The 72,089-nt window shown below is 45.2% G+C and overlaps 1 long non-coding RNA gene across 1 annotated transcript; it reads left to right on the top strand.

Annotated features, from left to right (window-relative positions):
• Window positions 1-32,789: 32,789 nt before the first annotated feature.
• On the top strand, window positions 32,790-46,923 carry LOC133363251 (uncharacterized). Its single transcript, XR_009757637.1, has 3 exons — window positions 32,790-32,900; window positions 34,316-34,480; window positions 45,962-46,923. It is a non-coding gene; the product is annotated as an uncharacterized LOC133363251 (long non-coding RNA).
• Window positions 46,924-72,089: the final 25,166 nt, after the last annotated feature.

Below are 72,089 nucleotides of genomic sequence, written 5' to 3'. Positions count from 1 at the left end.
GTGGGAGCCACGGGTGGGAGTATGACAGGTGGTGCCAGTGGGAGGAACATTACAGACAGCAGTTTCATGTAGATGTTGAACAGCATGGGGGACAGAACTGACCCCTGCGGAACCCCATACTGGAGAGTCCAGGGTGCCGAGTAATGTTCCCCAAGCACCGCCTTCTGGAGGCGACCTGCCAAGTAGGAGTGGAACCACCGCAATGCAGTACCTCCCACTCCCAACTCAGCTAGTCTTCCCAGAAGGATACCATGGTCGATGGTATCGAAAGCTGCTGAGAGATCAAGGAGAATCAACAGAGTCACACTCCCCCTGTCTCTCTCCCGACAAAGGTCATCATACAGGGCGACCAAGGCTGTTTCCATACCAAAACCAGGCCTGAAACCCGACTGCATGGATCCAGATAATCGGTCTCATCCAAGAGTGTCTGGAGCTGGCCTGCAACCACTCGTTCCTATATCCCGCCCTTCGTCCCAGCAGGAGCCCAGGGCGGCAAGTAAACAGGACAAATCTGTCCTTGAGAGAACCTCTCTCTCTCTCTCTCTCTCTCCACACACCCCTCCCAATATCCCTAGGTGTCCATCTCTTGAAGTTTGCAAAGAATTTACTGGGTTCTTGCACAGAAGTCTAGAGAAGGTGTTTTGGACAGGAAAGGCATTTTTTTTAATGGTATGCTCCAAACAACTGTGGTTGATACTTAATGTATCATGCTTTATGATGTCACTACGGTCCACCCCATGATGTCACTAGGGCCCGCCCCATGACATCACTAGGGTCCGCCCCATGACATCTCAGGATTTGAGATGCTTCCGCCCTGGCAACCCTAGAGGAGAAGGACAGGTTTGATCATTTGCATGTTTATTGAATTCAGTGCGATTTACTCCCATGCAATCATGCTTACGATAGGTAAAACTGACCGGGTAGAGGGAGGGAGGGCTGGAGTGGGCAGGGGAGGAGGAAGGGAGAGGAGAGGAGAGGGAAAAAGCAGGTCTGATCATTTGCATGCTTATTTTCAATGGGATTTACTCCTATGCAATCTTGGTTAGGATAGGAAAAACTGACCATGGGGGAGGAGGAGGGATGGGTGGGAAGGAGCGTATTGGAGGGGGGCAAAGGAAGGGGGAAGGGAGGGCAGGTTTGAACATTTGCATGCTTATAGAGTTCAATGGTATTTACTTCCGTGCAATCATGTTTAAGATAGGTAAAACTGACAACTGAGGAAGAGGAGGGGGAGGGGAGGAGGGGGAAGGGGAAGGGGAAAGAGGGGAATGGAAGGGGAGGGGAAGGGAGGGCAAAGGAAGGGGGAGGGAAGGGGCAAGAGGAGGGGATAGGAGGGAGGAGGAAATGCTTGGAAGTTGTTTAAAAACACTATATTAGAAGCTCAACTGGAGTGCATACCGCAGATCAGAAAAGGTACCGCCAGGGCCAAGAAGATGCCAGCATGGTTAACGAGCAAAGTCAAGGAAGCACTCAGAGGCAAAAAGTCTTCCTTCAAAAAATGGAAGTCTTGTCCAAATGAAGAAAATAAAAAAGAACACAAACTCTGGCAAAAGAAATGCAAGAAGACAATAAGGGATGCTAAAAAAGAATTTGAGGAGCACATTGCTAAGAACATAAAAACCAACAACAAAAAATTCTATAAATACATTCAAAGCAGGAGACCATCTAGGGAGACGATTGGACCCTTGGATGATAAGGGAGTCAAAGGTGTACTAAAGAACGATAAGGAGATTGCAGAGAAGCTAAATGAATTCTTTGCATCTGTCTTCACAGTGGAAGATATAGGGCAGATCCCTGAACCTGAACTAACATTTGCAGGAAGGGATTCTGAGGAACTGAGACAAATAGTGGTAACGAGAGAGGAAGTTCTAAGCTTAATGGACAATATAAAAACTGACAAATCACCGGGCCCGGATGGCATCCACCCGAGAGTTCTCAAAGAGCTCAAATGTGAAATTGCTGATCTGCTAACTAAAATATGTAACTTGTCCCTCGGGTCCTCCTCCGTGCCTGAGGACTGGAAAGTGGCAAATGTAACGCCAATCTTCAAAAAGGGATCCAGAGGGGATCCCGGAAATTACAGGCCAGTTAGCTTAACTTCTGTCCCTGGAAAACTGGTAGAAAGTATGATTAAAGCTAGATTAACTAAGCACATAGAAGAACAAGCCTTGCTGAAACAGAGCCAGCATGGCTTCTGCAAAGGAAAGTCCTGTCTCAGTAACCTATTAGAATTCTTTGAGAGTGTCAACAAGCATTTAGATAGAGGTGATCCAGTGGACATAGTGTACTTAGACTTTCAAAAAGCGTTTGACAAGGTACCTCACCAAAGGCTTCTGAGGAAGCTTAGCAGTCATGGAATAAGAGGAGAGGTCCTCTTGTGGATAAGAAATTGGTTAAGAAGCAGAAAGCAGAGAGTAGGAATAAACAGACAGTTCTCCCAATGGAGGGCTGTAGAAAGTGGAGTCCCTCAAGGATGGGTATTGGGACCTGTACTTTTCAACTTGTTCATTAATGACCTAGAATTAGGAGTGAGCAGTGAAGTGGCCAAGTTTGCTGACGACACTAAATTGTTCAGGGTTGTTAAAACAAAAAGGGATTGCGAAGAGCTCCAAAAAGACCTCTCCAAACTGAGTGAATGGGCAGAAAAATGGCAAATGCAATTCAATATAAACAAGTGTAAAATTATGCATATTGGAGCAAAAAATCTTAATTTCACATATACGCTCATGGGGTTTGAACTGGCGGTGACCGACCAGGAGAGAGACCTCGGGGTTGTAGTGGACAGCACGATGAAAATGTCGACCCAGTGTGCGGCAGCTGTGAAAAAGGCAAATTCCATGCTAGCGATAATTAGGAAAGGTATTGAAAATAAAACAGGCGATATCATAATGCCGTTGTATAAATCTATGGTGCGGCCGCATTTGGAATACTGTGTACAGTTCTGGTCACCTCATCTCAAAAAGGATATTATAGAGTTGGAAAAGGTTCAGAAGAGGGCAACCAGAATGATCAAGGGGATGGAGCGACTCCCTTACGAGGAAAGGTTGCAGCATTTGGGCCTTTTTAGTTTAGAGAAAAGGCCGGTCAGAGGAGACATGATAGAAGTGTATAAAATTATGCATGGCATTGAGAAAGTGGATAGAGAAAAGTTCTTCTCCCTCTCTCATAATACTAGAACTCGTGGACATTCAAAGAAGCTGAATGTTGGAAGATTCAGGACAGACAAAAGGAAGTACTTCTTTACTCAGTGCATAGTTAAACTATGGAATTTGCTCCCACAAGATGCAGTAATGGCCACCAGCTTGGACGGCTTTAAAAGAAGATTAGACAAATTCATGGAGGACAGGGCTATCAATGGCTACTAGCCAGGATGGCTGTGCTGTGCCACCCTAGTCAGAGGCAGCATGCTTCTGAAAACCAGTTGCCGGAAGCCTCAGGAGGGGAGAGTGTTCTTGCACTCGGGTCCTGCTTGCGGGCTTCCCCCAGGCACCTGGTTGGCCACTGTGAGAACAGGATGCTGGACTAGATGGGCCACTGGCCTGATCCAGCAGGCTCTTCTTATGTTTTTATGTTCTTATGTTTAGGAGGGAGGGTGGGTTTGATCATTTGCATACCTTTTGAGTTCAATGGGATTTATTTCTATGCAATCATGTTTGAAAATGGAAATGGACTGCCTTCAAGTCAATCCCCACCTATGGCGACCCTTTGAATAGGGTTTTCATGGTAATCGGTGTTCAGAGGTGGTTTACCATTGCCTCCCTCTGAGGCTGAGAGGCATTGACTGGCCCAAGGTCACCCAGTCAGCTTCATGGCTGTGTGGGGATTCGAACCCTTGTCTCCCAGGTTGTAGTCCAACACTGACCCAGGGAAGGGGCAGGGAGTGGGAGGGGAGGAGATTGGGTGGGTTGGCACTGGGCAGAAGGGAAGCCCCTTTCCTTTCCAAAAGGAAAACATTGTAAACAGAAACATTCTTTTTCAGGCTTTCCCCCACCTTTTTATTCTACAGAAGGCACATGTAGCCTCCTACCAAATTTAAACCAAAGCTTTCCCTGGCCACATCCACACCAGGCCTTTATTTCACTTTGGACAGTCATGGCTTCTCTCAAAGAATCCTGGGAAGTGTAGTTAGTGAAGGGTGCTGAGAGTTGCTAGGAGACGCCCTGTTCCCCTCACAGACCTTCAATCAGAGTGGTTGAATGTTAAACCATTCTCTCAGGGGAATAAGAGTCTCTTAGCACCCTTCACAAACTACACTTCCCAGGATTCTCTAAGGGAAGCCATGACTGTCTCACATGCAATCAAAGTCTGGTGTGGGTGTGGCCCCCTCATTAGCCAAGTGAAGCAGCTGTGAGTCTGGCTTTTAGAACTCTGACAGTTGGTTCTTACTGAGCATGCTCCGCGTTATCATTGGGTTCCAGCCAAAATTTATTAATTAAAAACCAGCCAGGCATTTTTTTAACTTTTAAACTGCAGAAGATGAAGGTCAGAGTATGGGGCAACGTCTGTATTAGGATTACAGGTACTCTGTGAATATGGGTGATTTTTAATGAATTTCAACAGATTATGAGAACTCTCAGAGAAAAAAGTCCAAAAGGGTTCTGAGGTTTTTCTCTCTCTCTTTACACTTTGAACTGTCTATTCTCTGTGACTGTTTTGTGTATCACCATGAAAATTGACAGGGTTGTTAAGCAAGCGTTTCTGAGTTCAGGACTATAAGTTTTGTAAGGTTTTGTTTTGAAATGAGCTTATGGGAAGCATCAGAATGGCATGCGGGGGGTATTTTCAATTTAACATTGCGGAATGTGAAAAATCCCCGCTGGCTATAGTATACAGCCACTCTCGTGGCTGTATAATATGTCCAGATTTTAAAGCATGTTGTCATTATTTAAATGTAGGCATTTGTTGCCATGTCGCCTATTGAAAAGACAATCCTGCTTTCTCCCCTCCCCAAAAAATCCTTGGTCAGGCAAAGCCCCACTCTAACTGAGGAAGTGCATTCACTGGCCCCACCTTGGCTGCAGGTTTTCCAGGGGTCATTTTCGTGTCTAGCAGGGGAAATGTTGTACTCTTAGGCATTATCTGGGTCTACCCTACTGAGCTGAAAGTACGAGTGTGCCAGGGGAGTAGAAAACCTTAGATGTCTCAAATGGCTTCCGGTTGCCACCATGGTCTCACCTACCTGGGCAAGAGTACCTTCCCCTCACCCTTGGTGAACAACCACAGGTAGCTCCTGGCTGATGGCTGAGAGTTGCCCTGGGGGCCAAGGGTGACATGTTTTGAGTGTTCTCAAAGCTGTGTTCAGCTTGAGTGAGTTGCCTTTTGGGCTGCATGCAGAGGAGAGTGCCCTCGGCAGAGTGAATTGTGGCTACTGGCAGAAAGAAAAAGAAAAAGTATAGTCCTTCTGGGTTAGGATGCAGATTGCCTTAGGATCCCATACTGGTCAGGACTACTTCACCTATACTCAATCCACTAATAATCTCCTGTTTAGACAAGGAGGGTTCAGACAGTTCCTATGTGTTCATGTTCACTGCCTAATGCCTCAAACATCCTCTGTCTGAATGGAAGAGCAGTGAGCCATCACAGCTTGCCTAGAGTCATTTTTCAGGCGGGCCATTCCAGCATTCTGGCAAGATGTTCCTGCTCTCTCTCCTACCACTCACAGAAGCACATGTCCCAAGGAAACATTGGTGGTGACATCACATAATCACCCTCAAAGCAGCCTCAGCCTGAGAGGCACTGGAACACCACCCCAAGGCTTAGTCAGTCCATTCTGGGATGGGAACTGCCCCAACAGCCAGTGACTCCATTTGATGGCAGGAATGCTTAAGCATTCGGGGACCTCTGAGGGCATCTGATCTTTAAAACCTCAGAAGGCAGCAGGGAACAGTATTAGCTCAGGGTTTGGGGGTCCTCCTCCCTTCAGCAAGAAGAAGCTACGCCAGGTGAGACTGGCAAATTGAGAAATGTCTGCTGCTGCTCTGATATTCTCAGTTCTCTGTACACAGTTAAAATGACTGGAGGAGAGATGAACCCTTTTGGCCTTGGCCTTACCTCTCACCCTCAAATGCCCCCCCTCACCATCCTTAGGAAATCACTGTTACGGAAGCAAACGGTTTGTGGGATGCTTTCAAGCTGCAAGGGGCTAGATAAGAGGTGTCAACCCTTAATTTAATGCTCAGGTGAGTCCACTAGTGCTAAAACAAATATTTACACATTTTAAAAATTTGGATCTTTTAATTATTTCCACTGAAATGTTGAATGTCTGATTTTGAATTCAAAAATTGTATATGTTTCTTGGATTGGAAAATTTACCTCAGAATTCAAAACGTGGGTGATTTAGACCCTGGGAAGTTCTAACAGGCATCAATCCTAAAATCTGAATTCTATAACAATTTATCAATTGCTGTCACACATTAACTGTCAAATATCAAACAAAGATTTAGAGAATTTGATGAACTGCTGAAACTGTCTGACAATGTTCATTGGGAAGAACTATTGGGGGCAAATGTGTGTGTGTGTGTGAGAGAGGGAGAGGGAGAGGGAGAGAGAGAGGGAGAGGGAGAGGGAGAGAGAGAGAGAGAGAGAGAGAGAGAGAGAGAGAGAAGGATCTGTCTCTAGAACCCAAAGCCTTGTTCTCCTTAGTCTATATTTAAGGATTGCTGATGAACAGGTGTGTGTGGTGCTGTGATTGTATTTTTATGTGGGTTTGAGTCTTGTAAGCCACTTTGGGAGAGCGGTGTGCCCTGAAAGGTAGATTTTTCAAAAAATCTTTTAAATAAAATTTAAATAAATGAATTTATTTATTTATTTAAAATATTTCTATCCTGCCCTTCTACCCTATAATAGGGCACTCGGGGTGGCTTACAAAAATGAAATCAAACGTGCATAATAAAATTGTAAGCAATAAAATCACAGAAACATTAAAATAAATTAAAATACAATTTAGCTGGTGGGAAGGAAACAAGGCACCAAATGTAAAGGAAGGCAGGACACCTGGACCTCAAATTCTCATCCCAAAGAGCACAGCTGGAAAAGCATAGGTTGCCTCTACTCACCTTCCCACCGGGAATCCTGTACAGTCCAATCCAGACTTCATCCGTAGGTTTAATTTTGGTGGTAAACTGGCTGGCCACCAATGCCCTCTCTTTCTTACTGAGGATGGAGGCAAGATGGGAATTCAAACCTTGGGACTGGCATTGTGTCTGAGATAGAAAAAAAAGGCTAAAGAACAGGGTGACCTCTTGAATATCATGCTTTTTGTACATTTATACTGAGAATTATATCTGAGGAATAACAGATTTCCCATTTCTTGCCCTGAAAGGGCATTGTTGGCTTGAGAACCCTAAAATGACAATGGAGCAAGGGGGAAAGTAGAGTAGGCAAATGTAGAAAATGATGGCACCAGATAATTGTGAGGAGGGACACTCTCATTTATGGCTAACCTATCTAGCGGCCTTTCCGCTCTTTTCCTGCAAGGTCTGGCATCACTGATTCTTGATGAGACATCATCATGCCTGGCATTTCTGAACCCTTCTGCTACACCCTTTCATTGCTACATGGCATTCAATAAGAACAAGAATACGAATTGTACTGCTTACATGCCAGAATGGCTTCTAAGCAGATTACAAGCATAAAATCAATTATAAAATCCAAATGTAATTAATTAAAAATAAAAACAATTAATTAAAAATAAAAAACAATAAAACAATTCCATCAAAACAGTTAAAACACCCATATCTACTATATATTTGGAAAGTGGTTTGTCTTTCAGTCCGTCTATCTGTCTGTTTTCCTTCCATCTGTTCTGGACACCTCTTGAGATATTGTCACCAAACTTGGCACAACTGTTCCCTAGATGGAGTAGCCAGATTGCGTCTATTTTTGGATACTGTCGGACACCATTTTGAATCAAGATGGCAGACTGAACCACTCCAGACTACACTGATTAGGACACCTCTGAAGTGGCATTATTATTGGTGGTGGTGACAAGGATGGCTGGGGCTAGAATTGCACTGAACCAGGACGTGTTGGGGGACATGATGCGGTGGCGATGGCAGAGAGAGGAGGGAAAACAGGCCTGGCACGGCAGCCAAGCATGTGCAGAAGCAGTGCAGGAGCCACCCATCGATGATTCAGTCCTGCTGTCAGGAAACTAATTGTTAGCCAGTGCAGTTAGGCTAGAATCAATGTAATATAATCTAGCTGCTGAATTCTGCACGAGCTGTACTTTCTAAATTATCTTCAGAAGCAGCCCCGTGTATAACACATTGCAGTAATGTAACCTAGAGGTTACAAGAGCATAGATAACTGAAGTTAGGTTATCCTTTGCTGGACAGGTTTGCATCTGGGGCCACCAACTGAAGCTGGGGGAAGGCACTCTGCACCACCAAGGCTACTTGTGCCTCAGGCAACAAAAGTGGGTTCAAAAGTACCCCAAGCTGTGCACTCGCTCTTTTAGAGAGAGTAAAACACCTTCCGGATCAGGTTGAAACCCACCCATTAAATTAAATTAAATTAAATTAAATTAAATTAAATTGAAAAAATAATTTTTTAATTGTGTTTTTAAATTGTTTTTTGTGTTTTAAAATTTGTATATTTTTTTTTATTGTTTTTAATTGCTGTAAACCACCCAGAGAGCTTTGGCTATGGGGCGTTATATAAATGCAATAAATAAATAAATAGGTAACCTGACCCACTCAGTGGTTTCATACAGATGACAAACAGCATGGGGAGTAAGACTGACCCCTGTGGAACCCCATATTGAAGGCTCCACGGGGTTGAGTAACACCCACCAAGCACCACCCTCTGGAGACAGCCAGCCAGATAAGAATGGAGCCATCATAGAGCACTGCCACCCAGTCCCAGTTTGGACAGCCACTCCAGGACTACACCATGGTTTACAGAAGGAACTTAGGAAGCTGCCTTATATTAAGTCAGCCCATTGGTCCATCTAGGCCAGTGATGCCTACCCTGACTGGCAGTGGCTCTCCAGGATCTCAGGTAGGAATCTCTTCCAGCCCCACCTGGAGATGCCACTGTGGATTGAACTTGGGACCTTCCGCATTCAAGGCAGATGCTCTACCATTGAGCTACAGTCCTTTCCCTAATTGAAAAGCAGCTGAGGGTTGAAGGAGAATCAACTTGGCCACCTTCCCTGTCTCTCCCCCAACAGAGGTCACAGTCCCCTTGTCTCTCTCCCGACAGAGGGAGTGCACAGTATTGCACACTTCCAAGTGCAGAGCTTGGGCAAGTTACTTTTTTGAACTACAACTCCCATCAGCCCAATCCAGTGACCATGCTGACTGGGGCTGATGGGAGCTGTAGTTCAAAAAAGTAACTTGCCCAAGCTCTGTCCACGTGTGACATCATGTAGAACAGTAGCCTCCATCTTATTGATTCTCTCAGTTATCTGGCTAAAAGGAAAGGTGATTTACCTCTGTGGCTAGGGATGGAAAGATCTGCCAGTTTCGATTCAATTTCTCATTTTTCCAATCTTAAATTCAATTCACCACATTTTTGCAGCAATTTGTAATTTTTAAAAAAAAATCATGAAAATTCTCTAGCATTTTAGTGCAAATTTCTCCTAATAAAAACAGTTTTGTAGAGTGTTTTGACTAATGTACACATTTTTGCAAGCCTTTTCTTGTCATATAATACATTTTTGCATGTTATGCATTCATTTTATGCATACTTCCCCCTAATTTTACGCATTATCATAAATATTGTTTGTTTGGCAATCTGCATCGCAAAATTCGAACAAGTGCAAATTTTGAAGGATGGCTGCATTTCAGTCCTCATATTGTTTCAGAAAGTGCAGATTGGATAAATGTGGCTTGAAATGTGAACTGAATTGAAATTCTTGCCCATCCTTCCCTGTGTGTTGACCAGATGACTTCCAACAATGTGGTTTCAATTGTACTTCAAAGATTATTATGAGGGAAATAAGTTTTGCTATGTAATGCAAGTTGGGCAGCAAATATAATGCTTAGGGATTTGGTGCACAGACGTTCCAATAATCATTCCTTACCTCTGCGTCTTCCCAGCTTAGTGGCTGGCTATAATATCCAAAGCAATGCCGACGATAGATGAACCAGCCTTTGGGGCAGAGCAGTGATTCTTTTTCTGTTACATGAGAAGAAAGGCTGGGTCAGAGGCAGGGGTGTAGCCATCTGGAGCCATGGGGGGGGGAGGGAGGTGATAGACCAGTTATTTTGGGGGGAACAAGGTCCCAGCCAGGTTCCTATGTACGAGCCAGTTAGCATGAAAGGGGAGCGTGTTAGCCACCAAGAAGAGCCCTTGTCCTTTCATGGTGATTAGAGCCAATTAAAGTGAAAGGAGGTGTCAGCCAGTGAGAAGACTCTTCTCAGTAGCTAACACACAGCTCCCCCTTTCATGCTGATTGGTTCCTAAGGACATCTGTTGTAGTGGACCATGGACTTGTGAGATGAGAGGGAGAGCAAGGGAGGCAAGGGAAAGGGGAAAAGGGGGCATGGCTGTGAAGGGGTGTGGCATGACTCATGAAGGGAACTTGCACTTCTGAATTTGACACTACGTTACTGGCCAGTGGTAAAGCAGTGTCTGGCTTGTGAAGAATTATGCAGCAGTATTCAGACGGTCTGCTGGAAGTTGGGTGGACCTTCCTTGAGGAGCCAGAGATCATAGAGGCACCTGATTGGCCACTGTGAGAACAGGATGCTGGACTAGATGGGCCACTGGCCTGATCCAGCAGGCTCTTCTTATGTTCTTATGTTCTTATAGAGGTTTTTTAATCTTTGGAGGTACATGGAGATGGAGTGGGGAAGCTGTTGGAATAAGCAAACTTGCATGTTCCCCCTGTAAAAAGGGAGATGTTCCTTCTGACTAGTATTTGGGGAATATCTCTATGTACCTGTTTACAGTGATGTAACTTCCTAAATGGTGGGGTTACCTAGCTTTCTCTTCCTCTGTCCTTTCTGAGGGGATTATGATTCCTGCATATCCACCATTAGTGAGCTGTTAACCTCTAGCAGAGGCAGCGTGGCAGATGCTCTTCCTGAGAGCATCAACACCAAAGACAAAGGCTGAATTCGCACTGTACATTTATTCCACTATTATTCCACTTTAGACAGTCATGACTTCCCCCAAAGAATCCTGGGAAGTGTAGTTTGTGAAGGATGCTGAGTGTTGTTAAGAGACTCCTAATTCCCTCACAGATCTACAATTCCCAGAGTCCTCTGGGAAGAGGGATTGACTGTTAAACCACTCAGGGAGTTGTAGCTCTTTGAGGAAAATAGGAGATTCCTAACAACTCTCAGCCTGCTTCACAAACTACACTTCCCAAGATTCTTTGGGGGAAGCCATGAACATTTAAAGTGGAATAATAGTTGAATAAATGTCTTCTGAATGTGGCCTAAATGGACTAAAAACTCCTAATCTTTCAATCTAAGCTAGAGCCTATGTTTCCTGAACATATGAAAGGTCGTGAGTAAACATTCTTTATCTCTTTTTACCTGTCTGTGAGTTATTTGACTAACTAGTATGTCTGAGGGAAAGGTGGGCTGGTTTATTCACAAAATCCACTGTTGTTAATAAATACTTCTGCTGAAAATAGGACCAAACAGTGTTCCTAATTTTCATTGGTTTTTAAAAAGAAAAACAACAACAAACAGAGGCTTCAGGGGCAAGGTAGGAAGAGGAACGGTGTCGGCACTATGGCGAGATGCAAGGAGCCAAACAAATGATGGAAGTGACAGACAATGTAGGAGAAGCTGGAGTGTTGGGAGAGGCATCCAGCAGAAGTGAGCAGTGAAGTGAGACTGGTACCTCCTCAGGTACTATTTAAGGCTTGAGCTTTACAAGAGCGCGATCCAAAGGATGAGAGCATGAGGGCTGTCACCCTGAGGCTCTCGACCGAGGGTGGGCAAATGAAGCATGAGATGCTGACTGGGAAGACACTCATTGAGCATTAGGCAGATCAGGCTAACTGGCAGTAATCTATGGGTCAAAATTTGCTGGTGGTTTCTATTTTATTGATTGATTTATTTAAAATATATATCCTGCTTTTCACCATCTACATCTCAAAGTGGCTTGCAATTATATATAAAAAAATATACAACATTTAAAACATAAATTAAACCTCAAAAATGTTAAATCTCAGAAATTGAAGCAAGGGACATCAGAACATTTCAAAACATTACAGAAGCATTCACAATGCAAAGGCCCCCTGAAATAAAATGGTTTTAAGTAGGTGCCTGAAACTCAATGGGAATGGTGCCTGTCTCACTTTTAATGGAAGTTCACAGGGTTGGGCCCACAATAATGAAAGCACAACTCCTCCTTGATGCAAGTCATGATTCCGGTCTGTGGGGGACCACTAACAGCGCTCCCCAGACAATCTCAGTGATTGACTTGGGACGCAGAGTAAGGTGGTCCTTAAGGTAGCCTGGACCTAAGTTATGCAGGGCTTTGTACCCCATTCAGGAACTGTGAGCCCAGTCCAATAGCAGATGAAAAGTCAGTGCGGGTCTTTTAACACCAGTGCCATGTGTTAGCAGTAGTCTGTTCCCATCACCAGTCTACCTGCAGAATTTGCACTAGCTGAAACTTTTAGACCAGAACCAAGGGCAGCCCCACATACAGCGCATTGCAGTAATCCAGTCTTGAGGTTACCAACACATGAACTACAGTTGTCAGGCTACCCTATCCAGGACTGGCAGTAGCTGATGTACCAGAAGAAGCTGATGAAAAGCACTCCTAGTCACAGAAGCCACCTGTGCTTCAAGTGACAACAATGTTTCAAGGAGTTTCCCAGACTATGTACCTACTCTTTCAGAGGGAGTGCAATCCTATCCAGGGCAGGCAAATAAGTAGCCTATCTCCTGGATCTGAGAGCGACTGACACACAAAGCCTCTGTCTTCCCATGGTTCAGACCCAGCTTATTGGCCCTCATTCAGTCCATCACTGCATCCAGGCACCACTCCAGGTCTTTCACAGCCTTTCCTGAATCAGATGTGATGGAGGAATAGAGCTGGGTATCATCAATATACTGATGACATCTTGCCCCCAGACTCCTACTGGCTGCTCCCAATGGCTTGTGTAGATATTGAATAGGACTGAGGACAAAACTGTGCCCTGTAGGACCCCACAACATGTTGTCGGCCCAAGGAGCAGTCGCTCCATGCCACCCTCTGGAAACAACCCTGTAAATAGGAATGGGACCACTGTAACACAATGCCCCCAATACCCATCCCACAAAGCCGGTCCAGCAGGATACTGTGGTCAATGGTATCACAAGACTCTAGGCATGGGGTTCACTGCCTAGTACCAATCTACTTGTGTTCCGATAGGCCATCCTTCGATCACAATCTGCCCTTCTTTTGTTTTCCCTTGCTTTGGCACTTGCCAATTCGATGTGTTGCAATTTGGAGTGTGTGTGATTTGAGCTGTGGGTTGGCTTTTTTTTTTTTTTTTGGTGGCAAAGAAATTGTGTAATTTTTAACATAAATACTTATGTACATGATCACAGTGTTCCACATGGTTCCCCCCCCTATTTACGCATCATTGAAGCAGATAATCAGTCTGTCTTTTGCCTCGGGCTAACTGATATGCTGCTTAATGCCCTGTTGCTATTCACTGTTCTTGTTTTGTTTGCTGTGCTATTTTAATGTCTTTTTCCCTGCTAAATTTTAAGCTTTCTTAATAAAAAAAAACTTAGAGGAAATTATGAAGGTAATTAGTTAAAATAGGAGGAAAATTCGGGGGGGGGGAAATCTGTGCTGATTGCAAAAAATCCATACCGATTACAGCTGCAGCCCACCACAATAAATCAGTGCCAGTCCAAAAAGACAGACTGTCGAATTCGGTTGAAATCCGGCACTAAGTCCAATTTAGCGGATATTGTCCTCCATCCCTACAAGCCACCAAGAGATCAAGTAAGAGAAGCTGGGTCAGCCTCCCCCCTCTGTCTCCTGATAAAGGTGGCTGATTCAGTCCCAAACCTTGGCCTGAACTCAGATTGAAATGGATCTATTTTATTTTTATTTATTTATTTATTAAATTTATTAGTCACCCCTCTGGCTGGTTGTCCAGCCACTCTGGGCGACGTACATAATAAAAACATATAATTACATTAGAACATTAAAATCAACAGTAAGTAAAACCTAGATAAACTGCCTCCTGCAGAAACACCTGTATTTGCTCTGCCACTGCCCTTATTTATTATTATTATTATTTATTTATTTAATTTGTATCCCGCCCTTCCTCCCAGCAGGAGCCCAGGGCAGCAAACAAAGCACTAAAACACTTCAAAACATCATAAAAACAGATCTTAAAATACATTAAAACAAAACAGCATTAAACACATTTTTTTAAAAAAACAACCTTAAAAAGGGTTAAAAACATTATTAAAAAACATATTAAACAATTCTGACACAGACGCAGACTGGGATAGGTCTCAACTTAAAAGGCTTGTTGAAAGGCTTGCCCGTCTCCACCAAGTTACCCCAAAATGGAACGTTAGCATCTGGTTTATAGTTGACGCATTCCACTGTATCTAGGGATCTAGGCTTTTTAAGGTGTGGACAAATTACTGCCTCTGTCAGGATGGCAGGTACCATCCTGTCCCACAATGAAGTGTTGACCACATCCTGAACTCAGCTGGTCTTTCCCTCTCCTCCTTCACACATGCTTTGATCAGCCAGCATTGGCAGGGATCCAGAGGGCACATGGTTGGATGTGAAGCCACAAGTATCCTGTCAACATCATCAAGCTACATAAACTGAAAATGGTCCCACAAAACAGAGGAAGATCTGTGTTGCAAGTTGTAGTGAAAACTGCTTGACAGCAGCTCTCAAGGACTTCACACTAAATAGATGAGATCTGCCAGTAACATGCAAAGATGCTGAAACATGGTGAGTCCTCTTGATATCTTTAATATATATTCACTAATAGGCAAAAAATCTTGCAGTTTAAGTAAGAAGAACACCAACAAACATACACAAATATAATTCTCTATCTTTGCAGATGGCAGGTGTTGCCACCACTCACCATATGGTCAGAGGCACATGTTACCAAATTCTTCCAAGCTACACAGCAAGTGGATTGGACTGTGAAAGACCAACCCAAATGGTGTTTGCATTCTGTCAAATTTGTAGGACAGTCCAATATCTCAGAGAGGCCGGGTCTCCTGCTCCCCTGGTGCATTCACTATAGCTGCCCAATTTCCCTGCTTTTTAAAGTTTGGTAGAAATATCTGTGGGCTATAGGTACATTCTTAAACCGCAAGGTTTTTTGCCTGTTAGTGAATTTCCCTGCTTTTTAATCCGGGAGGTAAGAAATGGGACCTTGTGCAAGTTTGCTGAGAATGGATTGATTATTTGCATGCCTATTGAGTTAAGTGGGATTTACACACACACAGCAGGCAATCATGCTTAGGATAGGTGAAACTGACCACAGGGGATGGGGAAGGGAGGAGGGGGAGGAGGGAGGGGTGGAAAGGCAGAGGGGAGGACTGGGATGGGAGCAGGCAGGAGGGGGAGGGGAGAAGATGTGGTCGTTTGCATGTTTATTGAGTTCAGTGGGATTTACTCCCATGTAATCATGCTTAGGATAGGTAAAACTGACTGGGGGGGAGGGACGGATGGCTGGAGTGGGCAGGGAAGGTGGAAGAAGGAAGAGGGGAGGAGAAAGGGAGAGGAAAGGGGAAGGAGGGAAAAGGCAGGTCTCATAATTTGCATGATTATTGAGTTGAATCGGATATACTCCTATGCAATCATGATTAGGATAGGTAAAACTGAACAGGCTGGGCCTGCCAACCAAGATGTCTTCTGTATCTTTCACAGTTGGGCAGGGGGAAGGGACAATTCTACCTTGTGATTTTTCCCATTACAATGTTGCAAGAACACCGGAACTTGGCTGACTTTCTCTTCTCCTAAAGATACAGGATCAGTCTCAGGCCTTGAACCTGGCAACCCTACCTCCCACCCAACTGTCAGGATGCAAGGTTGGGGTCCCGGGGATAAGAACATAAGAACATAAGAAGAGCCTGCTGGATCAGGCCAGTGGCCCATCTAGTCCAGCATCCTGTTCTCACAGTGGCCAACCAGGTGCCTGGGGGAAGCCCGCAAGCAGGACCCGAGTGCAAGAACACTCTCCCCTCCTGAGGCTTCCGGCAACTGGTTTTCAGAAGCATGCTGCCTCTGACTAGGGTGGCAGAGCACAGCCATCATGGCTAGTAGCCATTGATAGCCCTGTCCTCCATGAATTTGTCTAATCTTCTTTTAAAGCCGTCCAAGCTGGTGGCCATTACTGCATCTTGTGGGAGCAAATTCCATAGTTTAACTATGCGCTGAGTAAAGAAGTACTTCCTTTTGTCTGTCCTGAATCTTCCAACATTCAGCTTCTTTGAATGTCCACGAGTTCTAGTATTATGAGAGAGGGAGAAGAACTTTTCTCTATCCACTTTCTCAATGCCATGCATAATTTTATACACTTCTATCATGTCTCCTCTGACCCGCCTTTTCTCTAAACTAAAAAGCCCCAAATGCTGCAACCTTTCCTCGTAAGGGAGTCGCTCCATCCCCTTGATCATTCTGGTTGCCCTCTTCTGAACCTTTTCCAACTCTATAATATCCTTTCTGAGATGAGGCGACCAGAACTGTACACAGTATTCCAAATGCGGCCGCACCATAGATTTATACAACGGCATTATGATATCGGCTGTTTTATTTTCAATACCTTTCCTAATTATCCCTAGCATGGAATTTGCCTTTTTCACAGCTGCCGCACACTGGGTCGACATTTTCATTGTGCTGTCCACTACAACCCCGAGGTCTGTCTCCTGGTCGGTCACCGCCAGTTCAGACCCCATGAGTGTATATGTGAAATTCAGATTTTTTGCTCCAATATGCATAATTTTACACTTGTTTATATTGAATTGCATTTGCCATTTTTCTGCCCATTCACTCAGTTTGGAGAGATCTTTTTGGAGCTCTTCGCAATCCCTTTTTGTTTTAACAAACCTGAACAATTTAGTGTCATCAGCAAACTTGGCCACTTCACTGCTCACTCCTAATTCTAGGTCATTAATGAACAAGTTGAAAAGTACAGGTCCCAATACCGATCCTTGAGGGACTCCACTTTCTACAGCCCTCCATTGGGAGAACTGTCCGTTTATTCCTACTCTCTGCTTTCTGCTTCTTAACCAATTCCTTATCCACAAGAGGACCTCTCCTCTTATTCCATGACTGCTAAGCTTCCTCAGAAGCCTTTGGTGAGGTACCTTGTCAAACGCTTTTTGAAAGTCTAAGTACACTATGTCCACTGGATCACCTCTATCTATATGCTTGTTGACACTCTCAAAGAATTCTAATAAGTTACTGAGACAGGACTTTCCCTTGCAGAAGCCATGCTGGCTCTGCTTCAGCAAGGCTTGTTCTTCTATGTGCTTAGTTAATCTAGCTTTAATCATACTTTCTACCAGTTTTCCAGGGACAGAAGTTAAGCTAACTGGCCTGTAATTTCCGGGATCCCCTCTGGATCCCTTTTTGAAGATTGGCGTTACATTTGCCACTTTCCAGTCCTCAGGCACGGAGGAGGACCCGAGGGACAAGTTACATATTTTAGTTAGCAGATCAGCAATTTCACCTTTGAGTTCTTTGAGAACTCTCGGGTGGATGCCATCCGGGCCCGGTGATTTGTCAGTTTTTATATTGTCCATTAAGCTTAGAACTTCCTCTCTCGTTACCACTATTTGTCTTAGTTCCTCAGAATCCCTTCCTGCAAATGTTAGTTCAGGTTCAGGGATCTGCCCTATATCTTCCACTGTGAAGACAGATGCAAAGAATTCATTTAGCTTCTCTGCAATCTCCTTATCGTTCTTTAGTACACCTTTGACTCCCTTATCATCCAAGGGTCCAATTGTCTCCCTAGATGGTCTCCTGCTTTGAATGTATTTATAGAATTTTTTGTTGTTGGTTTTTATGTTCTTAGCAATGTGCTCCTCAAATTCTTTTTTAGCATCCCTTATTGTCTTCTTGCATTTCTTTTGCCAGAGTTTGTGTTCTTTTTTATTTTCTTCATTCGGACAAGACTTTCATTTTCTGAAGGAAGACTTTTTGCCTCTAAGAGCTTCCTTGACTTTGCTCGTTAACCATGCTGGCATCTTCTTGGCCCTGGCGGTACCTTTTCTGATCTGCGGTATGCACTCCAGTTGAGCTTCTAATATAGTGTTTTTAAACAACTTCCAAGCATTTTCGAGTGATGTGACCCTCTGGACTTTGTTTTTCAGCTTTCTTTTTACCAATCCCCTCATTTTTGTGAAGTTTCCTCTTTTGAAGTCAAATGTGACCGTGTTGGATTTTCTTGGCAATTGGCCATTTACATGTATGTTTAATTTAATAGCACTGTGGTCACTGCTCCCAATCGGTTCAACAACACTTACATCTCGCACCAGGTCCCGGTCCCCACTGAGGATTAAGTCCAGGGTTGCCGTCCCTCTGGTCGGTTCCATGACCAACTGATCTAGGGAATAGTCATTTAGAATATCTAGAAACTTTGCTTCTTTGTCATGACTGGAACACATATGCAGCCAGTCTATGTCCGGGTAGTTGAAGTCACCCATTACTACCCCATTTCCTAGTTTGGATGCTTCCTCAATTTCATATCTCATCTCCAGGTCTCCCTGAGCATTTTGATCAGGGGGACGATAGATCATTCCCAGTATTAAGTCCCTCCTGGGGCACGGTATCACCACCCACAACGATTCTGTGGAGGAGTCTGCCTCTTTTGGGGTTTCGAGCTTGCTGGATTCAATGCCTTCTTTCACGTATAGAGCGACTCCGCCACCAATATGTCCTTCCCTGTCCTTCCGATATAGTTTATATCCAGGGATAACCGTATCCCACTGGTTTTCTCCATTCCACCAGGTCTCGGTTATGCTCACTATATCAATGCTCTTCTCTAAGACCAAGCACTCCAGTTCTCCCATCTTGGTTCGGAGGCTCCTAGCATTAGCGTACAGGCACTTGTAAGCAGTGTCTCTCTTCAAGTGTCTTTGGCACTTGTGGTTAGGCCTGTGGTAATTTTGCTCTTCTGAATTTATATCCTGTGCCCCTGCTCTCACAATGCCTACTTCTAGGCCTACCCCTTTTAAAATTTCATCATTTCTTTGGTTTTTATCCCAGGGGGGAGGTTTATTCCGAACCGGACCTTTCTCAGCTCCTGTCGGGTTTCCCCCCTCAGTCAGTTTAAAAGCTGCTCTGCCACCTTTTTAATTTTAAGTGCCAGCAGTCTGGTTCCATTCTGGTTCAAGTGGAGCCCGTCCCTTTTGTACAGGCCCGGCTTGTCCCAAAATGTTCCCCAGTGCCTAACAAATCCAAACCCTTCCACCCGACACCATCGTCTCATCCACGCATTGAGACTACGAAGCTGGGCCTGTCTGGCTGGTCCTGCGCGTGGAACCGGTAGCATTTCAGAGAAAGCCACCTTGGAGGTCCTGGCTTTCAGCATCCTACCTAGCAACCTAAATTTTGCTTCCAGGACCTCACGGCTGCATTTCCCCATGTCGTTGGTGCCAACGTGCACCACAACCACTGACTCCTTCCCAGCACTGTCTACCAAACTATCTAAACGACGGGCGATATCCGCAACCTTCGCACCAGGCAGGCAAAACACCTTGCGGTCTACACGCCCATCACACACCCCACTGTCTATGTTCCTAATGATCGAATCACCCACTACAAGGATCCCTCCACCCCCTGGAGATATATCCTCGGCACGAGAGGATAGCTGCTCATCCCCCAAGGAATGGGTCCCTTCTAAGGGATCGTTTCCCTCTTCCTCAGCTGGATGCTCTCCTTCCCCGAGACCATCGTTCTCCATGATAGCAGGAGAGCTATCATCGTTGGAGTGGGACACAGCTATAGTGTCCCTGAAGGCCTCCTCCACACACCTTTCTGCCTCTCTCAGCTTTTCCAGGTCCGCCACCTTGGCCTCAAGGAAATGAAGTCGTTCCCGGAGAGCCAGGAGCTCATTGCACCGAGAGCACACCCACGACTTCTGTCCAACAGGCAGATAGTCGTACATGCTGCAGGCGGTGCAAAACACTGGAAAGCCCCCACACCCCTGCTGGCTTCTTACCTGCATAGTTTTGTTTAAGGTTTATTACGTTAATGGGTTGGAGACTGCGGTTTAGTTGAGGTCAGGGAACAGACGGGCAGAGTGGGGGGCCCTGGCCTGCTCGCCCTGCTGCCGAACTCGCTCTGCTGCTTAACTCGCCTTGACGCTTTGTCAGCTGGGGCTCCCAGGAGATTTAGGAGAATGGGATTCAGAAGCACTGGAGAGAAGGGAGGGAGTCACTTCGCCAGAGTGGAGTGAAGACGAAGCAGAGGAAATTCCAGAGATAGAGTTAACTAGCAATGGGGATCTTGAAGGCTTTACAGTTTCAGAGTCTTCCCTTGAAGTTCCCATGCCTCCTCTGCTTCGAAGCTCAAAACAGGCGGGAGAAGAGGGAGGGCTGCCCAAGGCAGAAAAGTTGCAAGAGAATTTGAATCCTGCCCCCCCTTTCCCCCATACCGGAGTCGGAGACTTCAGAAGAGGAGGGGCCCGTGCTTCTCCCGTCGCCGCGTACTCGAAGACAGTGGAAAAGACAAGAGAGGAGAGGGGGAGGAGGGTGGTGACTGAGGGTCCGTTAAGGAGGAGTGAAAGGCTTCGCGCCCGTTTGGCCCCTTCTTAAGAGACAGGCGGGAAAGCAGTTCCTTGCTCTGTCAACTCTCTTTCTACGCCGCAGGACCTGTAACTCTGTGCTGCTTCATGAGAAGGCGCAGTCTTTGTTTGGATATTACCTTAATAAAAACTGAATTGCTTTCAACCACCAGCCTGATTCCTGAGTCTCATCCTGGGCCTGACAGCTTGACAGAGCCACCTAAATCACCCTCAATGCTCTCTCCACTTGACTGTGACAAGATGTCAAAGGGAGCGGCGGGGGGAACGAATCCCACTTCTGAGACGGAAGAAGTGAGACTCTTGAGGACTAATGTGGCTGATTTGCAGACGGACGTTCAAACCTTGCTGGCAGCAGTCAAGGTGCTGAAAATGGATAATCAGGCCTTGAACGCCACGATCGATCGGATGCGGGCAGCCCCTCCAGCCGCTGCGGTAAAGGTACCCATTGGATTACCCCCAAAGTATGCGGGGCAGAGTGATCAGTTGGCAACTTTAGTGGCTCAATGTGAGTTATACTTGGATGTCAGAATTTCCAGGTGATGGGGCTAAAGTGGCTTTCGTGATCAGCCTCCTGGAGGGAGAAGCTGCAAAATGGGTGACTCCGTATCTGGTGAGAAAGGATGCCCTTCTAGGAAGATACAGAGGATTTATACAAGAAATGACTGAGATGTTCCAAGACCCGCAAAGAGCTGAAACAGTAGCACGGCAGCTAGGCGCTCTGAAACAAGCAAAAGGGACTGTTTCCAAGTACACTAATGCTTTTAAAATTTTGTCCCAGGAAACTGGTTATAATGATGCAGCCTTGATGTTTATGTACCGGAGTGGACTAAATGCTGAAATCCTGGATGAGCTGGCTAGGACCACCACCACCCCTGACCTGCCAGGGCTAATCCGGCTGTGCCTGCAGATTGATCACTGGCTGGAAGGAAGGCGCCTGGAAAAGAAACAGGAGGTCCTGAGATATTCAGCCTCGGCATCCCGCAGCAAGGCCCTTTCCACTTCAGAAACGGCAGGTAATTCAACTGAGGGACAGGGAGGGGCTAGGCCAAGACTGTCAGAAGAAGAAAAAGAGAGACGACGTCGAGAACGTTTATGCTTTTATTGTTCGAAACCGGGCCATGTGGCCAGAGACTGTGGACTGAAAGGGGGGAAAACAGAGCCGTCGGGAAACTAAAACACCCAGTTCACGTGCAGGCCGGTGGACTGGGGGCAGCATTGTATAAAGGCCCTCCAATGATTCAACCTCCCTCTAAAGGAGTGTTGGTCCTACCTATTCGGATTACAACTTCCCAAGGAGTGGTGTTTAATTCTACTGCACTAATTGACAGTGGGGCCTCCACAAATTTTATTGATGCAAAGTTAGCCAAGCGTTACGGAATTTCTAGGTGGAAACTGGACGCTCCCCTATCTGTGGAGACCATCGATGGGAGACCCCTGAAGTCAGGAGGAGTGACACAATCCATGGAGGAAGTGAAACTTCAAATTCCTGGGCATGAAGAGTTCATTTCGCTGTACGTGTCAGATCTCTCGAACTTTGAGGTGATTCTGGGAATGCCCTGGCTAGCCAAGCACGAACCCAAAATAAGTTGGAAGGAGGCGGTGGTGTGGTTCACCTCTCAGTATTGTCAGGAAAACTGTCAACCAGAAGGAATCAAGAACACCTTAGCGGGGGCGGTGCAAGAGATCGAGCAGGTGATCCTCCCCTTGAAGTACAAGGAATTCAAAGATGTATTTGATGAAAAAGAGGCAGACTCTGCCCCCCCACCGCCCTTACGACTGTGCAATTGATCTCGTGCCAGGAGCCAGCATTCCATCGGGAAGGATTTACTCTCTCACAGAGCATGAGAGGGAGGCCCTGAAGGAATTTCTGGAAAAGAACCTGAAGCGAGGATTCATACGTCCCTCACAGTCCCCTGCTGGAGTGCCCCTGTTGTTTGTGAAGAAGAAGGGGGGAGCTCAGGCCTTGTAATGACTACCGTGCATTGAATCAGATCACCATCCCTAACAGTTACCCACTGCCCCTGATTTCAGAGCTGCTAGACCAACTGCGCTCAGCAAAAATCTTCACGAAGCTAGATTTAAGAGGAGCGTACAATCTGATCAGGATGAAGGAGGGACATGAATGGAAAACAGGATTTCTGACTTCTTACGGACAGTTTGAATATTTGGTCATGCCGTTCGGACTTTCGGGGAGTCCAGGCGTGTTCCAAAAGTTCATGAACGACGTGTTTAGAGACCTGTTGGACACGTATGTAATTTGTTACTTAGATGATATCCTGGTGTTCTCAAAGAATCAAGAAGACCATGATCAGCATGTGAAAACTGTGTTGAGGAGACTGAGAGAGAATCATCTGTATGCTAAGCTAGAGAAATGTGGATTTGACCTCAAGTCTCTGGACTTCCTTGGGTACCGAATCTCAGTGGGGGGAGTGGAGATGGACCCAGGGAAAGTGAGTTGTATATTGGATTGGGGCCAACCTGTTACCAAAAAGGATGTACAACATTTTCTAGGGTTTGCCAATTATTACAGAAAGTTCATCCCAGGGTTTTCCAAATTAACAGCTCCTCTGACTGACTGTTTAAGGGGAAAGAAGAAATTTCAATGGACAGAGAACGCTACAAACGCCTTTGAGGAGCTGAAAAGAAGATTCGCTACTGAGCCCATTCTGCGCTTTGCCGATCCAACCCGCCCTTTTGTCGTGGAAGCAGATGCTTCGGATTTTGCCATCGGGGGGTCCTTCTTCAATTAGACCAAGAAGGGAAGGAGCTGCACCCCTGCGCGTACTTCTCTAGAAAGTTAAAGCCTGCAGAGAAGAACTATACAGTATGAGAGAAGGAACTACTAGCCATCAAGGATTCTTTTGAGAACTGGAGACAATATTTGGAGGGGGCCTCTCATCAGATCGAAGTGCGCTCCGACCACAAGAACCTGGAAAGCCTACAAACAGCCAGAAAGCTGAACCAGAGACAGATAAGATGGTCCCAGTGTTGACTTGCGAGCGTTGTTGCGTGAAACAGCATACATTACGTTGGAGTTAAGTTGAGCAAGAAACTTCTTCAGAGCATTAGAGCATGTTAAGAGTCTTTATTAAGACATTACGGCCAAAGGCTTAAGAGTAAATACATGTAGAGTTTCTTCAGTCACCCCCCTTCTGGTACATCTCTCTTCAAAGATAAACACAAAAGAGAACCTCTCAGTTCAGAGGCAATATGCAGAAGACCAGCCTCACAGTTCAGAGGCAATATTCAGAAGACACAACTTACGGACTCTGTTAGAACTTTCCCAGTTGCTATCTCACGTTACCATGACAACCGCTGGCCTTGAATGTCTGCTCACTCTCAGGCCAAGAGATAACAGTTACTTCTCCAAACTTGCAGGCTTTATGGAAAACCACTGGAGACAGTAATGCCCATGGGTCACAACCCAACATACCCCCCTTTTTTTTCATTAAGACTGCAAATACTTTCCATTGCATCTATAACTTTTCCATTTCAGCAATACAAAGGTAATACATTTCAATACATTGCATCATACAGATCCATATTACATCTCAGTACATTGCAGTACATTTCAGAACATCTCTGTACATTTAGCTAGAACTTTATTCAATCAAACTTTGGCTCATTCCAAGCCTTGTCACCAGTTTGCCAAATTTCTCCTCACACAAAGGCTTGGTCATTATGTCAGCCACCATGTTTTTAGTGTCACAAAATGTTAGGTTAACAAACCCCTGCTGCACACAATCCCTTACGTGAAAGTATCTGACACTAATATGTTTTGTTCTTTTGGTATGAGCTTCTGATGTGGCTATCTTGATGCAGGTCTGATTGTCTTCATATACAGTAATCGGAAATTGCATATCAATGCCTATCTCCTGCATGAGCATTGCGAACCATTGTAGCTCATTACAGGCCTGTGATAGAGCCACATACTCTGCTTCTGCACTTGAGGTTGCCACCACATTTTGTTTCTTGCTACTCCAGTCAATGCATGACCCGTGCCACATCACAACTATGCCAGAGGTTGACTTACGACTGCTCAGCTCCCCTGCATGATCTGCATCCACAAAACATTCAAGACCTCCTGTCTTTGCTCCTGACAAAACCAGACTCTTTGTCTTTGTGCCTTTCAGATAACGCACTATCCTTTTAATCCCTTGCCAGTCAGCCTCTGAAGGATGCTCTACCTTCCGGCTTAAAATACTGACTGCATTACATATGTCTGGGCGAGACACCTTCACCAAATATTGCAATTTCCCTATTATGCGCCTGTACTTCTCAGGTTCTGTACAGGGCGTCTCCTGCACATTCTGTTGGAAAGCCACAACCATTGGAGTCTTCACAACATTGCATTCTGTCATGTTGCATTCTTCAATAATCTGATTTATTTTACTTTCCTGACTCAATGCTATGCTTCCGTCTTCTGCACGCACAATATCCGTGCCTAAATAATGTGTGACAGGCCCCAAATTCTTTGTGTCCACCTGCCTGCCCAGATGCTCATTAAATTCTCGTTCCTCTTGCTGCTCATGATAAAAATACATGATGTCATCAACGTAAACTGCACAGAACGTGGTTTTCATCCCGTCTCTTTATATACACACATGGATCTGCCTTGCATCTTTGGAATCCCATTCCATGCAACACTCTGTCCAATTTCTCATTCCAGCAGCGTGCACTTTGCCGCAGTCCATATATTGATTTATGCAGTTTACACACGAACCCTTCCTTTGACACAGAACCCGGAGGCAGTTCCATATATATCTCCTCTCTTAGATCACCATGTAGGAATGCCGTCCCTATATCGTAGTGATTTACACTCATGTTCTGCATCGCTGCCAGCTTCAGCAGCACACAAATGGACTCATATTTCACAACCGGGGCGAAAACAGCATCATAATCTGTCCCATGCTGCTGGGTGAATCCCTTGGCAACCAAACATGCCCTGTACCTCTGTACCTCCCCGGAACTTGCTTTCTTCTTCTTAAACACCCATCTGCAACCTATGGCCTTTTTCCCCATAGGTAAATTTACTAATGTCCACGTGCCATTCTGTTCCATGGCTTTCAATTCTTCCTGCATGGCCTGTTGCCACTTATTTTTCTCTGCCTCAGGCATCAGCCTAATTTCATTAAATGAGGTTGGTTCCGCACATTCCACGTGCTTCATTTGAATGGTTAATGCCGACGGTGTCACAACAGCAGTCTGTTTACAGCCCTGACTGTCATTCTCTTTCCGCCCCATTAAACTCAAGGCATCAGCACACTTCACACCCATGGACATTCTAAACAGCCCTTGTGTCATAAAACCCTGACAGACAACTTTGCCTCTTCTCTGCAGAAAACATTTCCCTCTATCAAATGTTACACAATACCCAGAATCCACCAGTTTTTGAACTGATAAAATATTATGAGCCAATTCTGGAACAAACAAACATTCTGACATTATCCCAAGTTTATTAAATCTCACCAGTCCTCAGGCTTCCACATTCTTGCGTGATCCATCTGCAAGTTGCACAAAATCCTGCTCATCTGTAGACGTGTAAAACAAACTCCTGTCTTTAATTAATATATGGCTTGCACCGCTGTCAAGTATCCAGTTAACAGGTGCTAAAGTTTGTGGCTTCTGTTTACAAACAAAGTTCACACTTCCCTGCTTCAAGCCTCCTTCCCTGGAGTTACGCTTGACTGCACAGTCTCTTTGAAGATGCCCACGAGCCCCACAGGCAAAACAAGACTTCAGCCGCTGCTGCTCCCGCTTGTTTTCCTGTCTGCTGCTGCTTTCTTCTTTCAGCTTGGCTCTTTGCTTTTCCTCAGCACTTTTCGCCTCTTGTCTCCGCTGCCATTCCTGGGTCAGCTTTTCCTCAATAAACGCAACGTTCAGACCTCCGTCAGGCATGGCTTCGAAAGCCATGACCATATTATTCCAAGTCCCATCGAGCGAAGCCAGGATCAGATAGGTCTTCTGAAGTTCAGAGTGTTCGACGCCTCAGTCCATCAGCTCAGCAAACAAACATCTGAATTCCGTGAGATGCTCACTCATTTCGCACTCACCCGTGAAGCGCATCTGGTAAAGCTTCCGTGCCAAACACAATCTAGATCCTGCAGTCTGTTGCACATGAAGAGCCTCCAACACATCCCACATCTGTTTGGCGTTTGTAACATCTCTCACGTGTAGCAGTTGAGAGTCAGATAGAGCCAGAAGTATAAAAGCCTGCGCCTTCTGATCTCTACGCGTCCAGGCCGCAGTCAGTACCGCCGGAGTGGGTCCATCTATTGTGTCCCATAAATCCTCTTTTATCAGCAAAGCCTGCATCCTCGGCTTCCAGCTGCCATAATTCTTTTCCATCAATCTTTCCATTGGCAAGCCTCCCCCAGACAGGTTTACAGCCATGTTGCTCACCTCCGTCTGGTACAATCAATCAAGCTGCCCTCTGGAACTCTGTCTGCCGTTCAGACCAGCAACTTACTCCCGTGTAATGTGCTGTGGATCTGGGCCCATAACCCTGTTGACTTGCGAGCATTGTTGCGTGAAACAGCATACATTACGTTGGAGTTAAGTTGAGCAAGAAACTTCTTCAGAGCATTAGAGCATGTTAAGAGTCTTTATTAAGACATTACGGCCAAAGGCTTAAGAGTAAATACATGTAGAGTTTCTTCAGTCACCCCCCTTCTGGTACATCTCTCTTCAAAGATAAACACAAAAGAGAACCTCTCAGTTCAGAGGCAATATGCAGAAGACCAGCCTCACAGTTCAGAGGCAATATTCAGAAGACACAACTTACAGACTCTGTTAGAACTTTCCCAGTTGCTATCTCACGTTACCATGACAACCGCTGGCCTTGAATGTCTGCTCACTCTCAGGCCAAGAGATAACAGTTACTTCTCCAAACTTGCAGGCTTTATGGAAAACCACTGGAGACAGTAATGCCCATGGGTCACAGCCCAACTAGGTTCAACTTCAAGATTACTTATCATGCCCAAGCCAAAAACCAGAGAGCAGATGCCTTATCCAGACAGCCACAATTCAAAGGAAGCGAGTCCGAGGACCAGCCCCAGTACGTGATCCCACCAGAGAAATTAACGTTGGGATCATGTCAGCCTTCATGGGAAGAAGAACTCAAAAGGGCCCAACAGGAAGATGCAGGCATGCAACGATATATTCAGGAGGCGGGACAGGATCAAGACCCTGGAGTAAGTTTCCACTGGCGAGATGGACTGTTATGGTTTAAAGCAGCCAGGTATGTGCCAGAAGGAGAGTTAAGACACAGAGTCCTACGTCAATGTCATGACTCCATCACCGCGGGGCACTTTGGTATTTACAAAACCATTCAGAACGTGGCCAAGGACTTTTGGTGGCCTAAAATGCGTCGGGATATTGAAGACTACGTAAAATCCTGTTCTGTCTGTATGCGAGCGAAAACACAAACAGGAAAAACAGCAGGGCTGTTACAACCGCTACCTGTCCCAAACAAACCCTGGAAGGACCTTTCCATGGATTTTATAACTGATCTACCAAAGTCACAAGGAATGATGGCCATCCTAGTAGTGGTAGATTTACTCACCAAAATGGCGCATTTTCTCCCTTGTTCAGGGGCCTTAGAGGCAAAAGAGACAGCCAAGTTATTCATCAAGGACATCTACCGGTTGCATGGATTGCCAAACAGTATAGTCTCAGACCGAGGAACCCAGTTCACAGCTAAATTTTGGAGAGCAATGTGGAAACAGCTGCAGACGGAGCTAAAACTCTCTTCAGCCCATCATCCCCAGACAGACGGCCAGACGGAACGACTGAACGCCGTTTTGGAAAGATATTTACGTTGTTATGTGTCCTACCAACAGACTGACTGGGTGTCATATTTGCATTTTGCAGAGTTAGCCTATAACAACTCCCTACACTCCAGCACTAAGCAAACCCCGTTCTTCGCTAATTATGGATTTCATCCTAAAGCCTTCCCAAGCAGCTCAGAAGGGGTGTTGGTGCCCGCCGCAGGAGACTTTCTGAAGGAATTACAAGCTGCACAACAGACGCTGAAACAGCAGCTAAACGAAGTCAACATGGAGTACAAGAGAGTTGCTGATCTGCACAGGAGAGAGGCCCCCCCCCCTCCAACCAGGAGACCAGGTATGGCTGTCCACCCGTTTCCTTCATATGCCAGGCAAATGTAGGAAATTACAAGACAAGAGGGTGGGGCCTTTTGAAATAGAGGCTCAAATTAATCCCGTGGCGTACCGACTGAAGTTACCAGACACGTTTAAAATGCACCCTGTGTGTCACCGATCTCTGCTAACGAAAGCAGCCCCTCCCAGTGATTTACAGCCAGAGGAGCCTCCAGGGGCTCTGCTCCTGGTAAATGAGCAGACTGAGTTTGAAGTTGAGGAAATCCTGGACTCCAGAATAAGGCGCAACAAATTGCAGTATTTGATTCACTGGAAGGGTTATGGGCCAGCAGATAGATCCTGGGAAGCTGAAACTGATGTGCATGCTCCAGATTTGGTAAAACTTTTTCACCAACGTTTTCCCCATCGCCCCAAGCCAGTCGGGGGGGGAGCACAGCCTGGGAGAGGGGATGATGTCGGGATGCAGGGTTGGGGTCCCGGGGATTTAGGAGAATGGGATTCAGAAGGACTGGAGAGAAGGGAGGGAGTCACTTCGCCAGAGTGGAGTGAAGACGAAGCAGAGGAAATTCCAGAGATAGAGTTACCTAGCAACGGGGACCTTGAAGGCTTTACAGTTTCAGAGTCTTCCCTTGAAGTTCCCACGCCTCCTCTGCTTCGAAGCTCAGAACAGGCGGGGGAAGAGGAAGGGCTGCCCAAGGCAGAAAAGTTGCAAGAGAATTTGAATCCTGCCCCCCCTTTCCCCCATACCGGAGTCGGAGACTTCAGAAGAGGAGGGGCCCGTGCTTCCCCCGTCGCCGCGTACTCGAAGACAGTGGAAAAGACAAGAGAGGAGAAGGGGAGGAGGGTGGTGACTGAGGGTCCGTTAAGGAGGAGTGAAAGGCTTCGAGCCCGTTTGGCCCCTTCTTAAGAGACAGGCAGGAAAGCAGTTCCTTGCTCTGTCAACTCTCTTTCTACGCCACAGGACCTGTAACTCTGTGCTGCTTCATGAGAAGGCGCAGTCTTTGTTTGGATATTACCTTAATAAAAGCTGAATTGCTTTCAACCACCAGCCTGATTCCTGAGTCTCATCCTGGGCCTGACACCAACAAAGCTGTCCCTGGCCACATCCACACCAGGCCTGTATTATACTTTGGACAATCATTATTTATTTATCTATTTATTTAGTGTATTTATATACCGCCCCATAGCCAAAGCTCTCTGGGCGGTTTACAATAACTAAAAACATTAAAAACAAATATAGAAATTTAAAAACACATATTTTAAAAACAATTTAAAACAATTTATCATGGCTTCTCTCAAAGCCATGGCTCAAAGCCAATCATGGCTTCTCTCAAAGAATCCTGGGAAGTGTAGTTAGTGAAGAGTTGCTAGGAGACGCCCTGTTCCTCTCACAGACCTTCAATCAGAGTGGCTGACTGTTAACCATTCTCTCAGGGGAATAGGAGTCTCCTCTCAGCACCCTTCACAAACTACACTTCCCAGGAGTCTTTGAGGGAAGCCATGACTGTCTCAAGTGAAATCAAGTCTGGTGTGGGTGTGGCCCTCTGATTAGCCAAGCCCAGCAGCTGTGAGGCTTTTAGAACATGGACAGTTGGTCCTTACTGAGCATGCCCAGTATAATAGGCTTCCAGCCAAAATTTATTAAATTAATTAAAAATCAACCAGGCATTTTTTTAACTTTTAAACTGCAGTAGATGAAGGTCAGAGTATGGGGCAAGGTCAGTATTAGGATTACAGGTACTCTGTGAACATGGCTGATTTTTAATGAATTTCAACAGATTATGAGAACTCTGGCAGAAAAAAGTCCAAAAGGGCTCTGAGGTTTTTTCTCTCTTTTTAGACTTTGAACTCTCAATTCTCTCTGACTGTTTTGTGTATCACCATGAAAATTGACAGGGTTGTTAAGCAAGCGTTTCTGAGTTCAGGACTATAAGTTTTGTAAGGTTTTGTTTTGAAATGAGCTTATGGGAAGTCTCAGAATGGCATGGGGGATATTTTCCAGTTAACATTGCGGAATGTGAAAAATCCCCGCTGACTATAGTATACAGCGACTCTCGTGGCTGTATAATGATTTCTTTTAAAGTTGATATTTTAACAAGATTCATCATCATTATACAATCTTATTTTAACAAAAGATGAGATATATACCTGATGTCTCTGACTTGAAAATATTTGAACCATTACAGTTTGCAGAACTTTATATGTTTTTAAGGAATGAAAACTCAATCATTTTTCTGGTTTTCTTAATCAGAACCTTATCTCTGAAGAAATTATTTGTTTTCCAGTTATTAAAGCCAGAGTCTAATTTCATTCAGTAAGATTGAAGAGGAGAGCCCTTTTGATATCTAATAGATAATCTTCCGGTAGTTCCAAAAAACCCTGTACAAAACAAAACAAAAACCTCTATAAATTTGGCAGACTGACCTTTATCAAGGCCAGTTTGTAGTTGGTTTTCAAGTTGATTTATTTTGGCCATCAACATGGTATTATTCTTTTGTAGTGCCACCATTGCTGACTCGTGGGCTGCAGAACTATCTTCCAACTTGGAGATTCTAGATTCTGCTTTTTCAATGCGAGAGGCAATCTTCTCCACAGATAGTGGATGCTGATCAACAGAATCTTTAATAAACAGCATTAATTGCCCAGTCATCTCTGCAAGAAGAATGAACAAAGCATTAGGATCTTCAGAAGCCCTCATTATGCCAGCAGCTGGAGAAGAGGCTGGTATCTGTGAGCTCTTGGCACTATGAGTTATGTATGTGGTATGGCTTTACATTTTGTTACATGGAATGTTATAGGTTTAGCCTATCCCAGCAAAAGAAAACAGGTGCTTTCTAAACTTAAAAAATGTAAAGCTGATGTGGCACAACTGCAAGAAATACATCTTCTAGTGGCAGATAAAGGTAGGCTCTGCAAAGACTGAGTAGGGGAGGTATATGCTAGCAGTTCCAAGAATTCTAAGTGTGTGGCTATACTCCTAAGAACATAAGCCCTGGTAGATCAGGCCAATGGCCTATCTCAGCCTTTCCCAACCAGTGTGCCTCCAGATGTTGTTGGACCACAATTCCCATTTTTCCTGACTATTGGCAATGCTGGCAGAGGCTGATGGGAGTTGTAGTCCAACAACATCTGGAGGCACACTGGTTGGGAAAGGCTGGCCTATCTAGTCCAGCATCCTGTTCTCACATTGGGCAACCAAATGCTCCACTGCAAAGTCTGCAAACGGGAGCTGAGCACAAGAGCATCTCCCTTCCTGCGGTTTCCAGCAACTCATATTCAGAGGCATGCTCTCTCTGACTGTGGAGGTACTGATAGCTTCGCCCGCCATGATTATGAGTTTGTCTTATCCTCTTTTACAGCCATCCAAGTTGCTGACCATCACTGCTCCTTTCTCAATTATATAAACAGTAGCTGACCCAGATGGGTGTTTTCCTATTTTTTGGTGAAGACCTGAAATATGATAACTGCTATAGTGAATATGTATGGTCCAAAGTTGGACTCTCAAGTAACATTTCATGAGTATTTAAGCCACTTGACTGATCACCAGGTAATTGGTGGAGATTTTAATGAGATTTTACATTGGAATACTTGGAAAATTCACTCTTCAGTGACATAAGTGCGAAAGACATATACTGCCTGTCTGGATCTGGACTGACTGATGTTTGGTGCATATTACACTCTACAGAGCGCGATTATACATTTTTTCCTCAGTACAATAAAACTGATTAGATTATTTTTTTTGGTTTCCTCTCCCCTACTGCATTATGTTACAACCTGTCAGACTGATACAATTGCTATCTCAGACCATGCTCCAATTTCTCTTCTTATGCAGTTATCAGCCATTCTCCAATATTCCATTTTTAAGCAAGATAATAGAACGTGTGGTGGTCGCCCAACTCCAGAGATTCCTGGATGATACGGATTATCTAGATCCATTTCAATCTGGTTTCAGACCTGGCTATTGGACAGAGACGGCTTTGGTCGCCTTGGCGGATGACCTACACAGAGAACTTCCTGAAGCCAAGGAAGCCGTACAGACCCTAAACCAGTGCCTGGCATCAGTGATGGACTGGATGAGGGTAAACAAGTTGAGATTAAATCCTGACAAAACAGAGGTACTCCTGGTCAGTCGGAGGGCAGATCAGGGAATAGGGGTTCAACCGGTACTGGATGGGGTCGCACTCCCCCTGAAGTCTCAGGTTCGCAGTTTGGGTGTACTCCTAGACTCAGCTTTGAATTTGGATGCCCAGATTGCTGCAGTATCCAGGAGCGCATTTGCCCAATTAAAACTGGTGTGCCAGCTGTGCCCATTCCTGGACCTGCCTTATCTGACCAGGGTGATGCATACCTTGGTTACATTCCGCTTAGACTATTGTAACGCGCTCTACGTGGGGCTGCCTTTGAAGACTGTTCGGAAACAAATTGGTACAAAGAGCTGCAGCCAGAGTACTAACTGGGGCTGGTTACAGGGACCATACAACTCCCCTGTTACAACAGCTCCACTGGCTGCCAATTTGTTTCCGGTCACAATTCAAAGTGCTGGTTTTGACCTACAAAGCCCTATACGGCTCAGGTCCAGACTATTTGACAGATCGTATCTCCCTACATGAACCTGCCCGGGACTTGAGATCTTTAGGTGAGGCCCTTCTTGTGCTCCCTACACCTTCGCAAGCACATTTGACGTGGACATGAGATAGGGGCTTTTCGGTGGTCGCCCCTAGGTTGTGGAACTCCCTCCTGAGTGAGGTACGATCAGCTCCCTCCTTGCCGTCTTTTCGGGGACAAGTAAAGACTGTTTTATTTCAGTGGGCATTTGGGACAGACAACGACCAGGATTAATGTCTTATAGGCTTGGTGATCATATTATATGGTTTTATTATTTTAAATTGTTCGCTGTTTTAACCTATATCTTATAGTTTTTAATTTTCCCTTATAGTTTAATTCTTTTTTAATAATATATTCTGTATGTTTTAATGATGTTGTTTTTAGTTGTAAGCCGCTCTGAGTCCTAATGGAAAAGGGCGGGGTAAAAATTAAGTTTTATTATTATTTATTATTATTAGAACCTCTGGTTCATGGGATTTAAATGTTTCACTTTTTAATGATTTATTTATTTATGATTGGATTTATATCCCGCCCTTCCTCCCAGCAGGAGCCCAGGGCAGCAAACAAAAATGCTAAAAACACTTTAAAACATCATAAAAACAGACCTTAAAATACATTAAAACAAAACGTTAAAACATCTTTTTAAAAAGCTTTAAAATATATTTTTAAAAAGGGTTAAAAACATTATTTAAAAAAAACATATTAACAAGCAATTCTAACGCAGAGTGCAGACTGGGATAGGTCTCAACTTAAAAGGCTTTTTGAAAGAGGAAAGTCTTCAAAAGGCGCCGAAAAGATAACAGAGTTGGCGCCTGTTTAATATTTAAGGGGAGGGGATTCCACAGGGTAGGTGCCACCACACTAAAGGTCCGTTTCCTATGTTGTGCAGAACAGACCTCCTGATGAGAACTTCAAAATGCAGGAGGATGCTGCACTTCAGGAATATTTTGAAAACAATGGGGATACTACTTAAGAAGATAAGAAGAGCCTGCTGGATCAGGCCAATAGCTAACATTGGCCAACTAGATGTCCACAGGATGCCTGCAAATATGACGTAAGTACAAGAGCCCTTTCTCCTGCTGTAGTTTCCAGTGACTGGTATTCGAAAGCATGCTGCCTTTGACAATGGAGGCAGAGCAAAGCCATCATGGCTAGTGGCTATTCATAGCCTTATAATAATAATAAAATTTTATTTTTAGGCTGCCTATCTGGCTGAATGAACAGCCACTCTAGGCGGCGTACATAATTAAAATTTAAAATACACATATAAATACAATTATAACATATTCAATTTACCCACATCTGTACACTGTAGAATTAAAATTAACCAGGGATTCTGTATGCCCGCTGAAACAGCCATGTTTTTAGTCCTTGGCAGAAGCCTACCAAGGAGAGGACATGGCGTAGGTCATATGGCAGAGAGTTCCAGAGGGTGGGGGCCACAACCGAGAATGCCCTCTCTCTGGTCCGCACCAGTCTAGCTGTTTTAACTGGTGGGACCAAGAGAAGGTCTTGAGAGGCTGATCTCGTCAGGCGGCATATTTGGTGATGCTGGAGGCGCTCCTTTAGATACACTGGACCAAAACCGTGTAGGGCTTTAAAGGTTAACACCAACACCTTGAATTGGGCTCGGTAAACAACTGGTAACCAGTGCAGATCTTCAAGCACTGGGGTGATGTGATCCCGCCGCCGGCTATTCTTAATCAACCGTGCCGCCGCATTCTGTACCAGCTGTAATTTCCGGACCGTCTTCAAAGGTAGTCCAACATAGAGCGCATTACAGTAGTCTAAGCGAGAGGAGACCAGGGCATGCACTACCCGCGGGAGCAGATGAACCGGAAGATAGGGTTGCAGCCTCTGTATCAGATGTAATTGATACCAAGCTGCCCGGCTCACTGCTGATACCTGAGCGTCCATGGACAGCTGGGAGTCAAGAATGACCCCGAGGCTGCGAACCTGGTCCTTCAGAGGCAAATTAACCCCATTCAGCACCAGGTCAATATCTCCCAATCTTCTCTTGTCTCCCACAAGCAGTACCTCGGTCTTGTCAGGGTTCAGTTTCAGCCTATTACCTCCCATCCATTCACTAACGGACTCCAGGCACTTGAGGACTTAAATGAGAGATAGAGCTGAGTGTCATCCGCATATTGGTGGCACTGCAGCCCAAATCTCCTGATGATGGCCCCCAGCGGTTTCACATAGATGTTAAATAGCATGGGAGAGAGGATAGAACCCTGTGGCACACCACAATTAAGAGGCCAAGGGTCTGAAACCTCCTCCCCCAATGCCACTCGTTGGTGCCTGTCAGAGAGATAGGATCGGAACCACTTTAGCACAGTGCCCCCAATTCCCATTCTCTCCAGGTGATCCAAAAGGATACCGTGGTCGACGGTATCAAAAGCCGCTGAGAGATCCAGGAGGACGAGGAATGAGTATTCACCCCTATCCAACGCCCTCCTCAAATTATCCACAAGAGCGACCAAGGCTGTTTCAGTTCCATATCCAGTACTGAAGCCCGATTGGAACGGATCTAAATAATCTGCTTCCTCCAAGTGTGTCTGTAGCTGTTTGGCCACCACGCGTTCGATCACCTTGCCCAGAAATTGTAAATTGGAGACTGGGCGAAAGTTATTCAAATCTTGGGGATCCAAGGAGGGCTTTTTTAAGATGGGCTTTATTACCGCCTCCTTGAGGGCAGATGGCAGTGCACCCTCTTCCAAGGAGGCATTTACCACCGCCTTGATCCCTTCGCTCAGTCTCTCTTTACAGCTGACAATGAGCCATGTGGGGCAAGAATCAAACAAACAGGTGGTCGGTCTCACAGTAGAGAGCACCTTGTCCACTTCCTCAGAGGGAAGAGGCTGAAACTGATCCCACCGGACCGGATCGCAACTGATCGTCTCTGGCTCACTTCCTGTGTCCACGGTGTACGGAATCGAACTCTTCAGGCAATCGAATTTATCAGCAAAATGTTTTGCAAATGCGTCACAGGAGGCTTTAGAGTGCTCCAAGGGTTCCTGCGCAACTGGACCGACCAGGCTTCGGACCACTTGGAACAACCTCCTGGGACAACATTCTGCGGATGCAATAGAGGCAGCAAAGAATTCCCTCTTTGCTGCCTTTGTTGCCACTTGGTAGGCTGCTATTGCTGCTCTAACCAGTGTCTGATCGTCTTCTGAGCGAGATTTCCACCACCGGCGTTCTAGTCATCTCACCTCCTGCCTCAAACCCCACAACTGTGGTGTGTACCATGGCGCGGTTTGAGCTCTATTCAGGGGGAGAGGACGTTTCGGGGCCACCCGGTCTATTGCCCCGGTGATCTCCCTATTCCACTCTGTCACCAGGGTTTCGACCGGGGGGTCTTCGGTCAGCTCCAAATCTCCCAGCGCATTCAGGAATCCTAATGGTTCCATCAGGCGTCTGGGGCGGACCATCCTAATAGGTCCCTGTCCCCTGCGGAGGGTGTGCGGCAATAGGAGGTTCATTTTCACCAAATAGTGATCTGACCATTCCTCCATGAATTGGTTTAATCGTCTTTTAAAGCCATCCAAGTTGGTGGCCATCACTGCATCTTGTGGGAACGAATTCCATTGTTTAACTAGGCACTGTGTGAAGATTTTTTGCTCCAATATGCATAATTTTACACTTGTTTACATTGGATTGCATTTTACTGTCCATTCACTCCGTTTGGAGTAGGGATGGACAGATCTGTCAAGTGTGGTTCTCTCGGGTTCCCATTTTTTCCAATTGTAAACTCAGTTCTCCACATATCTGCAGCAATTTATTTTTTTCCACTCAGGGTGCAGAGGTCCTTTTGAAGTTCTTCGCAATTCCTTTTTGTTGAACACCCTGAACAATTTAGTATCATCAGCAAACCTGGCCCCCTCACTGCTCACCTCTATCTCTAGATCATTTATGAAAAAGTCAAGAAGCACTTTTTACAGCCCTCCCGTTTGGCCCCTTCTTAAAGAACAGGCGGGAAGAAGTCCCTTGCTCTGTCAACTTTCTCCCAATGCCGCAGGACCTGTATCCCTGTATTGCTTCATGAGAAAACGCAGTCTTTGTTTGGACATTACCCTAATAAAACACGAATTAACTATAGCCGTTGGTCTGGTTCCTGAGTCACATCCTGGGCCTGACAGCTTGACAGAGCCACCTAAATCACCCTCAACGCTCTCTTCACTTGACTGGGACAAGATGTCAAAGGGAGCAGCGGGGGGGATGAACCCCACTTCTGAGACGGAAGAAGTGGAACTCTTGAGGACTAAGGTAGCTGATTTGCAGATGGATGTTCAAGCCCTGCTAGCAGCAGTCAAGGCGCTGAAGACAGATAATCAAACCTTGAAGGCCACGATAGACCAGATGCGAACAGCCCCTCCAGCTGCCGTAGTAAAGGTTCCCATTGGATTGCGCCCAAAATACGCGGGACAAAGTGATCAGTTGGCAACCTTCGTGGCTCAATGTGAGTTATATCTGGATGTCAGGCACACGGAATTTCCAGACGATGGGGCTAAAGTAGCTTTTGTGATTAGCCTCCTGGAGGGAGAAGCTGCAAAATGGGTGACTCCGTATCTCGTGAGAAAGGATACTGTCTTAGGAAGGTACAGAGGATTTATACAGGAGATGACCGAGATGTTTCAAGACCCGCAAAGGGCTGAAACAGTAGCGCGGCAACTAGGCGCTCTGAAGCAAGCTAAAGGGACTGTTTCCGAGTACACTAATGCTTTTAAAATTCTGTCCCAGGAAACTGGTTACAATGACGCCGCCCTGATGTTTATGTACCGGAGTGGATTAAATGCTGAAATCCTGGATGAGTTGGCCAGGACCTCCCCCCCCGCTGACCTACCAGGGCTCATCCGGCTATGCCTACAGATAGATCACCGGATGGAAGGAAGGCGCCTGGAAAGGAAGCAGGAGGTCCCGAGATACTCAGCCTCGGCATCCCGCAACAAGACCCTTCCCACTGCAGGGATGGCAGGTAATGCAACTGAGGGACAGGGAGGGGCTAGGCCAAGACTGTCGGAAGAAGAAAAGGAAAGACGACGCCGGGAACGTTTATGCTTTTATTGTTCAAAGCCGGGCCATGTGGCCAGAGACTGTGGACTGAAAGGGGGGAAAGCTGAGCCGTCGGGAAACTAGAACACCCAGTCCACATGCAGGCCGGTGGACTGGGGGCAGCGTTGTATAAAGGCCCCCCAACGATCCAACCTCCCTCAAAGGGGGTGTTGGTCTTGCCTATTCGGATTACAACTTCCAGAGGAGTGGTGTTTAATTCCACTGCCTTAATTGACAGTGGAGCCTCCACAAATTTTATTGATGCAAAGTTAGTCAAGCGTCATGGAATTTCCCGGTGGAAACTGGACGCTCCCCTAGCTGTGGAGACTATCGATGGGAGACCCCTGAAGTCAGGAGGGGTGACACAAGCCACGGAGGAAGTGAAACTTCAAATCCCTGGGCACGAAGAGTTCATTTCACTATATGTGTCAGATCTCTCGAACTTTGAGGTGATTCTGGGAATGCCCTGGCTAGCAAAGCATGAACCCAAAATAAGTTGGAAGGAGGCGGTGGTGTGGTTCACCTCACAGTATTGCCAGGAGAACTGTCAACCTGAAGGAATCAAGAACACCTTAGCAGGGGCAGTGCAAGAGATCGAGCAAGTGACCCTGCCACCAAAGTATGAAGAATTCAAAGATGTGTTTGATGAAAAAGAGGCAGAGACTTTACCCCCCCACCGCCCTTACGACTGTGCGATTGACCTAGTGCCAGGAGCCAGCATCCCATCAGGGAGAATCTACTCTCTCGCAGAGAATGAGAGGGAGGCCCTGAAGGAATTCCTGGATAAAAACCTGAGGCGAGGATTCATACGCCCCTCACAATCCCCTGCTGGAGCGCCACTATTGTTTGTGAAAAAGAAGGGGGGGGGAACTCAGACCCTGTAACGACTATCGCGCATTGAACCAGATCACCATCCCCAACAGCTACCCGCTGCCCCTGATCTCAGAGTTGCTGGACCGACTGCGCTCTGCAAAAATCTTCACGAAGTTGGATTTGAGAGGAGCGTACAATCTGATCAGAATGAAGGAGGGAGATGAATGGAAAACAGGATTCTTGACCGCTTGCAGACAGTATGAATACCTGGTCATGCCGTTCGGGCTTTGTGGAAGTCCAGGAATTTTTCAAAAATTCATGAACGACGTGTTTGGAGACTTGTTGGACATTTATGTAATCTGTTACTTAGATGATATTCTGGTGTTCTCAAAGAACCAGGAAGACCACGACCAGCATGTGAAGACGGTGTTGAAGAGACTGAGAGAAAATCACCTGTATGCTAAATTAGAGAAATGTGGATTTGACCTCAAGTCTCTAGACTTCCTTGGATATCGAATCTCAGCGGAAGGCGTGGAGATGGACCCAGAGAAAGTAAGTTGCATATTGGACTGGGGCCAACCTGTCACCAAAAAGGATGTACAACGGTTTTTGGGGTTTGCCAATTATTACAGAAAGTTCATTCCAGGGTTTTCCAAATTAACAGCTCCTCTGACTGACTGTTTAAGGGGGAAGAAGAAGTTTCAATGGACAGAGAACGCCACCGAGGCCTTTGAGGAGCTGAAGAGAAGGTTTGCTACTGAGCCCATTCTGCGCTTTGCTGATCCGAACCGCCCTTTCGTAGTGGAAGCAGATGCTTCAGATTTTGCCATCGGGGGGGTCCTGCTACAATTAGACCAAGAAGGGAAGGAGCTGCACCCCTGTGCGTACTTCTCTCGGAAGTTAAAGCCTGTAGAGAAGAACTACACAGTTTGGGAGAAGGAGCTGCTGGCCATCAAGGACTCTTTTGAAAACTGGAGACAATACCTAGAGGGGACCTCTCATCGAATTGAAGTGCGCTCCGACCACAAGAATCTTGAAAGCCTCCAAACAGCCAGAAAGCTGAACCAGAGATAGATAAGATGGTCCCAGTTCTTCACTAGGTTTAACTTCCAGATTACTTACCATGCCCAAGCCAAAAACCAGAGAGCGGATGCCTTATCCAGACAGCCACAATACAAAGAAAGTGAATCCGAGGACCAGCCTCAGTACGTAATCCCGCCAGAGAAATTAACGTTGGGAGTATGCCAGCCTTCATGGGAAGAGGAACTCAAAAAGGCACAACAAGAAGATGCAGACATGCTAAAATATCAGCAGGAGACGGGACAAGGTCAAGACTCAGAAGTAACCTTTCACTGGAGAAATGGACTGTTATGGTTCAAAACCGCCAGATATGTGCCAGAAGGGGAATTAAGGCTCAGAATCCTACGCCAGTGTCATGATTCCATCACAGCGGGACACTTTGGGATTTACAAGACCATTCAGAACGTGGCCAAGGACTTCTGGTGGCCTAAAATGCGTTGGGATATTGAGAGTTATGTAAAGTCCTGCTCTGTCTGTCTGCGGACAAAAACACAAACAGGGACACCAGCAGGACTGTTACAACCGTTGCCTGTCCCACACGAACCCTGGAAGGACCTCTCCATGGATTTTATAACTGATCTACCCAAGTCCCAAGGAATGACAGCCATCTTAGTAGTGGTGGATCTACTTACCAAAATGGCACACTTTCTTCCTTGTGCAGGGGCCTTAGAGGCTAAAGAAACGGCCAAGTTATTCATAAAAGAAGTCTACCGGCTGCATGGATTGCCAAACAGCGTAGTCTCAGACCGAGGAACTCAGTTCACAGCCAAATTTTGGAGAGCAATGTGGAAACAGTTGCAGACGGAAATAAAACTCTCCTCCGCCCATCACCCCCAGACAGATGGGCAGACGGAACGCTTGAACGCCGTTTTGGAAAGATATTTACGAAGTTATGTGTCCTATCAACAGACTGACTGGGTATCATATTTGCATTTTGCAGAGTTCGCCTACAACAATTCTCTGCACTCCAGCACTCAACAAACCCCGTTCTTCGCTAATTATGGATTCCATCCTAAAGTCTTTCCAAGCAGCTCAGAAGGAATGCTGGTACCAGCAGCTGAGAACTTCCTTAAGGAATTGCAAGCGGCGCAACAGACACTGAAACAGCAGTTAAACGAAGCCAAAACGGAGTACAAGCGAGTTGCTGACCTGCACAGGAAGGAGGGCCCCCCCCCTTCAACCGGGAGACCAGGTATGGCTGTCCACCCACTTCCTCCAGATGCCGGGCAAATGTAGAAAATTACAAGACAAGAGGGTGGGTCCTTTCGAAATAGAAACTCAAATCAATCCCGTGGCGTACCGACTGAAGCTGCCTGACACGTTTAAAATACATCCTGTGTTCCATCGATCCCTCTTAACGAAAGCCACCCCTCCCAGTGAGTTACGGCCGGAGGAATCTCCCGGAGCTCCACTCCTGGTAAATGAGCAGCTTGAGTTTGAAGTTGAGGAGATCTTAGATTCCAGGATCAGACGCCACAAGCTGCAGTACTTGATTCACTGGAAAGGCTATGGGGTGGCTGACAGATCATGGGAAGATGCAGCTGATGTGCATGCTCCAGAATTGGTAAAACTTTTCCATCAACATTTTCCCCACCGTCCCAAGCCAGACAAGGGGAGGGGGGCACAGCCTGGGAGGGGGGATGGTGTCGGAAGGCAGAGCTGGTGTCCCAATCCCGGGGAGCTGGATCCCGGAGAGTTGGGAGAAGAGTATTCGGATGGATGGCAGAGAGAAGGGGGAGGAACTTCCCCCCTTTGGAGCGAAGACGAAACAGAGGAACTAGCAGTGATAAGGTCGCTTAGCAACGGGGAGCCTGAGCCCTCCCTGGACATTCTCACGCCTCCCCCTCTTTCAGGCTCAGAGCAAGAGGGGAAAGAGGGAGGGCTGCTCACAGCCGAAAAGCGGGGAGGCAGTTTACCATCAGCCCCTCCCCTATCCCCCATCCTGGAATCGGAAACTTCAGAAGAGGAGGGGGTGATGCTTCCCCCCTCACCGCGCACACGCAGACAGCTGAAAAGACAGGAGAGAAGGGGGGGAAGGCGGGCAGTACCTGAGGGGCAGTTAAGGAGGAGCGAAAGATTGCGCACCCGTTTGGCCCCTTCTTAAAGAACAGGCGGGAAGAAGTCCCTTGCTCTGTCAACTTTCTCCCAATGCCGCAGGACCTGTATCCCTGTATTGCTTCATGAGAAAACGCAGTCTTTGTTTGGACATTACCCTAATAAAACACGAATTAACTACAGCCGTTGGTCTGGTTCCTGAGTCACATCCTGGGCCTGATATGAGGGGACCAAGAGAGTGAACAGCAGAAAATAATCCCAAGGTATCTGAATTGCCTAACCTGCTCAATCTTTTGCTCATTTATAGTCCATGCTTGTTTCGAGAACCTACGTGTAAAAACCATGACTTTTGATTTTATAAAATTGATGGTGAGAAAGTTTTTGTCACAGTAGGCCATAAAAGCACATAAGAGGCCAACCTTCGAAAAGGATAATAACACTGCATCATCCGCGTAAAGCAGAAGGGGGCATCTCGTTTCGGCCTATTTAGGAGAATGGAAATTATCAGCAAGGCAGTAACTGCTCAGATCATTGAGGAAGAGGTTAAAGAGGGTAGGGGCCAGGACACAGCCTTGACCACCCCTATGTTAGCAAGGATGGCATTGGTTAGATTACCATTCACACCACAGCGTACACGAAGTGAAGTGCACTGGTAGAGACGACTAATCAGAAACAGGAGGCGCTTATCTATCAAAGTCTGTGATAATTTGGCCCATAATAGTTCCCTAGGGACAGAGTCAAAAGCAGTCTTAAGGTCCATAAAGGCAACAAAAAGGCCCTTTCTGGAGATACACATATACTTCGCCAGGTGCCATAATACTAGGCAGTGATCGATGGCAGATCTGCTCTTTTGGAAACCTATCTGCTCCCGGCCTAGAACGCCCTCCTCCTCTATCCAGGTTTACATTTAAGAGGCTAGCATAAATCTTGCCCACGACCGAGAGGAGGCTAATGTATGACATATATATTCGATGCAGGACTACAGTATGTACGTCTCATGAGAAACGGATCAGAATCTTGCAAGAAGAAAATTTGGAGAAAACAGTGAAGTCTTTTAAAGGAAATCTGCAATATCCCTTTGCTCAGAGTTAAAGATGAACTGAATAACCTTTTTATTCACTATTGGAACAAGATCCAACTTGCTGCCTGGGGCAGGTGAAGGGGCTTCTGTGCAGCAGGAACTGGAGGCAGGAGAGAGGGACGGAGTCAACTAGCTCCTGGTGAGCTTCCGCACAGCAACTCAGGCCTGCCTGGGACCCCAGCAGGTAATGGGCAGCCCAAGTTGGCTCCTGGAGGTGGGGATGTGGGGAAGATCTTCTTCCTCTGTCCCTGTGTACAGTCTCTCAGAACTAGCTTGTGCTGCAGGTTCAGCAGTACACTTCCTGTTGCTGGCTTGCTATGTCCAAACAAACAAGAACTTGAAGAAGAGGAGGAATGCCAACCTTGTCAGAACATTTTGCAATGGTGGTAGCAGCAGCAGCAGCAGCACCTCAAAGATGCAAACAGCTCTGTTCCCAGCTGTAACCTCCAAAATGCAGATAAGACTACAGAGTCACCAAGTTCTGGCACACATTAGCCGTTTTGTTTGCCAAAGGGTAGGGATGTGCTGGAATTTCACCCAGTTTGGATTTGGTAGCAAATTTAATTTAATTAATTAAATTAATTCCATGAATTTGCTTATTCTCAATCACTGAGATAGCCAGTGTGGCATAGTGGTTAGAGTGTTGGATTATGACCTGGGAGAGCAGGGTTCGAATCCCCACACAGCCATGAAGCTCACTGGGTGACCTTGGGCCAGTCCCTGCCGCTCAGCCTCAGAGGGAGGCAATGGGAAACCCCCTCTGAATACCGCTTACCATGAAATCCCTATTCACAGGGTCGCCATAAGTCAGAATCGACTTGAAGGCAGTCCGGTTCCAATGCATTCAATCACTGAAGATCAGATTTTAATGTAGCAAATTTCCCCAGCTATTATTGAAAACAGACTTTAAAAAATCCACCTCTAGAATATCGATTGCAAGAATAATTTATCGATATTTCCTTTTAAAGTATGGATATTTTCTTCAACAAATAAATTTTAAAGGAAATATAGGTATTTCCTTCAAAATATAGATATTTCCATTAAAAATATTGATATTAATACTGATATTTTTTTCCAAGTGGAAAAAAAGCACACGGATCAGTAAAACCAGTGGCTAGCAGATACGGAACAAACTCCAATTGGTGCCAGCTTGTTCAGTTGATGGAATGCTTTCGAACCAGCACTGGCACATGGATCCCATCCCTACCAAAGAGACAGGGTCTTTTGAGGTAGCTGGGCCCCTACTGTGCAGGCATTTATAGGGGGGAAGAAATGCCTGATCCTTGAAGGCCTCCCTGAGCCCACCAGGCTGACATGTGGAGGCAGTCATTCTGGGCACCAAATCGCATCGCCATTATGGGGATTGATGTCGACCGCTCAGCTCCGCCCCTTATGGCATCTTTAAGAGCATCATAAAAAGAGAGCACAGAATGGTCTGATGCTCTGTAAAGCAATTTCCCAAATCTGGGATTGGGAGCACAGGAAAGCTCCAATCCTTTGTTTCCTGGCATGTGATGTACTGGGGGGAGCAGGCTTCCCTTTTCTCCTGGAGAGCAGGACAAACCACCACCACCACTTATTCTTATTCTTAATTTATATCCCACCTTTTCCCCAGAACTGGGCCTCAAGGCAGCTTACAAACATTAAAACAAACACAGTTGAAAAACTGGACTGCCTCCAAGTTGATTCTGACTTATGGCCACCCTATGAATAGGGTTTTCACAGTAAGCGGTATTCAGAGGTGGTTTTACCATTGCCTTCTTCTGAGGCTGAGAGGCAGTGACTGGCCTAAGGTCACCCAGTGAGCTTCGTGGCTGTGCGGGGATTCGAACCCTGGCCTCCCAGGTCATAGTCCAACACCTTAACCGCTACACAACACGTATAAATAAAACAGGTAGTTTAATTACATTTTAATTATAACTATAAAATTAAACCAATTTAAAACACAGCAATAAAAAAGCACTAAATACAAATCAGTAAAAAAGCGCACTATTTAATAGCCCTTGTCATCAGTTCCCAAAAGCCTGTCAGAACAGAAAAGTCTTCCCCTGCTGACAGAAGGACAGCAAAGAGGGAGCCAGTCTAACCTCCCTAGGAAAGGAGTTCCAGAGCTTGGGGGCAGCCAGAGCTTGGGAAAGTTACTTTTTTGAACTACAACTCCCATCAGCCCAATCCAGTGGCCATGCTGGCGGAGGCTGATGAGAGTTGTAGTTCAAATAAGTAACTTTTCCAAGCTCTGGGGGCAGCCACCGAGTAGGCTCTTTCCTGTGTTCCCACCAGACGTGCCTGTGAGGGTGGCAGGATCAAGAGACGGGCCTCTATTCTGGTGTATAAGGGGAATGTAGATATTATTGTTATCATTAACAACAACAACACTTTGTGCCACCTTGGGAAGTGGTAAAGAGACTCCCTTCCCTATTCTACACTCTCTCTCTGTCTCTATGTGCACAGGACATACCTTGCTGAAAGAAGATGACCAGGAGGCCCAAAAGGGAAGGTTTGACCTTGTGAGAGAGAGGCCCCATCTGCACCTGGCTAGAGAGAAGAAAAGAAAAGGTTTGGTAGAGAGGACAATATTCCCATGGAACATGTTTCCTATACTGCATTCAAATGCATCACTGCAACTAAGATGGCAGCCATTTGCTTTGGTTTGAACAGGAAGAAATGGTGTAAAAATCCTCCAAGATCCAGGCAGACTGGTCTGAAAGGCATTACACATGCAGCCAACTACCTCCATTCCAAATGAACCCCACCAACATTAATCAGTCGTGTGTGTTGTGCTGAATGTATCCATAACAATCCTTAACGTACGTCTTGCAAGGTGAACTCATCAGCCCTGATACATGCTTCTTACAGATGACAATCCTGTCTGGCCTAGTGGCAGGTGGCAGGGGGAGAGAACCAAGCCTCCTGGCACACCTCCTTCTCTGGCCAAGATAAGATGTCTTCTCCCTTGCCTTGATGTTCTTTCTGGAAGGCAGGTTGTGCAGCCTCTCAATGGCCCTAGGACCTCTGACCACTTGTGAAAACATTGGGGTCTCTTTCTCTCTCTGTCTCACACACACACACACATTGTGCTGAATCCAAAACTATGGCTCTCCTTGGCAAACTAACGGGAAAGCAAGATCTGTTGGAGCATTAATACTATGAGCCCTTCCATCTTATATTCAGGTTGTATATGTGTAAATAAAACAATATTTCCTTAAGGCATTACAGTCTCCAGTGGGGATGGGAAAATCTGTCCATTTCAGTTCTCTCAGTTTCTCACTTTTCTAATGTTAAATTCAGTCCTCTACTTTTCTGCAGCAATCTGTGATTTAAAAAAAAAGATCCTCAAGAAAATTCTCCACCATTTTAGTGCTGATTTCTCCAAATAAACACAGTTTTGCAGTTTTGACAAAGATACACATTTTTGCGAGCAATTTCTCATATGCCATTTTGCATGTTATTTTCACTCATGAAATGCACACTTTCCCTTAATATATGCATTTTTGTGAATGTTGTTTAGTTGGCGAACTGCATCCCACAATTCTAATAAATGCGAATTTCGAAGGATGACTGAGTTTTGGTTCTCATATTGCTTTGGAAATTGCAATTTGATAAATTCTGCTACCACCTTCAGGTCTTACAAGCCATCTATCTTGGATGGCATTTGTTTTTTTCCTCCATGTGCGGCTCCTGCTGTGCAGCCTAAATGTCCTGCTTTAATGGTGTGGTTTTTCTATCCCACCCTTCGCCAACTTGTCCCGGGGGAGGAATACAACAAACAACCCTGTTCTATAACATTGAATTTGACACATTAATGCTTCATATTATTACCTATGTTTTATTTTTTTAGAAAAGTAAAATAAAAACCCTAAAGTTCAAATCTTACCACGGTTTATTTCACCTTTCCAATGGAGGCACATCTGTTTTCCTTCAAAAAATTTGTGAATTTGCTGCCACTGACAGCCTCTGAAAGACTGCCAAGGCCACAGAGAACTGCACAGGTTACTCACTTGTCTGTCTCTCTTGTCTGTCTCTAATCAACTTGTCTGGAGAGATGAAAACTTTTGTTCCTTCTGCCCAGGATACTTCATGCTCCTGGACCATTTATAGATGGACTGGTGGGGAGTGGTAAGGACATGCAATGCAGTCATCAAACACAACCTATTAGCACAACAATTTTCTTCTACGGGTGAGTGGTGACCCAGGCACCGGGAAGGACAATTGAACAGCAGGTGGTGCATGGAGAATATAATGTTGCAAGCTGAAGGCCTGTGAAAAATCACAGGGTTGACACAAACAACTGGGAAATTCCTCTCTCCCTTCCAGTGCAATAGGAGCATAAGACGGTACCTTACACCAAGTCAAACCATTGGTCCATCTAGCTTAGTATTGTCTTCACTGATTGGGAGCATTAACTGTTGAAGTTTGCTGTTGGATGAGGAGGGCTCACTCAAGTAGCCCTGAACTCAGGAGGCAAGGGGTTAGGCATGTGTAACCCGTGGAGCGCAAACCCCAACCCTAAATTCATTTCCCATTCCTGGATGCTTTTGAACTCCTTCACAGTTAAGATTCCTCCGTGGTAGGATGATTACCTTAGAATTACTGCCTGAGTTTGCCTCTCCCCCTTCTCTTTCCCTCCTCACACCTTTTTTTGTGTCTGTTAGACTGTAAGCCCATGAACATCCTCTTGTATTTTTATCTTCTTACAGCGTCTAGAAAATGTTAGAAAACAGGAATGTCTGTACCTTAATTTAGGTTTAAGAATAGAGCATTGTTATAGTGACAGGAGTGTTAAAAATGCTTGCACCCTGAAATATGACTTTGGAAATCTACTTGTTCTTTATTCTTACAAAATGCTCATTTATTAAGCACCAAACCTAAGCAAAACCCCCAAAGCTAGTGTATACCCTCTGGAAGTAGTGTCTCTATGGAATAAAGTTTCTGAACAATAAGCATAAGACTGGAGAGAATAGGTAGTGTTGCCAAAAATTCATTTCTTGGCTTTTTCTGGTTGGATGCTTGATGGCGCTGGCAGTGCTTCCATCAAACTCCCACTCCCTGTTAAGTATATTAGAACAAATAAAAAATTGGCACAGGAATCTGCTTTTTTAGCGGATGAGTGGTATCTATGTGAAATACGAGCTGAGCACAGACGAATTCTCGTTCTCTAAAGCTCCCTTAACTCAAGAGAAGCTTTCTGTCTCTGTACTTGCATAACAAAACTGTGTTAGGAGGAGAATAGAGGAGAAAAGCTGCATATTATTTCGAGCTCTGGTTATGGACAACTAGTCGTGTTGATCACCTGAGGCTATACTTCGTTATACTATTCTCCCCAAACTACAGAGTGCAGGAAGCAAACTTGAAGCTAACCTGAAGAAATTACATGCTAACCCCCCTGGATTCCCTCGCATTGGTTATCAACTGAAGACTCCCCCAGATACTTTGAACTAACTATATCGGCTGACTTTTGTGCCTGACCTTATTAGCTTTTAAGAACTTTTAAGAACTTTTAATAATTTGAAGAGTGGAGGAAGTACTAATTACTAACTTATAGCTACTATTAGTGACCGGGACAATGCATGCCAGCGCAAACCACGCAGTTCGTGGGAACATAGGTACAAAACCTTCTAAGGGTAGGAGCATCCCTTTAATTTTACTGAAGTACTATTAAAGTTATTTAAAAGTTATTTAAAAGCACTTAAAGAAATGGTGCTCACTAGAACAGGCTACAAAACCCTGGGAATTATACCTACCACTGGGAATGTCTCTTTAAAGGAATGGGGTTCACAAACAAAAATTACTCAGTTCTTTACTGCCACAAAGGAAAAAATGAATGCGGAAGAGGAGGCAGCAAGCCACGATTGGACCTTGGACACTAAAGGAATTATTCAAAATCTTACAGAGGACTCGTCCTCTGTTAAACTTGCACTTGAACTATGTCTTGCTGAGGATATAACACAGCAAGGGTCAACTTGCCCCTCGGTAGAAGTCTTGCAAGAAGACCAGCCCAATGAATGAATGTTAAAGCAAATCACAGAGTAGGTGTTTAACGAGGGAAAAGAAAATTAGCAGGAGCCCCCTAGTAGGAAGGAGTCTTCCAGTGCAGGTGATTGTCCGATAGAAGGATGGCTTTTCATGATAATGGAAGCCATCGAACACATCATATCCTATCTGGATAAAAGTAACAATCTCCTAGCGACACTTGCAGAAATTCATAAAAATGCCAAATCAGAGTCGGCCAGAGAGAAGCTGGGGGTGAAATTAAAAGTAAGTAAGTCTCAAGCAAACAGTGCAACTCGACCTCACTCCAAGGTATCCAAGAGAGTAGCCAGAAGGAAGGGGGCTACTAAAACAAAGAAGAGCAAAACCTTCAAAAGTGTAAAGGCTCCGTGATATAAGAAAATGGAGTTTGAGAAACTCTTCAGACTCCTAGAGAGCAGCCCCATTCAGAGACAGGAACAAAAAAATAGCATGACAACTAGGAATATGGAAAAAAACCAAGCTAACGTTATTCCACATACCAAAAACGTTTCAGGTCTTGTGCCGCAATCTACCACCTACCCTTTAGCCCACGATCTAGAATTAAACATGCAGGACCCATGGTCTCATAGCTTGCTTGAAACTAATAATCGCCAGAAGAAGACCTCAAAGAGCTCAAAGACTAACAACTGGACTAACAATTGGAATCTAGTTCTGATCCGTAAAAAGTTAGTGCTTTGCAACTGCCCTAAACCAAGGGGCGTCCTGTCACAAAAAGTGTGCAAATTTCATTTTTTAAAGTTATTGAATGGGATATCCCCAAGTATGTTTAGCATCAAAGATATAGTACATGTGGAATACTTGTACTACAATGGTATTTGTGCACGCGCAGTGATCACCCTTAGGGAATGGGGGCTAGCCCAAGCTCTATATGAACGCAGGGAGTCTTTTAGCAAACGTGGCATACCAATGCGAAGAGTTTTTGAGAACCTGGCTCCCCCCTTGGCCCTAGATCCCCACCCTGATGTTTGTGCAAAAAGCAGATCTGATGGGGCCTTTTATAGCTCTAGCAATTTAATTGAGTTTGAGTCTACCGAAAATATTCACTGTGCGTGCAAAGAGCTGGATCACTCCGAGCAGGTGGAAAATAGTCAAGCTGGAGGTCCTAACCAAAGGCAGCAGCCTAGCAATGATAAAGAATCTTTTGCTGAAGATGAGAGATGCCGGCTCGACTTGTTCTGTGCGTTGCCTGTAAATGCACAACAGGAAATAGTAATGAGATTGGAACACCTGAAATTCCAACTGGTAAATATACAAGCAGAGCAAAGTGGGGCTAAAGAGGAGGGGCCCAGTCAGATGGTGGAGGCTTGCACATTAGCACAAAAAGAATATCCTCCGAATGACTGTGAAGGAGTTGTGCAGGAGACCCCTAGGAGGAAGACTGACTCATCACATCATCAGATTACTGCCGAAATTAATCTCTCTTCCAGCAGAACAGACCAAAGAGACATCAGGAGTACCTGTGCGTCCATTCCAGCTAATAGTAAAGCTGAGGTAATCAAGACCCCCCACTTGGCTGGAGATGAGATTATTAGACGAAACGGAGCAGGGTTCTCCGGAAATGCCAGGTACCTCGAATACCCACTTAATCAAGTCGGCCCAATAATTTCGAATGTCAGCAGGCGGAGTGCTTCAACACATGCAATCGAGCCCCTTGAGGAAGATATAGAGATACCAGAGGTACTAGAGATGCATCAAAGAAAATTTATCAATGCAAGGAAAAGTATGAACATCCCGAATTATAGAGTAGAAGAGCTGGATCCAGGTACTGAATTCATCAATCAATCTTGTCTATGTCGTCAGAAACCTTCTTGTGGAATACAATGCACTGAAACAAAAAAAATCACTTAGCTGTGAGTAACACAGGTCCACCCGCGGGCCGTAAGGTGAAGGCTAATCACAAGAATGACGCCAAAGGTTTAGCACTTTCCACTTCAAATTGATATAAAACATCACAGTCAAAACTCCAACTAAAAATACTCTCCTGGAACATTGCGGGATGGTCAAACAAGCTTACAGACCCTTTCTTTCTTGATTTTATCAATAATCAGGACATCATATTACTACAAGAGACCTGGGCCAGGGAAGAACTAGTCTTGAGTGGCTATGTAGCGTGTTCACTCGAAGCAATACCTAGTGACAGGAGGGGGATGCCCCAAAGGAGGTCTAGGTGTGATGGTTTCAGCCAGACTTGGAGTAAACACCATAAGATTAGAGGCCTTGGATAATATCACATCTTCCCTGTTGCTCAAGTTTTGCTCAACCTGCCTATTGCTGATAAATGTTTACTTGCCTTCATTGCGCCAAAAACATCTAACCAAAGTTTGCTGGGTGAAGTTGGAAGACTACATCAACAAAATGATTTATTCGCACCCTGATGCTTATGTTATCGTGGCCGGGGACTTTAATGTCAGAACAGGACAAAATGATGAAGCTCTATATTCATAGTTCCACCTATGCCTGCCGGAAACGGAGACGGCTCACCCACTGCCTGCTAGACAGTCCAAGGACAAGGGATGTAACCTCGCTGGACGTTGCCTTTCGCAGATGGTAAACAGGCTTGATTTAGTAATTCTGAACGGTGGTGTAGAAGAGGATAGAGACGGTGAATTCACGTTTATAACAGGTCTTGGTGCCTCTACAATTATTTATTGTCTCTTATAATTTATTAAATCTAGTGACCAGCTGTAGGGTAGGCACGAGTGTTGAGAGTGACCCCCTACCACTGACCCTTTCCTTAAATTCCAAAAACTTGAAGGTTTATGCGGAATGTGAGCCAATACCAAACTCAGAAGCTGAAAAAAGAGCCTCGCGTATTAAATGGACAGTTAGGTTAGGTAATGACTTAACAGAGTTATTACACTCCGAAAGCAGCCTTAGACTCCGGGAAACAATGTTAACAGCGAGGTCCACTGAAATAGTTTTAGACTCATATCAGGAATTAATTCTGCTCCTGCATAATCGTTTGAGTCACAGAACCTTGGATAGACAACAAGCCCCCTCTTTTGAGTCCAAACCCTGGTTTGACCAAGAATGTGTGGCAATGAAAAACACAGTAAAGGAAAAATGTAGGTCATATAGGTGATCTGACTTACCCACATTGCCACCAGAGTATTTAAACCTAAAGAGGAGTTAATCAAAGGGGAAAAGAAACAGGCGCTGAAAGAGTCCTGGCAGGAACTAATAAAGATTCTAGGCGAATGATTCAGCTGCGTTTTGGAGAATTGTCTCCAGGGGATGGCAGCGTGTACCATCCACCATGGATACCACATATCTGCTAGCTACTGGGAATCCTATTTCAGTGGCATTTTCGCCCCGAGCCAGAATAGCATCCATGTTGGGTGGGATGATATAAATAACCTCCCTCAATGGCCCCCCACCTCCATCTCTGAAATTAACAGTCTCATTAATAAACTTAAATCAGGTAAAGCACCTGGGAGTGATAACATCCCTTCTGAATTTCTTAAGGCCAACATAGAATGGTGGGCACCGATTTTAGTGGCCCTGTTCACCTGCATTGACCAGACAGCATGTATACCTGAGGACTGGAGGCTTGCAATTACTATTCCAATTTTCAAAAAAGGGAAAAGGTCTGACCCTGCAAATTATAGACCAATTAGCTTGCTGAGCATCATCAGCAAGCTTTACTCTAGCCATCTCCACGAGAAATTCTTATGCTGGTTAGAAGAAGAAAATATCTTAGAAAACGAGCAAGTGGGTTTTAGGACAGGGCGCTCCACAGTTTATCAGGGTCTTGTACTCCAACATTTGGTGGAAAAGTACACGTCCATACCAGGGGAAACGTTATATGCCGCCTTTATTGATTTTAAGTCGGCTTTTGACTCAATCTCAAGGGACAGACTCTGGGGAAAACTTGAGGATACCAACATTGATAGGCGATTGCTGATCTCAATTCGGAGCCTTTATGAAAATTCCTACATGAGGGTGAGATGCAACCATGCTGGACACTTGACCAGTCCCATTCCAACCTATAACGGAGTCAAACAAGGGTGCATTTTAGCTCCCACCCTATTCAACCTGTACATTAACTCTCTGGTCAAAAACCTAGCGGTGATAAACTCCCACCACCCCACCGCAATTTGGCGAATAGACTTTTGTCTGTTCTTCTTTACGCAGATGACATGGTGCTCCTGTCATTAACTAGTGTTGGTCTTCGGCGGCTTCTAAGAACCTTAGGTACCTACTGTAAAACCAAATGCTGGAAATCAACTATGCCAAATCCAAGGTTCTAGTTTTTACTAGGAAAAGAATCAAACATCGTTGGCAGATAAATGGACATCTAACCGAGCAGGTGTCACTTTACAGATATCTGGGAATAATCTTCCATTCCTCTGGTACTTGGAAAGCTCAAATAAATAACATTATTGCAAATTCACAGAGGAGTGTGAAGGCACTCCTCTCCTTTTTCTATTCTAAAGGAGGCCAATATATACCCTCGGCTATACAGGTTTTTACTGCGAAGGTTATAGCTCAAATGCTATACGGATCTCAGCTATGTGCTTATGGCAATTATGCCCCCTTGGAATCCGTACAAACTAAATCCCTGATAAGCATACTTGGTGTTCCCAGCTGTGTACCTAATGTAATTCTACACCTAGAGGTGGGCCAAATTCTTAGAGTCCCGTGCATGGGGGTACATACTAAACTTTTGGTTAAAGATGTTATTCTTCCCCATAGGACTGGCCCCTCTATCGCTAACTGATGTCTTTCAGTCAAAATGGAAGCGGGCTGTGGGTGATAAAATACAAGAGCTGGGCTTCTCGACAGATGCTATTTTGGATCTAGGGTACACGAATTAGCGATGTCGAACTGCAAAATAATTTAAGACAGGTTGCACTATACCCAAACTTTAGGGACAATGGAAGGGCATTTTCTCCTGCCAATTACCTGGCAAACCTGACTATTCCCAAATATAGAAAAGCATTCACACTAGCCAGATTCAATGTGCTACCCTCTACACTACTGGAAAGATTTAAGAGGGTCCCCTACGGTGAACGGTTATGTCCTTGTGAATGGGGGGAGGTGGAGACAGTTGGTCATGTTTTATTGTACTGCCCTTTTTACTGGGATTTAAGATGTAGTCTCATTACCCCGACCCTACAAAATATCAGTTCGGGCTCAGACGTAAGTTATGTACACTTCTTGTTGGCAGATCAGCATCTGCAGGTAACAACTCGGGTGGCCAGTTTTTGTGCTGCCAGTATTGTTTGCAGGAGGAGGTTATTGCATACATTTTAATGTTGATCTATGGTTTTAATTTGTTATATATATTATTATCAGTGATGGAGTTTTAAATGTGCTATTTGTTTCCTCCAGAATAATGTAATACTGACGCGATTTATTTATATTTGCTGGTCTATGACCGAATAAATTTTATTCATTCATTCATTCCTTGGCTTGGAATTTGGATCGCAGCCACTTCAGTCTAAAGATGAGCCTTATGTCCTCCCTTTCCCCAAGTTCTTCCCTGTCTTGGGTTTTAATCTCAGCCAAAGAAGGATTACTCCTTCTCTGTCCCACTCACTCACTGCTTTGGTGGTTGCTACATGGACCGTGCAGCAGGAGTGTCATTCCTCCAACCTCTACCTCCCTTCCCCCTCCCCCTGGCATCCTGGGAAAACAGCAGGATAGAGTTCTTATTTATTTTTAAATTTTGTAAGCTACTTTTGAGCAAGCCCCTCTCCCAATGGCATGCAATTCTCAATAAAAAAATACTGCAAACAACTAATACTGCTTATAATGATCTGTAACAGCATTGCACGTACCACAGAAGGAGGGAAAAGAGGCATCCTTCCCTGCTGCCATCACCACCGCTGCTGCTTAGGAGGAGGCGGTGGTGGCTGGTGTCTTCCATCCACTCAGCCAAACCACTCCAAGCATTGGCCAGTCAGGAGTAGGGATGGAATCCTCTCCTTTTTTACATTTCATTTTTAAGTGTGGCCCTCTGGTGGTCATTAATGATCCAATTCCTTTTTCCTCTGCTATATTTTCATATTTCTAATCTCTGGTTTTTTTTCTTTGCAGAAAATTATTGATATTATAATTGCTATTTATTCATGAGTCTCCGCTGCTATTGATCTTTATTCTGTAATGATTGCCTGTTTACATTACTTTTCAAGTGCACTGAAGATCAGACAGATTAAGGCAGATAATGAAGTCATTGTCTTCCCCTCTGCTGCTTACAATCAACACCTCATTCCCCCCCTGCTGCTTTCTGTCTGTCAGTTACAATCAACACTTCATTGACATAAGTGAAAGGGAATACACATTTGAAGAGCTCACATAGAAAGTAGATCAATAAAAGTATAACTCACACTATCAAGAATTTCAAAGCAAATTTAAAAAAAAATCTGAAAAAAGAAGAATGCATCGGAAACCAGAGTCGGAGAATTGGTAATTCAAATTTCTCTCCGCAAGATAGAGAATATCAGAAATAATTATTAATCTGATGGCAAATCTGATTGTTGCAGAAATGGAGCCCATTGCTAGTCAGGACGCGAGTCCTCTGTGAACATTTTATGCATCTCTGAAGTGGGGAGATATTCATCAGGAATGAGCAGAGGAAGAAAGGGTGGAACCCCTTTCCATGGACAAATTAGGGGTAGGAACATCCTCCCTGTTCTGCCTGTTCTAGTGCATCTTCACCTCTCTTCTGAAAATGGAGACACATGACGCTAGTCAAACCTGGTGGGAGCAGCTTGAATGCATTTTTATTAAATGCAGCTTCAAAGAGATTTCACAACTGATCGGGAGAACAATCCATTCCTCCTCCAGGTGTGACTACTGGAAATGCTTTGTTCTGGTGACTACTGTGTTTACAGCCTGTGTCATATGTAGTTTGCCTTACAGCAGCTTGCTTAAAGTCATCCACTGATTTCATGGCAGTTGTGAGATTTGAAGTATGGATTTCCAGCTCATAAGTGTTCCTATTCACTATATTACACCCTAGTGCCTCATGATTGCTCTTGGCAGATGGACCACAGCTGGCCAAAGCAAAGCGGATTGCCTTTGAAAATGTGCAAAGTGCTGTCCGATGCCCAAGCATTCCCTCCCTGGGCCCATTAGAAACTAGTAATATTGAATATTCTCCCCCTGATCCTTTGCCCATTTTGAAAAAAAAGGACAGGAAGGCTTCAACTGTGCTGAATAATTGGAAAACTGGTTGGCGTCCTTTAACTTCATTATGAATTTTTATTGTTTTTTTCTGTATGGTTTATTTTTGTGTTACACCATTTAGAAATGCTAATGATTAACTGTTATGTAAATGCCTTAAATAAACAACACCTTCTTTTAGTTCCTTTTCCTTAATGCTCCTTAAAGGCTCTGAACCTTTATCCCACTCAAAAAATAATTATTATCAAATTATAGAATGATCTCTTCAACGAGCTGTGCCTGGTACCAACACTGTTCTCTTTTCGGCACCAGGTCAAGACTTTCCTCTTCTCCCAGGCATTTTAGCATGTGTTTTTGAATTGCTTTTTAAAAATGTCTTTTTAAAATTGCATATTTGTTTCTAATGTTTTTATTTGTTGTAAACAGCCCAGAGAGCTTTGGCTATGGAGCGGTATATAAATGCAATAAATAAATAAATAAACAAATACTGATGATGATGATAGGAACATACAAAGCGGCCTTATACCAAGTCAGAACATTGGCCCATTTAGCTCTTCATTGCCTACACTGACTGGCAGCGGCTGTCCAGGGTTTCTGGCAGGGCTCTCTCCCAGCCCTACCTGGAGATGCCGGTGGGGATTGAACCTGGGACCTTCTGCATCCCAGGCAGGTGCTCTGCCGCTGAGATGATAATGATAACTTGTTAGTCACTTGTTATCTGAAGGTCTTCAAGTGACTTACAACACATTTAAAGCATAAATATAGATACGATACCGTAAAAGCATAACAGAAGAACAAAAACAGATCCCATCTGTTTTATTATAGATGTGTTTGCCACCCTGAGCTTCTTTGGGAGGAAGGGTGTGATATAAATGTAATAAATAAAGTTTTAAAAATCCGTAACAGCCACAGGCAGCTTTGGCAGCAAACTAGTAACGAAACAACATTGTCTCCGTCTATCTGATGGATCTTTATCCACCCATTGCAAACTAGGAATGACTAGCCCTTTAAAACAGAGAACTGTGTTTTTAAATGTGTATATTTTTAATATTTTAATTGTTATAAACCGCCCAGAGAACTTCGGCTATGGGGCGGTATACAAATGTAATAAATAAATAAATAAACTGTCCTCTGTAAAGTAGGGCACATGGCCATCTTAATCACATTCTGCTCTGTAAAAAAATGTGTCTTGTAGCACCTTAGAGACTAACACATTTATAATGGCATAGGTTTTTATGGAGTACAGTCCACTTCATCAAATGCATGCAGTGTTGTCCTGAGTTACAGCCTCAGCAGATTGTCTGTTCTAATGGGCTCCTTCTGGGAGGAAGGGCAGGATATAAATTTAAATAACTTTAAATAAATAAATAAATCTTTCTGTGCCAACCCAAGGGACTTAGAGGGCAGTGCCAGGGGCACCTCTCTCACTCTAGGCAGGCAAACCAAAGGTGAACTTCCAGGTAGAAGCTTCCACTGCACCACCAATCAGTCTCCAGGTAGGCAAGGTAGTGTCCTTCACAAAGGAAAGGCTGTCTACACATTTTCCAGTGAGGGCACTCTTACATCCTTCTTTGAAAATGTTCCCCATGGGGCAAAGGACAGACACTGATGTCCAAGGGCACTCAGCTTGAGATATCAGAACTTCTGTAAGCCAGAAGTGGTAGCAGCTCCATCAACGGATTAAAGGAGACAGACAAACTTGAAGTCACGTGTGATTTAGGGGAGAGAGTTTATTGGTATCAACAGACCAGAGAAGGAAAGGGCTGACCCACAGACACTCTTTGGAAATGGGGCATCTCCAGTGTAGAGAACAGAAGGACTTGGACCCCAACGGAATGAAGGCACCTCTGGGTTAGGTGTTGAGCATGTTGAAGCCTTGATGAATTGCTGCCCTCATAACTGTGAAAATCTGCAGAGATATGGATGTGCTATGTCACAGTCATGATCATTCCATTGCATGGAATCTAGAAGAAAACATGGAAATGTCACCAGACATTCCTGCTCTTTCATGCCTTCTTCCAGCTGAAAGAATACCTTAATTCAGAACTGGTAAAATGATCCTGGTAAGTTACATTGGATGGCAGTTTTCCCCCGAAAGAGTTTTTAAAGTGTATTTATAATAATATAAATAATAGAAAAGTGGTGTGTGTGTGTGTATAAAACAACCATAACAGAATGTACATATAGGTCACTGCCAGACAGTTTTTTTTTTCCTCATGGGATTCAATTGCATACCAGCAATTAATTCGATTTGGCATTCTTATGCAGGCAACCCAGTTTAGTTTTTTAATCAGACTTTCTGTAGTAAGAAGAGTGACAAAAGAATACACTGGAAAGTGTGGCATAACAATTGATTGATCTGACATAATATAGCCTCACAGCAAACAAATCAGAATGAATGCTGAATAAAACAGTGGACATCATGTATAACCTTCTACCAAATCTGTGCAAACTAATCAAGATCAATAAATAAGCCTTCTGGGAAGCAACTACAATAATAGGGACTGTTAGAACTAGTGTCTGATGTCAAGCAGTGGAGCTGAAAGTCCAGGAAACACAGCAAGGAGAGCCGCAACCACACACTGACAGCAGCTGACAGCAGCAATCTCAAATGGCTCACTCCATCAGGTAGTCTTCTCCATCCTCTCTGGCACCATGGAGATTGCTTTACTTCCTGGTATTCTAAGGAGCCATAGTTGGATGCGGACTGGAGCACAAGTGGCAGAAATCTCACTCTGAAGCTGACTGAACACATGTCAGGACACATAATTTGAAGGCAACTAAGAAGTCATAGTTTGCTGTGTCTGTCTTGTCCTTGAGGAATCAGCTGGCAGAGTTCTGTGTGGTCCGGAGATAAGTTACCCTGGATTCAGAGGCTGGATCCCTGAAGCACACCTTGACTAGCCGCAAGTGTCTTGCGAAACACTTTGAAGACAAAGTTACTCAACTTGGTAGCAGTCTGGATGTCACTGTTATGGCAATTCCAGTCAAGGGGTCCAATGCTACATCTGGTCCAGCATTACAGGATCATTTCCAGTTTATGCAGCCTGATGATGTGGATAGGATGCTTGCTGCAATGAAGCTGACCATGTGTCCTTGGGACCCTTGCTCTTCCTGGCTGCCAGGTAGGCCTCCTTTGTTGTGAATGCATTGTTATGTGATGGGGTGGTGCCCACCATCTTGGCAGTACATCCATGCCTTAAAAAACCCACCCTGGACCCAATGGGTGTGATAACTACTGACCAGTCAACAATATCTATTTTCTGTGAAAGGTGGTGGTGATGGTTGTGGCACAGCAAATGCAAATGTTCCTGGATGACACTGGTTATCTGAATGTTGTCAAGTGCCAGCCAGGAGAGTCCTCATTAGAGGAGTCCTCAACGGAGGGAGACCAGGAAGCTCTGGTCTTGGGCCCAGCCCTAGATCAGGCTCCATCTGAGGGTGAGGGGCCAGGATCCTATGATGAGGCCCAGGGAAGGCTGTCTGCACCCAGGCCAAGTTTGGTCTCTGAACAGCTCCCAAGCCCAAGGGAGAGGCATCACCTCCAATGCCAGATGGAGACCCAGCCCATCCAGAGGAGCGCCTGGTTGGCCACTGTGAGAACAGGATGCTGGACTAGATGGGCCACTGGCCTGATCCAGCAGGCTCTTCTTATGTTCTTACAAACCTGGACTTCTTGGGAGTAAAGGTCTGGTTGCAGGTGATCAACAGGGATCAGCTGAGGTTTGGGGTGTGATTCAGCAGCACTTGCATAAAAAAAACAGTGCTAGGCTGGAAGGGCTGCTGGAACAGGATCTGTACATCAGATCTATAGGTGCCCTATGTAAAGACTGCCTTTGGACCCCAGACCTGTCTCTTGCCTTACCCATAACCTGCATTGCTTACAGATTGCTTGGCTTCGGATCCTGATTCTTGCCTGACCCCCTTGGTTTGACGTAGACTCTGGACTCTGACTTTGGACTGACCATGGCTACTGCCATTGTGCTACCATTGCTTGTGTTTCCGCTGGGGAGTCTCTTGCCTCATTAAAGACCCCGGTGAGAACAGGACAGATGTATTGCCAAATGGACTGTGTCTCATTGAGACATGTGGAATCCAGCAATTGCCCCTTTAATGCCTTTAATGGATTGACTGCTCAGGATGGGTATCAGAGGCACTGTATTACAGTGGTTTTATTCCTATCTGCACGATTGATTCCACAGAGAGTAGCAGTGGGGGAGTGCGTTTCACCCCCCTGGCACTTATGCTATGGGGTTCTGCATTGTGTTCCTGTTGCTATTTAACGTCTAACATGAAGCCATTGGGAACACTCATTAAGAGTTTTGGAAACTGTCATCAGTATGCTGATGACACACAGCTCTATAATAATAATAATAATAATAATAATAATAATAATAATACCCCACCTTTCAGCGAAAGGCCCTCAAGGTGGCTTACAAAGAAATATAAACACAAGTGTAAAAATACATCAATGAAAGCAATACAATTTACAAAAATTAAACTAAATAACAAATAACATTATTAAGGGGAAAAAATGTCCAGGAAAGAAACTCAGAGTTGAAGATCTGAGATGTTATGAATCAACTCAGAGTGATGTTATGAATCAACTCCAGGAGCAAGAAGCAGGTGAACTCAAGGATGTCTGCCACTCTGTTGTCCAGGAAAGCACTGAGGCACCTGCTGGTAGAGAACTGGGAGACGGAGTGGGTGGCCCTTATCAAGCCCTACTGGAAATCCTCCTTGGCCAGGTAGCACAGGCCCAGGGGCACTTTTTGATGTTGCACTCAGCCCTACCTTGCAGGTAGGGCTGCAGCTACAGCATTTCGATGCCCTCCCTGTCTAGATGGAAGGCTTGGATGCATTTCATGCCAATCTGCTTGAGGGCACACAGCCATTGGGAGACGGCATGGGGCCTGTGGTACATCTGCTGTGCCAACAGGCGTGCCGTGAGTATGGGGGGATGTACAAGTCATAGTGGTGTGGCAGTGATGCAGTGGTACCAGGGAGAGCTGTGGTGTGGCATGGGGCCATGTAACTGACTAGTCTGCCCATGCCGTAAGTGAGCAGGGGAGAGACCTCTGCTCCACTCACCATTTGACTGATTTTAACCAGGTCATGAGTGCTGGTGGTACTGACTGCTGGCGCTCCTGAAAGCGTATTGGGAATCCCTTTTCTTACCTTTAATAGACAACTCGGCACATTTCTCCCTGCCGCGCAAGCCATTGGGCTCCCCAGGTGTCCACCATGTGTAGTCGACCGGGGCCATATCGTTCCATATCCACCGACTATTCTGTAGAGATAGCAGAAGAGGCTGGGTCTTTCTTTGCTGATAAAGAACAGAACCCTCCAGTCCCTCTTCCCTCCCTAATCAGAGTGAGCAGATCCCTTCTCAGGAAGCAGGAGAGGATTTGGAAGGTCAGGACTCCAGTTCTCAGGATTCCAGAACTGACTGCCCCATATATCATTGGGGGCAACCTCCATTGTTCTTGGCCAGAGCCAGGGACTCTCTATGGTAGCCCCACAGATCCAGACCAACTTCCCTTCTACTCTTTTGGTATGAATGAACATGAGAAGAGCCTGCAGGATCAGGCTAATGGCTTATCTGGTCCAGCATCCTGGCCAACCAGTTGCCCATGCGAAGCCCGCAAGCAGGACCTGAGTGCAAGAACACTCTCCCCTACTGCAGTTTCCAGCAAGTTGAACTGAATGTGGAGGTAGAGCGTAGCCATCACGGCTAGTAGCCATCGGCAGTGTCATCCTCCAGGGGAGAGAGAGAGGGATGAGAAAAAGATAAGAAACAACAGACCGCTAAAAGATTAAGCAAAAAAACCCTCCAAACCTCATGGAGGAGGAGGAGGACAGTCAAGTTACAACCCCCAAATTCTTTTTTGGCTCAGATTAAACTCTGAGCTGGAGAAGAACTGCCAACTTCTCTGCCCTGTTTATTTTCCCCAATTCAATATAGTGGGGCAGATAAGTTGCCAGGATCTGCTTCCGGTAAGACGCTTATCTGCAAGCTCTTGCAGGTAATAGAATTTTAAACTAATTACTTGCTCACATCTGCCACAACCTGGGATTTTGAGCTTCTCTCACTAAAGGCGATTTTTATTGCACTGTAAGCTAACAGTTAAAAGCAATAAAAGAGAGGCAGTAGAGTGGATAGAAGACTCCTACGCCTGGGCTAATTGCCGCCATTAACCCAGACAGACTAATCTCAGGCAAAGTTACAGATAAGCAGCGTGATCTATCTGGGAGTGAAGCTGCAAGAGGCTCAGTATAATATTTTAAACAACGGCTCTAATAAGACAATCCGGGAGTGAAGGTGCAAGTGGCTTAGTATAATATTTCAAACAACGGCCCCAAATCTCACTAGCACAGGGAGAGTTGAAGAGCTCGGCCATGGAGGACGGGAACCGTTCCAACAAATGGCAAACTAAGATAACGAACTACTTCCCACGAATGCAGGATGCACTAAATCCCTCTCTGACTATCCAGAATTCTCAGGCAAAAGACTCTTTGCCAGCAATGGCACATGACTGGACCCTAGGAAAACCCTTTTTAGTTAATAAACATACAGAGAATGCTGCCAAAGTTACAGTTCCAAGTTTAGCGGAAGAGCTTTCAGACGCCGGTTTTAATTGCTCTCTTAATTCTTTTAACGCATTTTACGACTCACCCCCTTCAGAGGCTGTCACTATTGACTCGTACCATGAGCAACTCAGCGAAAACTGTTACATCCACAAGCCCTCTGAAGCCTATGAACCATGCTCCCCAGCAGCTGATGTTACTGAAGTTTCTAAACTAATAGACCCAGACGGACAACTTATCCTCCTGCATGAATTGAGACTAATTAAATCCTTTATTAGTGAAACTAACAACCTGCTTACCACCTTGGTGAAATCTTGGGGGCCCAAGCCTGTACCTGGCCCCTCGGAGCAGCCAGCTTCTGCAACTATGGATTCTAGCTGTTCTCAGCAGTCGCTGCCTGCAAAAGAAACAGCCAAGAACAAAAAAAGGAAAAAGAAGTCTCAACGACAGCAATCCAAGGTCGCTTCTGGTGGGAGCGAAAAGCTAAGGCAAACAAAGAACTGCAAGAAGGCCAAGAAGTCTAAGAACTACAAAAATACAGAAACCTTACCGGTTAAAAAAATGAATTACAAACCACTATTCAAACTTCTTGATTCACAAAGACCGAACCATATCATGAGAGACCAGGTTCTGCTTCGGACACCGAAACAAAACAACCAACAGAATGCATCCCCTACATATATTTCGGGAGATTCATCTGATGAATTTTCCTCTATATCTGGGGAAGAGAGTTATAGTACAGTGTCTGCTCAACTGGATAAAAAGACATTATATGTTAAAACGCCTCGACCCTGGAAACTTGTTTTGCAGCCCGGAAAATTGGTAGTATCGTACAACTCCAGGGCTGCAAGAAGCCGGCCCTCCTTCCCAAGTGTGACCTTTCTGGACAAACGCTTTGCACATGTGTTACATCCTGGGCAACTTATCAACTACATCAAATCCATGATCAATGTTTCCACCAGACCTGGAGTATGGCGTTTAATTGTGTCTTTCCACTCACAGGCAATAGCTAATCAGATATACCGAGTAAGGGAGGAATTACGTTATAGAGGTTTATTGATACAGCGATATTATATCAACTCTTCTGCCCCAGAATCATTATGGTCTCACTCTGAAGGCCCAGTGAGTCCATCTTGTTCAGAGACAGTGGTAACCGTGAATTCTGATTACCCCCAATATAAAGAACAAATTCCAACTGGTTCATCATCTGTTCCGGCTACATCGCTCCCAACTTTACTCGGGGAGCTAGAACCGGAAGAAATCCAACTTGCAGAACTTTACGCGCAATTAACAGACTTGGAGAGAGACATGGTTCTAAGCAAACTGTATCGCTTAACACAACGCCTCATAGACACAAACCAACATAAGGGCCCCACCGAGGAAAGATCTTCTTCCTTTATTCTTGATACGACCGCCTCTTCATCTACATTATCCCTGCCTCAGACCACAATCTCAAAACCACGTCCATGTATGAGGGCAGACTACATGAATGAACTGGGCCTACTGAATCACATTGAATTGCCCCATTGACCACTTCAACCTGAGCTACCCTTATGTGAGGCATCTTACTCTATACGTAAGCACTATACCCTACCGAGGACTGACTGTCCACTACGCCTGTTGTCCTGGAATATAGCTGGATGGTCTGCCAAACAAAATAGTCCAGCTTTTATCAACCTTCTAACCTGCCGAGATGTAATATGCCTCCAGGAGACCTAGTATACCAGCGATATGGACATAGATGGTTTTAATGTTATAACCCTACCAGCTGCCACTCCAATAGCTAAAACTAGGGGACGTCCTAAAGGAGGTTTGGCAATCCTCATTTCGACAGCTCTGAATGTTCATTGTAATAGAATTCCATCATGTCGTAACCTTGCTATGGCTGTCCATTTGCTTTTTGATACATTATCCCTTCTAATAATCAATGTATATATTCCGCCTGCCAACTCAAGGGCTTCTACAGATCAAATATGGGAGGATCTTGATCATTATATCACTGAGTTGGAGTCATGTCTACCCAAAGCTGTAATAATTATTTTGGGAGACTTCAATGCAAGGATTGGTCAGAATAATGAGAGCCTCTTGGCCTCTAAGCTGTGGAGGGGTGAAGCTAACGTACATCTAGTTACTGAACTGGAAAGAACCTCCAAAGATCACAGAGTTAATTATCCGGGAATATGTTTGACCCGCACCGTTGGCAGTCATAATCTTCTAATTCTTAATGGCTTAAAGCCCCTGGATGTTTGTGCGGAATACACATACATCTCCAATAGAGGAAGTAGTGTGATCGACTATGCGATCATATCTCCCCCTCTTCTGAACTCAATATCAAACTTTTCAGTTGGCAGGATTTTAGATAGCGATCACCTACCTCTATCCCTCTCACTACGCCTAAAGGTGAACTGCCGACTAGAGGCAGAATATAATCCGGTTGCTAATCAAATGTATTTCCAACAGAAACGCCCGATGTGGACGCTGGCAGTCGCCTCCAAGATAGCAGAATTTATATCATCTCCCCTGGCCAAGACCCTGCAAGAGTCTCTAGGAAATTCCCTCAATCTTTCTCAATCACTAAATGCACTGGACTCCTTAGTTGAGACACTCCAACCGCTATTAGTACCTAATAATGCGTTTAGACGATCAAATGTACATTTAGGTTCCCATAGATGGTACGATCAGGAATGTTTAAATTTAAAGAAACAACTGAAAAAGATTTATCTCCGCTATTGTTATCAAAATGCCAAAGTCTTGCCTGAGGCTTACTATAGGACCAAAAGAAACTATAAGGCTCTTATAGTTACTAAAAAACGCCAAGCTTTACAAAAGGGGTGGGAGTCCCTGAGACAGGCAGCCAAAGCCAAAAATTCTAAAAGATTTTGGTCATTAGTTAATGGCTCCATTAGACCTTTTAATCCTGCCCCTTGTAATATTCTTCCAAATGTGTGGGAGCAATTTTTCGCAGATTTCCAAAAGGATTCACAGCACTTATCCCTGGAATTTCCGCTAGTAGACTATAAAATGCTCCCTATCTGGCCACCGGTCACGCAGCCAGAAATAATTGATCTGATCAAAAATCTAACATCGGCTAAAGCTCCAGGCGGTGACAACCTTCCTCCGGAGATTTTAAAAACATATCCAGACTGGTGGGCACCCATTTTGGCTAATCTTTTTACCCTGATCAATACTAAAGGACACTTTCCACAGTCCTGGAAGGAAACCATAGTGGTCCCTATCTATAAGAAAGGTCTTCGAACCGAGCCTTCCAGCTATAGGCCAATTAGCCTGCTTTCGGTGATTGGCAAGCTTTATGCCAATTACCTAAAGAGGAAATTGACCTCTTGGATTGAGGAGGAAAGTGTACTGGGACGAGAACAGGCAGGCTTTAGGAGTGGCAGATCGGTCATGGACCACTGCCTCCTCTTAAATCACCTAGCGGAGAAATACAGAAACCAGGTAGGGAGTGGTCTTTACGTCGCCTTCATAGATTTGAAGGCGGTGTTTGACTCTATTCCGAGGGATATTTTGTGGGCAAAATTGGCCAAAACAACCATTGACAAGAGGCTGTTGTTCTTGATACATAATTTGCATCTGAACACTTCTCTCCGTGTCCATTGTGGGCCAAAAGGTGATCTCTCCAAATCAATTATCACGACAAAAGGGGTCAGGCAAGGTTGTGTTCTGGCCCCTTATCTCTTCAATCTTTTCCTGAATGATTTGGCCCCCAAATGCACTTTGTCTGATCTCCACTCACCTAAAATCAGCGGAAACAGTTGCCCCATCTTACTATATGCTGATGATGCGGCCCTGCTTTCCTTTTCTAAAGTCGGCCTCAAACGTCTGATTAGGATTTTTATGACATACTGTGCAGAGAATTTACTCACAATCAATTTCTCCAAAACTAAAATCCTAGCGTTTGCAAAATCTACCTCAACTCCCATATGGAAAATTAAAGGACACACCATTGAGCAAGTCAGATCCTATAAATATCTTGGTATGGTATTCCATTCCTCCCTATCTTGGGGGCCACACATTCGGGCGGCAGTTGCGACGGCCTGGACATCGCTGAAGAGTATCATACGATACCATTACAAATTCGGGGGACAATACATCCCGGCCGCTATTCAGGTGTTTAGGGCTAAAACTTCTGTATGGGGTCCAGCTCTGGGTACATGCTTTCAATTCCTCGGTTGAGTCAGTGTTATCTATTTTTCTTCACCAAATTTTTGGAGTTCCAAATTGCGTTCCAAATGCTGTCTTAAGAATAGAGGCGGGATCAAGCTCGGTTGAATGCCAAGCCTGACCCCTTGCTTTTAATTGGTGGGCCAAAGTTTCTTTTGCATACCCGTTGGGATATTTGTCACTCCTTGAGGGAGATGGGCATATTTCCACCTGGAGGAAATGCTTTTTAGACAAGTTGCCCTACTTGGGCCTATCAGTAGATTTTCTTTCCTCCCAAGGTTTCAGCAAGGCTAGGCAGATTATTAGGGTTCGGCTTAGGGACATCGATAGGCAAGCTTCAATAGATGCTGCAGCTAAAGTATGCTCCCCCCTCCAGCACAGTTTGCATATTAACTTTTTAAGGCACGCCCCTTATCTAGATATTTTAACTAATCCTAGATACCGATTAGCCTATTCTAAGGCCCGGTTTAATTGTCTACAGTCAGCGTTACTAGAGGGTAGATATAATGGCATACCTCTAGCACAACGTCTCTGTCTGTGTAAGGAAGGTCAGATAGAATCCCTCTCTCATGTTCTTTTCGCCTGTCTGTTATATAATAAAGAAAGGGATCTGTATATTACACCCCTCACCCAAAAGTATCCAAACAGGTCTCGAGAGCATTGGATGCCATGGTTTCTTTCTGGCAATGACAGTATTTATCTGATTCCAGCTGCTAAGTTTTTTGATGCAGTTCAACGTATCCGTTTGTTATATATTTCTAATCTCTCCCCGTAGCCAATTTATTGTTAATTCCCTCTTCTGTGTAATTTAGTCAATCGACTGTAATTGCCTGTAAATTTTCTTTGATGGGTCCTTGACCGCAATAATAAAGATTTGATTTGATTTGATTTGATATAGTGGGGCACAGAAAAAGAGGAAGAGAAGAGGCTGCAGCAGCAAAACAATGATGGAGGAGAAGCCAGAACTTGGAAAAGTTACTTTTCTGAACTACAACTCCCATGGCGCTGGCTGGGGCTGATGGGAGTTGTAGTTCAAAAAAGTAACTTTTCCAAGCTCTCGGAGAAGCCCATCCACTATGGGAGATGGTAGACTCCATTCCCTCACCCTTGGATCTTATCCCCCCCAAAACACACACACCTCTGTGGAATTCTATCCTATCCGAGATAACGGAGTGGACTTCACTCGGTTAAGTGGAAGAGAAGAAGGGATATTGCTGCTGTTCTCCTGCTGCACTAGAAATGCACCTGCTACAATCACTGCTTCTATAGAAATGCTAAAGGTACAAAAAAGGTATAGTAATCAGAGCTTGGAAAGTTATTTTTTTTTAAAAAAAAAACCTACAACTCCCATCAGCCCCAGCCAGCATGGCCACTGGATTGGGCTGATGGGAGTTGTAGTTCAAAAAAGTAACTTTTCCAAGCTCTAATACTGGCTCTGAGGTCAGATGCTGGAAATGCAGGCAGACCCTGGAATGGGCTGGTGTTTGCTGTTTTAAACACTTCACTTGGCTCTCCAATCCTTCCCTGTTTTATCCCTGCACCATATTAAAGTACCTGTTCTTTCTTTCCGTTTAGGCTTGGCTGCATCTTCCTAAGTTTTCAGATGATTATCAGCTTGTGGTAACATGGAGGTGGGCTTTTTCATTGGTGGCACCAGTATTGTGGCACCAGTAATGCTTGGCAGTGCCTCCACTCCTACTTGGTGGGTCGTCAACAGAAGGTAGTGCTTGGGGAACACTGCTCGATACCCTGGACTCTCCATTGTGGAGTCCCACAGGGATCGGTACTGTCCCCCATGCTTTTCAACATCTATATGAAGCCGCTGGGTGCAGTCATCAGGAGTTTTGGAGTGCGTTGTCACCAGTACGCTGATGACACGCAACTCTATTTCTCCTTTTCATCTTCCTCAGGTGAGGCTGTTAACGTACTAAACCGTTGCCTGGCCGCGATAATGGATTGGATGGGAGCTAACAGACTGAAGCTTAATCCAGACAAGACTGAGACGCTGTTGGTGAGTGCCTCCTCTGCCCAGATGGTGGATGTTCACCCTGTTCTGGACGGGGTTACACTCCCCTTGAAAGAACAGGTTCGTAGCTTGGGAGTTCTTATCGACTCTTCCTTGTCTCTTGAGGCTCAGGTAGCCTCAGTGGCAAGGAATGCTTTCTACCATCTTCGATTGGTAGCCCAGCTACGTCCCTATCTGGACAGTGACGACCTCGCCTCAGTCGTTCATGCTCTGGTTACTTCTAGATTGGACTACTGCAATGCGCTCTACGTTGGGCTGCCCTTGAAGACAGTTCAGAAACTACAGTTAGTCCAGAATGCAGCGGCCAGATTGTTGATGCGGACAAGAAGGTCCGCTCATATTACACCCATTCTGGCTCGTCTGCACTGGCTTCCTATTTGTTTCTGGGCTAAATTCAAAGTGCTGGTTTTGACCTATAAAGCCTTACACGGCATGGGACCGCAATACCTGGTGGAGTGCCTCTCCCAATATGAAACTACCCGTACACTGCGCTCAACATCTAAGGCCCTCCTCCGAGTACCATCCCATCGAGAAGCTCGGAGGGTGGTGACTAGAAACAGGGCCTTTTCGGTTGTGGCTCCCGAACTATGGAATGGTCTCCCTGATGAGGTGCGCCTGGCGCTGACGCTGCTATCTTTTCGGCACCAGGTGAAAACCTTTTTATATTCCCAGGCATTTTAATGTGTATTATTATATGTATTATTGTATTTTGCTACTGTTTGATTATTTTTGTTTACCTTTGTTGGTTTGATTCTATTGTTTTATTGTATTTATATATTCCTGATTGCTTTATTCTATGTACACCGCCCAGAGAGCCCTTGGGCTTAGGGCGGTATATAAATAAAATAAAATAAATAAATAAATAAAAATTGTGGAATGCCCTCCCTGCTAAAATTTGAGATGCCCCATATCCGTATCGGCATTCGGCTGGCTCTTGAAAACACACCTGCTTTGCTTGCTATGTCATATATAGTAGATATGGCTGTTTTTAATGTTTTGATGGGATTGTTTCATTGTGTATTTTAGCAGTGTATGGATTTTCTAATTGTTTTTATGCTTGTAAACAGCTTAGCATAGTGATAGGAAGGAGAAGCAAAGGCTGCCTCTGCTCACCTCACCCGTCTTCTCAGTATGCAGTCCAATCCAGACCTCATCCACATCATCTTCTTGCCCCCGGATGAAAGCAGCCACTGCCCTCATCTCTTGGTCACTGAGGATGGATGCGAGATGGCCTGCTGTTGCCCTCTTCTGGCAGTCTGACTGAGAGAGACAAAAGAGTTAAGGATTTCACCCCAGAGGACAATGTGTCAGGTGGAACTTGAAGCTCTTTTATATGCCATTGGAGAATGAGTTCCAGGGGCCTGGGTGGAGAGAGTCAGTCTGGGGCCTGGGAGCATCTCGCTACCTTTGTAAATGCTGCAACGTGCAGTTCAGTGGTCCACCATGTGGAACAGCTGCACACAGTCCCAAACCTTGTCAGACTGAGCCATGGCAGTTGCAGCTCGTGACAATAGTGTCTCCCCTCTCTTCCTGTAATATTTGGTTTTGCATACCCTTAAATGAGAGCCAGTGTGGTGTAATGGTTAAGGTGTTGGACTACGACCTGGGAGACCAGGGTTTGAATTCCCACAGCCATGAAGCTCACTGGGTGACCTTGGGCCAGTCACTGCCTCTCAGCCTCATGAAAACCGTATTCAGAGGGTCACCATAAGTCGGAATCCACTTGAAGGCAGTACATATCTCCATATCTCTCAGATCCGTAACAGAACACCATCATTAGAATATACAAAACAACAATTCCAGCCTGGGACCAGTGTAATGTAGTGGTTAAAGTGTTGTAGTGTAGTGGTTAGAGTGTTGGACTATGACCTGGGAGACCAGGATTCGAATCCCCACACAGCCATGAAGCTCACTGGGTGACCTTGGGCCAGTCACTGCCTCTCAGCCTGAGAGGGAGGCAATGGTAAACCCCCTCTGACTACCGCTTACCATGAAAACCATATTCATAGCGTCACCGTAAGTTGGGATCGACTTGAAGGCAGGCCACCTCCATTTTTTACCCTTAAATGTGACATAAAGCGCATGATGAGCTTCTCACCCTGCTCCCTGCCACACCATAGGCTGGTGCTGGTAGTGGTGGTGGAAGGTGCAGAAATTTATTATCTGGATCCAAGGAGCCAGAGGAAGGAAGGTCACGGAGTGTTGGCTTCCAGAGGGAAGAGTGAGGTGAGGCAAGGTGAGGCAAGGGGCTTTAATGTCATGCTACTCAAGGTGTCATGAGACTGCCACAGAAAACAGGGACCTGCCAACCCCCCTCCCATCCTCATAGCATTTAGGTGGAATTGCCTGGGTTGTGTCTCTGCCCTTCTTGACATCATTGATTTCTGTTGATGGAGATGGGAAGACTAAGGAGGCATGTTCTCAAATTTGATGCCACTGAGAAACAGGGGGGTGGAACTGACATGGGGGTGCCCCAGGGTTGAACATTACATCTTATTCCCATGAGGCTTCATAAGAAAGACTCTTCTCAACTCAACTCTTTGATTGTTCTCCCAGCCTAGAAACAATGCTTTCCTTATCCAAACCTTTGTCATCATAAAGAACTTAGGAAGCTGCCGAATA

The sequence above is a fragment of the Rhineura floridana genome, chromosome 8 (genome assembly GCF_030035675.1).
Source record: "Rhineura floridana isolate rRhiFlo1 chromosome 8, rRhiFlo1.hap2, whole genome shotgun sequence".
Lineage (NCBI taxonomy): Eukaryota > Metazoa > Chordata > Lepidosauria > Squamata > Rhineuridae > Rhineura > Rhineura floridana.
Note: the sequence above shows the minus strand (reverse complement) of the source record. Positions and strands in the feature narration are given on the sequence as shown.